We start from the raw sequence: 63,934 nt of genomic DNA on the forward strand, positions 1-63,934 counted from the left end.
AAAATAGGTGTTCCAATGGCAAAAAACAGGAAGAATATATCTAGCAGGGGAAATATCACTTGTTGTGGGATTAGTCATTTGGATAACATCACTTCCACAAGTGAGAAGAAAAAAATTTGAAATATTTTACTACACACACCACTTATATATCATCTTCATAGTATTCTTCTTGTTTCATACCGGAGACCGTCACTTCTACATGGTGTTGCCTGCCATTTTAATTTTCGCCATCGAGAGGTTACTTAGAATAATACAGTCGAGGCCTGAAACGTGCATTCTTTCTGCTCGGATCTTTCCATCGAAAGCAATTGAAGTTATACTGCCAAAGGACCCAAGTAAGATTCCTTGAGTTGTCACTTGTTTACTTATTATATCGAGGCAACGGATTAACAGTCATTACAAGATGGCTTTTTGTCCAGTTTGGGTCATTCAGTAAATCTACTAAGCGTGTAAAAAATGACGAGTTGTTTGTTAACGTGACATGTTATTCGTCATACAAACCACTAGTTTTGTAAAAACTAAGCTGAAAAAATGAAAATAACTTATCTTAATCTATAATGAAATGTGTTATGTAGGTTTGAAGTACACACCAACAAGCATAATCTTCATAAAGATACCAAGTATTTCCAAATTTCAATGGCATTCTTTTAGTGTAGCTTCAAGCTCCTTGGTTGATGATGATACAATGTGTATAATCATAAAATGTGATGGATCATGGACAAATTCTCTTTATGACCTAATCCAGGGAATGCCTATTAATGGGCCCGATCAAAGAGCCCAAAGATGCATTCCGGTTTCAGTTGAAGGCCCGTATGGGCCCGCGTCAACCGACTTCCTAAGGTACATAAAATAATCATCCATTAGTAAAGATTTGAGCAGGGCCCTACCCCAGAGCTCGATGGCCTTCGTGGGCCTTGGACGAGTTATATAAATAGACCTCAAAATATATTAAAATAAATCAAATATTGATATAATATATTGATATATTAAAAGAAATTAAATACTTATGGGCCTCTAATCTTGATAGGTCTTGCACAATTGTCTAACTTGTACATGCTCTAAGCCGGCCCTGAATTTGAGTATGCGCGGGTTGGACACATTGGGTGATGTGTCCAAACAGTCTGGATCAAGTTAACCCTAAACAAATTTATGGTCTATTACTCCTATTCAACCGATTTGAAGCAAAACATAACCTGAATCGGCCCATTTTTTAAAATGTGGGCAAAACAGCCACCTCTGTCGTCCTGTTTTTCTTTCTTCCACTTAACTTTAAAAATGTAAAAAGAAAACTAGCGTTCCAAATATTGACGATCCTATTCAACCCGTAAGAGGTAAACCATAATCCGAATCGACCTGTTTATAAGAAAATGGGCCGAAAATGCCACCTATGTTATCTTGTATTTTACTTATGTTTAACTTCAAATCATTATGCTTTCAGCAAATATGATAGTCTGCTTCTAGTCGCCGGCGGGATCGGCGTGACTCCATTTTTGAGCATATTGCAAGAAATTTCTTCTACTAAGAGAAACAATTTCCCAACAAAAATACAACTTGTTTATATCATGAAGAAAAGCAACAATATCAGTATTCTAAATTCCATCCTACCTCTTCTTACCAACAAAAATCCAAAGAATTTAATCTCAAGTTGAAAGTTTATGTGACCCAAGAAACACAATCGGGCGCAACGATTGGTGATATGATACGCGAGTTTTCTCAAGTCGAAACGGTTAACTTTGAAACGGAACGTATAAGTTACTCACCAAATGGCCATGGGAGCCCGATTTTGAAGGCTGTTATTATCGGGTTCACCTCGCTTTTGTTTTTTGTTCTTTTGGTTACTTTTAGCCATGTTTTCTTGCCTTGGCCTAAGAAAGGTTCTACGAAAGAAAAAAACGCATCATCGTTCGTTGATCTTATTGTTATGTTGGCTTTCATTTTGTCCATCGTTGTCGGCGTGATGGTGTACTCGGTTTTGAGGTTAAAAAGTTTGAGGAAACAACATTTGATGGATTTTAAGAATAAAGGAAAAGAAATGAATGCAAGTTCCTTGCAGTCAAACCGAAATCTTGATGAACATGAAGTACATTTTGGAGCAAGACCGAATTTCCATGGTATGTTTTCTTGTTATATGTTTTTTTACTTATGAACGGGTTTTTCAGATTGTGTTTTATCTTAAAACGGGTCAAGTAGAGAAATTTATTCATAAAAAGGGTCAAATGGGCCAAACGGGCTCATCTCAACCTAACCCATTTTGACCCGTTACGGCGTGACCTAACAAATCTATATTTACACCTCTACTTACAATTCAACAAGTTTTAAAACCGGTATGTTCAATAAACTAATCATGTAACGCGTAAATTTTTGCAGATATATTTTCAAACTTCCCAAACGAAACGGGTGGGTCCTATGTGGGGGTGTTGGTATGTGGGCCCGAAAAGATGAAGGAATCAGTAGCTTCAATTTGCAGGCTAAGTTCTCAAGGTTCCATCAAAACAAAGAAGCCATACTTCAATTTTCACTCACTAAACTTTACTCTCTAGGAATGTATGTATGTATGTTTGGTTGCAACTTGCAAATATAAAAGTTAGCTTGTTTTGCTTTCCATAACTGTTCTTGTTATTGTGCCCCGGGCCCAGACCTGACCCGACCCTAGAGGGCCTGGTTTTCGGTTAATGGCTGGACCCAAAGGTTATAGTTAAGGCCCACAATCTGATGAGGAACATGTCATGGGCTGGCCCAGTTAGCATGATATAGACACACATGACATAACTAATTAAAAAGATTTGTAAAAGTAAATTATTAATAAAATCTTATATGTTATAAACAATTTAGGATGCCGGTAAAATGTAAATATTTGAACACATTGTGCTTGACTTGAGCCTTTTAGTTATTATTATTTTTTTTTAAGTTTTACCCATTTTTCCCGCTAAACATAACCCAAACCGACCTATTTGTTATAAACGAGTCGAAATTGACTCATCTACAATATTGCAAGAAAACAATACAAATTTGTAAGAAAATAATACAAAATCAATATATATTGACATAATAAACAAAAATACCATTCAGATTGTCCTACTTGCTATATTGCTTGTATGTTGTATCAACAAGTAAAATATAACACAACAGAAGGTGCTGTATACTTACAACCGAAGCGGCGGCAATGACAGTGGTTGTGACACCCGGTAATTTCCCAATCCCATAAACCAAGTAATCAACCTAATTATTAGGTAATTATGTTGTATGCGCCCTGCGCGAGCGCGCCATGTTAGAACCAGCGCGTGCATATGTTGTATGCACCCTGCGCGAGCGCGCCATGTTAGAATCAGCGCGTGCATATGTTGTATGCACCCTGCACGAGCGCGCCATGTTAGAATCAGCGCGGGCATATGTTATATGCGCCATGCGCGAATGTTTTGGCTTTATGTTTTCATAACTTAATTTCATAGTGTCTAATGGGTTGACCACCCCGCTTGATGCTAAGGCGGGTGCATCCCAAATCATTTATGCGCGTGTGGAAAGGGAACTAACCTCCCCGCATGGCGGGAACATTGAGAGCTAGTTTGTCTGAAGCTCCAGGATGGAATTGACTTCAACATAACTGATCACTATGTTGAAATACCAAGGCCTCATGGAGAATCTACAAATGAAACTCAACGTCCCTGACTGCGAGAAGGTTACACACCTACCCGCAGCAAAGAAATAGCCTACACGCAGAAGGCTATACGCGCAAGGCTACACGCACAAAACACTTAGTCTATTTCTCAAATGTATGGGGATTTCCCCCGCCCAGAAGGAACCAGTTACGTGTTTCAGAGATTTTTACCTTTTGACTGAACACTGACAACAGTACCAGGAAAAGTATACTGTAACACGAAATGTCAGCTGTCAGCCATACCTACTCCCACCAACCACAGTCCTGCATGTCCTGTCAAAATCAATCAGAATCTTTCTAACCACTCCCTAGGACCAATCACCTCCATTCTTTTAAATTTATAATAATAATTTCCATACTTTATCATCATTACACCTAGATATGAAAGGATTTCAACCCCCTAAAGCAAGGGATTGTGTTCCCTTGAGTTTGCCTATAAATATGTAACCTAAATTATCACCCAAACACACTACAAACTCTTAAAACTGCAAATCAGCATCCGTTTCATTTCCGTTCCTGTACTAGGTAAGCCGAGATTATAACCTTGAGATCTACTTTCCAACCCTTATATTCTCCGATTTCTTGATCATAATATATGTATTTCTTGTTATTTAATCATATTCTAGACTTTCAATTTCGAGCCTAACACCAAGAAACCTGAATCTCGATTAGTCTCTTAACAAGAACCACAGGTGAGTCTCACAGCCCCTATTTTCACTATTTTCACTGTTTTAAACTGTTTTCGGGGCGAGGGACACGTACCTAAATTATGTTTTATCATGGTACTCTTACAAGTAATGCAAGCGATTATGTGTTTAAATTATGTTTCTTTATGGAATATTTTTCGAGCAATGCAAACGGTTATCTATGGTTTTCGATGTGAGTGCGATACGAGTAAGTGATCACTTTACCATTGGAACTCTAAGGATAGGGACTGCTGGTTTGATCAACCCACTCGTAGGGGTCGCACCTCTTTGCATGGACGAGTGCCTAGTATGGTCATGGGGCAGTACTATGGGATTGAGCCCGCTCGTAGGGGTCGCACCTCTTTGCATGGACGAGCGCCTTGTTTTTCCGGCACAACGTCCGCGCGTAACCCGCGGGACGGTATTATTAATTCGCTCGTAGTGGCAGCGCCACTTTGCATAGACGAGCACGTTTTTCAGAGATGTCCGCGCGTAACCCGCGGGACGGTATTACTTTATTTTGCTCGTAGTGGCAGCGCCACTTTGCATAGACGAGCACGTTTTCCAGAAATGTTCGCGCGTAACCCGCGGAACGGTTTTATCAGGAATATGTTATCAGAACTATGTTTCAATACGAATTCACAAAGCATGTGTTTTATGATGTTATCAGAAATATGTTTTAGTATGGTTGTATCAAGATTATGATGCAATACGATTTATCAAGTTACTAAAACTTGTGAACTCACTCAGTTTATACTGATTCAAATGTTTTACGTGTCTTTCAGGAGACAACTAGGTAGCGCATGGAGTCACACATAGAGCACCTCACGCAGAACATCTAAAATTAGCTTTTTGGAAGATTTTGGTTCTATCCCTTCGACGCGCGCGGTTGTTCCCGCCACGTAAGGGGATATGGCGCGGAAATCTTCAATGATTTTCATACTTGGATGTTTTTATGTAATTCTAAACAATGTAATGTATTTTGTACTAGACATTTCATGCGCAATGGAAATTTTATTTTTCTTAAATGTTTGCAATGACCCGTGCTTGACTATCAATCCCCACTCGCGTGCGCCCGGCTGTTTCCGCCGTTTAGGGCCGGGTGTGACAGATTGGTATCAGAGCACTGGTTATAGCGAACTAGGAAAAGAAGTTTTAACCTAGACTATAACCGTAGGGGAATCGCATGAAATATTTTTCAAAGAATATTTTCAAAAAAAAAAAAAAAAAACACGCACTTAGGAACACGGGTCACACAATGTCTAGTGAACGTTAAGGATAAAAACACTATTTGCTCAGGGTACATGCGCTAAGTTTGTTATATTCTCTTTTTTTAAGAAAAACGAGAATGCCTCCAACCAGAGCCAAGGGAATTACCATGACACCCGAGGAACTCGCAGAAATAATCGCGCAGGCGATCGCGACACATGAGGCCAGCAAGGCCGAATCAAGTCAGGGTCGTCAAGAGACCGGAACCCCAGAACCCGAATCAGGAGCTTTGGACAAAGGATGCTCCTATAAGACATTTATGGCCTGTAAGCCTTGGCCATTCAAGGGCACAGAAGGGGCCATTGGGCTCTACAACTGGATCGACAAGATGGAGACAGTTCTCTCCATTAGTGGATGTAGTGAAAACCAAAAGGTCCTTTACGCGACCTGCATGTTCCAAGAAGCGGCCTCGTCTTGGTGGAAGCTCCAAGTGAAGACATTGGGCCGAGAAGTTGCTCTCCACAAGACCTGGGAGGAGCTGAAGGAAATGATGATGAGGAAGTTCTGCTCTCGCGCAGAAATTCAGAGTCTGCAGCAGGAATTCTGGAACCACACCATGGTCGGAACTGATATCGACGCCTACAACAACCGGTTCAACGAGCTTTGCCAGTTGGTGCCAGACATGGCAAACACGGAGGAAAAGAAGATCGAGAGGTATATCTTTGGGTTACCTTATGTTGTTAGGGTTCCGCTCAACGCCGCAGCGCCTCCAACCTTTGATGAGGCAGTAGCGCGGGCCATCACCCTTACAAGGGATACGGTCCGTGCGGGCATGTTAACTACGCGCGAAATCGAGCAGCGAACCTCTGATCCCAAGAGGAAGTGGAACTCTCACCACCGAGGGTCCGACTCCAAGCAGCCACCGTTCAAGAAGCAAGAGAGCGTAAGGGCTTACGCGATTCAAGCCGCGGAGCCACCGCGAAAAGGGTACAGCGGGCCTCGCCCATGGTGCAGCAGATGCAAGTATCACCACGAGGGTGAATGCGCAAGAATCGAATGCGCCAAATGTGGCAGACCAGGGCACAAGACGATGAATTGCCGTATCAGAGAAGCTGGAGCGAGCGACAACTGCTACGCATGCGGGAAGCCAGGGCATTTTAGTCGGGATTGCCCGCAAAAGGGAAACCAAGCTCGCGGGAGAGCTTTTGTGATCTGCGCGGGCGAAGCAAAAGAAGAGCCGAATGTAGTAACTGGTACGTTTCTACTTAACGACCATTTTGCATCTGTCTTATTTGATACTGGCGCTGACCTAAGTTTCATATCCACTGAGTTTAAAAACTCCCTAGGCCTAGCGACCAGTAGGCTAGACATACCTTATACTATAGAACTAGCCAATGGTAGGCAGATATGCGCAAACGAGAGGACTGAGCAATGTGTATTGGTCATGGGAGGTCACGGATTCAATATTAACTTGTTGCCAATAGACTTGGGAAGTTTTGACATTGTGGTAGGTATGGATTGGTTAGTCGAGAACCACGCGGAGGTTATTTGCCATGAGAAGCAGGTTCGGATCCCACTGTTGAGCGGAGAAACCTTGGTAATTCAAGGGGAAAGAAGTGGAGTTGTGACAAAACTCATTTCGTGTCTAAAGGCGCGCAAGTGCCTGAGGAAAGGATGCTACGCCTTCCTGGCGCACGTAGTAGAGAAGAAAGGAGATGAGCGAAAGATTGAAAACTTACCAGTGGTGCGCGAATTCCCAGAAGTTTTTCCTGAAGATTTGCCCGGATTACCGCCGCCGCGACAAGTCAAGTTTCGAATTGATTTGGTCCCAGGAGCTGCGCCAGTGGCTCGAGCGCCTTATCGATTAGCTCCATCTGAGATGCAAGAGCTATCCAACCAGTTGCAGGAACTATTGGATAAGGGTTTCATACGCCCAAGCTTTTCACCTTGGGGAGCTCCAGTACTGTTTGTAAAGAAGAAGGATGGTTCATTCAGAATGTGTATTGACTACAGGGAGCTGAACAAGCTGACAGTCAAGAATCGGTACCCCTTACCGAGGATTGACGACTTATTTGACCAATTGCAGGGATCCAGTTATTATTCGAAGATAGATCTACGGTCAGGATACCACCAACTTAGGGTCCATGAGGAAGACGTGCCGAAGACAGCCTTCCGAACTAGATACGGCCATTATGAGTTCTTAGTGATGCCTTTCGGGCTAACTAATGCGCCGGCTGTATTCATGGATCTGATGAACCGTGTGTGCAAACCATACTTGGATAAGTTTGTGATTGTGTTTATAGATGATATTCTGATTTACTCCCGAACCGAAGGTGAGCATGAGCAACACCTGAGATTGATTTTGGAATTGTTGAGGAAAGAAAAGTTGTATGCGAAGTTTTCCAAGTGTGAGTTTTGGCTTAGAGAGGTTCACTTTCTCGGTCACGTTGTAAATGAGAAAGGAATACACGTCGATCCTTCCAAGGTCAAAGCCATCAAAAATTGGGAGGCGCCAAAAACCCAAACTGAGGTGAGGCAATTCCTAGGACTAGCTGGCTACTATCGACGTTTCATTGAGAACTTCTCCAAGATAGCTTTACCTCTGACTGCGCTAACCCAGAAAGATAAGAAGTTTGATTGGGGCGAAAACCAGGAAGCAACGTTTCAAATGTTAAAGCAAAAGTTATGTAGTGCGCCAATTTTGTCTCTGCCCGAGGGGACGGATGATATCGTCGTCTACTGCGACGCTTCACATCAAGGACTCGGATGTGTCCTTATGCAGAGAAACAAAGTCATAGCGTACGCCTCTCGTCAGCTCAAGGTCAATGAAAGGAACTATACCACGCACGATCTGGAACTTGGAGCAGTTGTTTTCGCGCTAAAGATTTGGCGCCATTATCTTTATGGTACTAAGTGTTTGATTTTTACGGATCACAAGAGCCTCCAACACATATTTGATCAGAAGGATTTAAACATGAGGCAACGAAGATGGGTTGAGTTATTGAATGATTATGATTGTGAAATAAAGTATCATCCTGGAAAGGCGAATGTGGTAGCAGACGCTCTAAGTAGGAAAGAGCGCGCAAGGACGCTACGAGTTAAGGCTCTAAGATTGACCATTCGCGCAGACCTCACTACCCGCATCAGAGAAGCCCAACAAGAAGCCTTGAAACCAGAGTTTGTCAAGAACGAATCCCTTGGGGGTATGGTTAAGGATTTGGAGCGCAAAGAGAACGACACTCGATATTTTGCTAACCGCATATGGGTCCCCCTCAAGGGAGGATTGCGCGAGCAAGTGTTAAACGAAGCTCACAAAACGCGGTATTCTGTACATCCTGGCGCAGACAAGATGTACCAAGATGTTAAAGCGCTATATTGGTGGCCCAACCTTAAGGGCAACATCGCGACGTATGTCAGTAAGTGCCTGACGTGTTCGAAGGTGAAGGCTGAATACCAGAAACCGTCGGGGTTGCTTCAACAGCCAGAAATTCCCATGTGGAAGTGGGAACAAATCTCTATGGACTTCATTACCAAACTGCCAAGGACACCTGGGGGTTACAACACGATTTGGGTTATAGTTGACCGGCTAACTAAGTCAGCACACTTCCTGCCAATCAAGGAAACCGATAAGATGGAGAAGTTAGCCCGATTGTATATTCGAGAAGTAGTTTCAAAACATGGAGTCCCGGTGTCCATCATTTCTGATAGAGATAGTCGGTTCACCTCAAGATTTTGGAGATCGTTACAAGGGGCTTTAGGTACTCGTCTTGACATGAGTACGGCTTATCATCCCCAAACGGATGGACAAAGCGAGCGAACAATTCAGACATTAGAAGATATGTTGCGCGCGTGCGCAATCGATTTCGGAGGTAGCTGGGATACTCATCTCCCATTGGTTGAATTTTCATACAATAACAGTTATCACACAAGCCTCAAGGCTGCGCCGTTTGAAGCCTTATATGGGCGCAAGTGTAGATCCCCACTGTGCTGGGCTGAAGTGGGTGACAAACAAATGACTGGTCCAGAATTGATCCAAGAAACGACGGATAAGATTTTTCAGATACGGGATCGCCTTAAGGCAGCGCGCGACAGACAGAAAAGCTATGCTGATGCGAGAAGAAAACCATTGGAATTTCAAGTAGGGGATAAAGTGCTTTTGAAAGTCTCTCCATGGAAAGGAGTCCCCCGTTTCGGCAAGCGGGGAAAATTAAATCCGCGCTATATTGGACCATTTGAGATTCTGGAAAGGATCGGTCCGGTTGCTTATAAACTCCGTTTACCCGCCGAACTTAGTGGAGTTCATGATACGTTCCATGTGTCCAACTTCAAGAAGTGCTTATCCGACGAAACGTTAATTTTACCGTTGGACGAGATTCACATCGACAAACGACTACACTTCGTAGAAGAACCAATAGCAGTAACCGATTGGAAAGAACAAAAGTTGCGAAGAAGTCGAATCAAGTTAGTAAAGGTTCAATGGAACTCGAGGCGTGGGCCTGAATTCACTTGGGAAAGAGAAGACCAAATGCGCAAGAAATACCCACACCTCTTTCAAAGCATGGCTTCTGCCAGCAACGTCTCCTAAATTTCGGGACGAAATTCTTCTAACAGGGGGAGAATGTGACACCCGGTAATTTCCCAATCCCATAAACCAAGTAATCAACCTAATTATTAGGTAATTATGTTGTATGCGCCCTGCGCGAGCGCGCAATGTTAGAACCAGCGCGTGCATATGTTGTATGCACCCTGCGCGAGCGCGCCATGTTAGAATCAGCGCGTGCATATGTTGTATGCACCCTGCGCGAGCGCGCCATGTTAGAATCAGCGCGTGCATATGTTGTATGCACCCTGCGCGAGCGCGCCATGTTAGAATCAGCGCGTGCATATGTTGTATGCACCCTGCGCGAGCGCGCCATGTTAGAATCAGCGCGTGCATATGTTGTATGCACCCTGCGCGAGCGCGCCATGTTAGAATCAGCGCGGGCATATGTTATATGCGCCATGCGCGAATGTTTTGGCTTTATGTTTTCATAACTTAATTTCATAATGTCTAATGGGTTGACCACCCCGCTTGATGCTAAGGCGGGTGCATCCCAAATCATTTATGCGCGTGCGGAAAGGGAACTAACCTCCCCGCATGGCGGGAACATTGAGAGCTAGTTTGTCTGAAGCTCCAGGATGGAATTGACTTCAACATAACTGATCACTATGTTGAAATACCAAGGCCTCATGGAGAATCTACAAATGAAACTCAACGTCCCTGACTGCGAGAAGGTTACACACCTACCCGCAGCAAAGAAATAGCCTACACGCAGAAGGCTATACGCGCAAGGCTACACGCACAAAACACTTAGTCTATTTCTCAAATGTATGGGGATTTCCCCCGCCCAGAAGGAACCAGTTACGTGTTTCAGAGATTTTTACCTTTTGACTGCACACTGACAACAGTACCAGGAAAAGTATACTGTAACACGAAATGTCAGCTGTCAGCCATACCTACTCCCACCAACCACAGTCCTGCATGTCCTGTCAAAATCAATCAGAATCTTTCTAACCACTCCCTAGGACCAATCACCTCCATTCTTTTAAATTTATAATAATAATTTCCATACTTTATCATCATTACACCTAGATATGAAAGGATTTCAACCCCCTAAAGCAAGGGATTGTGTTCCCTTGAGTTTGCCTATAAATATGTAACCTAAATTATCACCCAAACACACTACAAACTCTTAAAACTGCAAATCAGCATCCGTTTCATTTCCGTTCCTGTACTAGGTAAGCCGAGATTATAACCTTGAGATCTACTTTCCAACCCTTATATTCTCCGATTTCTTGATCATAATATATGTATTTCTTGTTATTTAATCATATTCTAGACTTTCAATTTCGAGCCTAACACCAAGAAACCCGAATCTCGATTAGTCTCTTAACAAGAACCACAGGTGAGTCTCACAGCCCCTATTTTCACTGTTTTAAACTGTTTTCGGGGCGAGGGACACGTACCTAAATTATGTTTTATCATGGTACTCTTACAAGTAATGCAAGCGATTATGTGTTTAAATTATGTTTCTTTATGGAATATTTTTCGAGCAATGCAAACGGTTATCTATGGTTTTCGATGTGAGTGCGATACGAGTAAGTGATCACTTTACCATTGGAACTCTAAGGATAGGGACTGCTGGTTTGATCAACCCACTCGTAGGGGTCGCACCTCTTTGCATGGACGAGTGCCTAGTATGGTCATGGGGCAGTACTATGGGATTGAGCCCGCTCGTAGGGGTCGCACCTCTTTGCATGGACGAGCGCCTTGTTTTTCCGGCACAACGTCCGCGCGTAACCCGCGGGACGGTATTATTAATTCGCTCGTAGTGGCAGCGCCACTTTGCATAGACGAGCACGTTTTTCAGAGATGTCCGCGCGTAACCCGCGGGACGGTATTACTTTATTTTGCTCGTAGTGGCAGCGCCACTTTGCATAGACGAGCACGTTTTCCAGAAATGTTCGCGCGTAACCCGCGGAACGGTTTTATCAGGAATATGTTATCAGAACTATGTTTCAATACGAATTCACAAAGCATGTGTTTTATGATGTTATCAGAAATATGTTTTAGTATGGTTGTATCAAGATTATGATGCAATACGATTTATCAAGTTACTAAAACTTGTGAACTCACTCAGTTTATACTGATTCAAATGTTTTTACGTGTCTTTCAGGAGACAACTAGGTAGCGCATGGAGTCACACATAGAGCACCTCACGCAGAACATCTAAAATTAGCTTTTTGGAAGATTTTGGTTCTATCCCTTCGACGCGCGCGGTTGTTCCCGCCACGTAAGGGGATATGGCGCGGAAATCTTCAATGATTTTCATACTTGGATGTTTTTATGTAATTCTAAACAATGTAATGTATTTTGTACTAGACATTTCATGCGCAATGGAAATTTTATTTTTCTTAAATGTTTGCAATGACCCGTGCTTGACTATCAATCCCCACTCGCGTGCGCCCGGCTGTTTCCGCCGTTTAGGGCCGGGTGTGACAGTGGTAGTGGTGGTTATGGTGACGGCTCTTTCGTGCTTTCTTGCAAAACAACTCTCGGAGCAACAGTGGTATCCTCACCCAACAAGATCGTTACCACCTCCCTCATAGTCGGCCTATGCACCGGATCAGGGTGGCAACAACTCAACCCTAACTTCATCACCGCCTCCATCTCCGCCACGTCATACCCCCCCCCCCTTAATCCTCACATCCACAAGCTCTAATAGCTTCCCTTCAACATACTTTTCCCTAACCAAATCAACCAAAATCATATCGTCATCCCTATCCCGCCACGTCTCAATAGGCTTCCGCCCACACGCCACCTCTAACACCACCACTCCAAAGCTATAAACATCACTAGCCGTCGTGGGTGCCGCCAGCATAGCCAGCTCTGGCGCCAAATACCCGAGTGTCCCCACTACCCGCGTGGTCCCCGGTACCTCACCTTGCGTGTACAACTTAGCCAACCCAAAATCACCCAACCGTCCTCTCATATCCAAATCCAACAACATGTTACTCGACTTAATATCTCTATGCACCACCACTTGCTCCCACCCGTGATGCAAATAACTTAACCCCTCCGCCACGTCAGCCAACACCCGTTTCCTCCCCGTCCAACCCAAAACACCCTTCGGTTTATCGAAAACCCAAGTGTTTAAACTACCGTTCGCCATATAATCATACACGAGAAGCAACTCGTTACCTTTTCTACACCAACCCCTCATTTGAACCAGGTTTTTATGTTGAAGTCTACCCATACTCTCGATCTCGTTCATAAACTCCCTTAACCCTTGCTTCGAATCATGATTCACACATTTAACCGCCACTTCGGTTTTGTTACTCAACGTTCCTTTGTAAACTTTACCAAACCCACCCGCACCAAGAATCTGATCTTTTGAAAACCCGTTCGTAGCGGTTTTCAGCTCTTCGTAATCATACCGGTGAGGCCAGTATTCAAGCTCCCAATCTTCAATCTCATCTTCTTTATTTTCGTTTCGTTTTTTCAGCCAGACAGAGAAAAAAACACCTAGCAAGCATAAAAAGAACCCCACCGAACCACATACAACACCCACTATAGCTCCGGTGGACAAACCAGAATTCGACTCCGGCCGAGCCAAGAAAACCAGTAAATTTGTAGTATTGATGTTTCTTGCGACACCTGTGTCGCTAAAACTCCATGCTAGAACCCTCTGTGCTTCAACCCAAGTGGTTTTACCAGAAGAAAACCCAACATACATTTGGGGAGACACATAATTAGCAATAATCGGATCTCGGTAAGTAAGCAACGGTCTAACTGGTCTGGACATACCCGCTGGAGCGATCGTGACGTTGATCTCCAATCTAGGTCCATCGAACTCAATCCACGCGTGTATGTTTTGCCCGCTTCGCATATTGATCTGAATGAAGCTCCCACTGGAGTTGTAGTAGCCAGCATCAACATATACCTGGGGTGTTCAAAATAATGAGTTTCAATATCCAAATCAGTATTCGAATTTATTAATTTTAAAAAATATTTAAGAACCTTAAAAAAATTTTACAGCTGCAAACAAACCGAACGAACACGAACAAGGTCCTATTCATGTTCGTTTGTTAAGAAATAATGTGTTCAAGAACGGTTCATAGACACTTACAGAACGAGAATTTATGTTCGTGCTAGTTCATTAAGGACATGAATGTGTTCACAAACACACACAAATGAAATTGGCGAAGCCTAGAGATTGAGATCGATGAATTTATGAATGTGAATAATGAGAAATGAAATGGAAACAGTGTGAGAATATAGTTTCCTATTTTATGTTAGGAGTAATAAATTAAAGAATATATAATGTTTAGATAAAATAAATGTAAAAAAAAAAACTTTCATGAACAATATGTGCAAACAAACATGAACGAACTTCATGAACACATTACCGAACGTTCACGAACACAATTGAACGAACGAGGGCTCTGTTTATGTTCGTTTGTTTAACTAATCAAACGAAATTTCTTGTTCCTATTCGTTCATTTATTAAATGAACGAACATAAATGAACTTCCCGCCAAACTATTCCCTGATTGTTTGGTTCGTTTACGGCCCTAATTACGGTAGAGGTGTACAAAAGTAAACAGTTTGGGACCAATTCTTTGCAAACCGAACTGGTTTGAAAATAAAACCAGTTTAATCCAAACCGGTTCCCGAACCGACCCAAGCCACGGGTTCTGGGACCGGTTCCCCTTAAGATCTACCAAACCAGTATTAAAACCGGACCGGTTTGGGTTTAAACCGGTTCGAAACCGAACCGAACCGAGCTGGACCAGGTCGACCTCTGTTGTTCCTAAACCGGTTTTTAAACCGAACCGGTTCGGTTTTGACTAGGGTTGACCAAACCAGTTGGCTTGGGAAAAAAACCGGTTTTGTACACCTCTAAATTACGGACATCCGAAATATCTGAATATTACAAAAATATCTAAACTTTAACTTAAATATCCGAAATGTCCAAAAACTATCTGAAATATATCCGAAATATCATAAATTTCTAACTAATACTTGTCATTAAACAATTTTAAAAAACATTTTGGATTAATTCGGATATCCGAAATATCCTATATTTTCTAAATGTCCAACCCGAATGACAATATAAAATTTCGGATATCCAAACTTCGGAATTTTGGACAATATACCCCGATTCGGGGCTAGTAAGATCAATCCCAACATGATTATCATTCGTTTCATTAAACTCATCCGCACCCGAGTTCGAAAAAACCCCAAATACTGCCCTCCAATTGCTCCAGGAGGGTCAGTAACATTAGACAACACAAAGTTGATCCCAAAGCCAGGACTGGAACTGATTTCTGGCAATATAGAGAACACGAACTGGGTCGAAAAGACGGTGAGGTTATTGGAAGTTGGTTGGATGATTTGGATTGGAGTTGGGTAGAAGGCTCGGCCGATGGACCATTGGTTTGAGTCGTTGGATAAGCGGATGACAGGTGGTTGGATGCGTGCGTCATGTGAGAGTGTTAGGTTGGTGGCGGTGGTGAAGGAGTTGAAGAGGAAGTCAACGGCGGTGGTGGGTGGTGGTGGTGGTGAGAGGATGAAGATGAAGATGCATAGTTGGGGTTTGGGTTTTGAAGAAACACTAACCAGACCCCGAGCAGATTACTAGTAACCTGGGGGTTAGATGTTTCCCACGAGGGGTTAGACCCTGAGAAGATGGTTCTTCTGATAACCTGCAAAACAGACACCGTGAGCTTGTCACTGAGAAGTGGGGGGTTCCTCCTTGTGACCACCCTCCGGCGTGAGAATCAGACTAGATTGCTCTTTAAATATAAATGTATATTAAGAGATTGCTAGAGCAGATATCAGGTATAATATGATGATACCAGATAAGATGAGATGGTCATACCATTTGTGGTATTTATAGCCGAAGGTAGGTTTCCAAGGAGGTGTGGCCGTCTGCAACAGTATTCCTGTTCCACCAACAGTAGCCTACGCACGTGCCTGCTGGTAGTTGGTGGGTAGGCAGCGGCTGATAGCGACCAGGCCTGCTGTATACTATTCCTTTTCCACCAACTGCCGGCTGCGCACGTGGTATGACAAGAGTTGGTGAGTAGGCAGCGGCTAATAGTGACATACAGTGTAGGAGCATGCTGGTCGCCATACTGTTGTCCATAAGCTGTCGTATCTTTAGTCAGATCTTTTTCCCATACCTCGTCAGGTACAGTACAGAAGATCTTCCCGTATCGTACGGACTGGCTTATTTGGGCGGGAGTATTCCCCCTCCCGCCCTTGTGCGGGATTGTTCCCGGCTTCGCTCATTCCTTCAGGTGACACTGAATGATTGAGAGCTAAGTGCCTTGTGCGTGTAGCCTTGCTGCGCGGGTGGCCTTCCCTAATGGCTTGTATCCGAGGCTGCGGGGACAGGCGGAGTCCTTCACCATTGGGAGGCATTTCCTGCGGGAACAGCTTGCGTACTGCGCGTGAGGACGTCACGTCTCTGAGCATGGTTGGTCCTGCGGATCCAGTTGGTTTCTGCGCAGACGTCCCTGTTTAAGGTGAGTCTTGCGGGTCCAACTGGGCTCTGCTGGGACCTACCTCTTCAAGTCCCCCCAGTCCAATGTTCTTCTCATGCGTGTTTAATAAAGTGAGGTGAACTTTTGGACTTAAGCAAAGGGTTTTGAAAAGGGGTTTTTTAAGGTTTTCCATGGGGATTCTTCCCGCGGAAGTCCTTGTCACTTGCAGAAATTCCCGAGTTTCCTGCTTGGTCTTTGGGTATGATGCGGGTAGGTCTGTAACCTCCTCGCAAGTCAGGAGCGTTGAGTCCCACTTGTGTGGACTCTCCATGAGGTTTTGGTAGTTTTGAACATAGTGATCAATTATGTTAAAACCACCAATTCCATCCTGGAGCTTCAAACAACGTAGTTCTCGACGTTCCCGCTATGCGGGGATGTTATTTCCGTTTCCGCAAGCATTGCCCAGAAGATCCTTCTTGGTTTCAATTCCCAGCGGAGCGCTAGGTATGTGAAGGGTTTTGCCTTAACACTGTACCAGCGCTCGTCTTACGGTTACTTTACTTCCAAGGTATTCCTGGCGTCAATTCCCTGCGGGTGCTAGGTATGTGAAGGGTTTTGCCTTTACACTGTACCCGCACCCGTCTTATAGTTGGTTCCCGAGGAATATTTGGCTTCAATTCCCTGCGGGTGCTAGGTATGTGAAGGGTTTTTGCCTTAACACTGTACCCGCATCCGTCTTACGGTTACTTGTTCGCCAAGGTTTACTTGGCTTCAATTCCCTGCGGGTGCTAGGTATGTGAAGGGTTTTGCCTTAACACTGTACCCGCATCCGTCTTACGGTTACTTGTTCGCCAAGGTAAGGGGTATTTTCCCGCTTACTTTTTAACATTTTTAAATTTTGAATTTTGAAATTCGAAAGGTTGGTGGAAAGATAAGAACAGTCCAAACCTCTGAAACGTCGTGCGACGGTTTCTTCTGACTGTGTCAGGACGTGCAGGAAGTTATGGTGACGTGACAGTACATGGTCATTCCAGACGCTTTTTCAGGCGCGTGGGCGCGATTTTTCGGGCGCGTGGCCGCGAAATTAATGGTACGCGTCCTGTCAACAGCTGTTGCCAGCTTGCTTTTTGCCACGTGTCATAGTTTCATTGCACCTTCGATTTCTCTCTCCTCCGCATTAAATTCATCGCATTAATTGCGATTAGTATATAAAGGGGGAGAGGGCTCTTTGTAATCCACACTTTCACCCTTCTCTTCTTCTTCTTAGCGATTTCCGGCAAATACTCACCTTTTCAGGCAAGCATTTTCCCGAAATCGTTTTCTTCTTTCTGCAAGATGTCTTCACGTGATCTCGAGTCTGCAGCCGATGACAAGAGTACTGCTGGCGAGTGCCAGTGTGCTCTGCCCGGCGATCTGTACCGGTATGTTGTCAGGAAGTTCATGCTCGATCCTCTCGAGCCTGAGTTTCCTGAACCCCATCAGACTGTGTACGATGCCCCCAGAGGCAAGATCGGGGTTTATGCAGCATTCTTTGTCTATGGGAATCTTAGGTTCCTATTGACAAAGTTTGTTTACCGTGTCCTTGAGAGGCACGGTGTTCATCTGACCGAGCTGCACCCCATGGCGATCGCCAAGATTCGCCACTTCGAGTGGGTGTGCCGGATTTTGGGCATCGAGCCCCATGTTGACCGCCTGATGACCTTCTACACTTGGAGGTGCATCCAGGGGTGGTATACCCTGACAACCCGTATTAAGGGTTTAAAGATTTGCGCGACCGAGCGCAGTCTTCGCGCGTGGAAGCGGGAGTTCTTCTTTATCTCCGCTCGCGCCATTCCCCTTGCCATGAAGTTTAAGAATGGGCAAGCTCTCCCAAGCCTTCACGCCTCCAACTACCAGGAGGCGGAATGGTTTTCGAGGATATCTCGGATCCAATCTCCGGTTTACCGGTTTGCGGAGTCCGGGATGGTCATGTTGGGGATGAGCCGGGTCTGGAAGGCGGCGGACGCGCAGAAGGTTCCGATCGTCCTCGAATACGGTTCGAACTCTGTTCCTTACGGTATGCTTTCTTTCCTTTTGTTGATTTTAAATTTCTTCTAACTTTTTCCCTGTTTATTTCAGAGGGTAACGACCTGAAGTCGCTCCTTAACCCGCGGGAGGCTGACGGTCCCGTACGGATGGGTACTCGCGCTCTTGACGAGAACGAGTTGCCCATCCTCGAACAAACTGCGGATCGGTTCGTGGAGGTCTATCCGCTAGGCCATGAGATCCTTAGCGCCAGGCGGCCAGGTAAGGCGCTCTTCAACCCTCGACCCCTCAATGTTGAAACCTCTGCTGGAATTCCTCTAATCGTCTGTTCTGATGAGGAATCCGCGGATGGTCCTCCGTTGGTGCGGAAGAAGAAGGCTGCCGGCGGGAAGGGAAAGGAGAAGGTGGCCTCCACTGCCGATCCAGTGCCTCTGTCTGACTCGGAGACTTAGAGCGAGGAGGTGGCGGGGAATCCCGGTGGTGATAAGACCACGGCTCCGGAGGTTGCGACTGTCACCTCCGGAGAGCCCAAGAAGACGACGGTGACCGGCGCAAAGAGGCCGGCTCCATCGGGTTCATCCCCGCCCGTTCGTACTTTCAGGCTCAAGAAAACCCGTAAGTACAACTTCCTTCAGCTTTTATCTTCATAGCTTTATCCTTTTTAACACTTTTCTTCTTTACGCAGGCGTGGATGTTGACGCATTCCAGGGTGGAGAGCATAGGAGTACCTCTCCGCCGATGACGGTAGGCTTGGTCAGCCTACCTGAGGCGTCGACCCAGGCGCCTGCGCCTGCTCCCGCTGGTTCAGTTGCTCACTCCTTTGAGCCGACTGTTCCAGCCGAGATGACGTCACCGCCGGCCGTGAGTGCGATTTTTACAGCATCCTTCACCGAGCCGGCGGTTACTATTGCTGCGGATTCTGCGGCAGCGACTGCGGCGGCTGCTACCATGCCCCCGCCACCGGCAACGATGGCCGGTCCATCAGGTACGCATGGGGGTTCTCTCCAATCTTTGCCACCTTCCCATCTGCCTGACCTTTTGGATGGGTTTCCTTTGGGTTCAGGTGATGGGTTCGGCGGCTATCGGCCTGTTATAGACCCTACAGGTGCGTAGGGTTCCTTTGGTCCTTTTTCACTTATATATTTTTTATCATCTTTTCCTAACTGCTTTTTGTTTTCTGCAGTGTCGGATTCCAATGAAGTGTATGTTCCGCGATGGAACATACGCCGAGGAACAACCCTTCGTACCCCTGTGGAGTGCGTGGAATGGGCTCGTCACGCTGCTCCCAGTGGTGCGTTGGGGGAAGCCATGGCTAGCTACCAGGAGGGTAGGCTAAGCAATGAGCTTCGGGTTCTCCTCGCCCGGATGCAGCCGCGCGTCGAGCTGCTTTGTCATGAAAACGACAAGTTAAAAGCAGCTCGCGCTAAAGAAGTAGCTCAGGCGCGGGCTATCCGGGAGGAGAACCAAAAACTCTCCGCAGCGACTGCGGAGAAGGAGAAGGCCTTCAAGGCCCTTGAGGTTGAAGTTCAGGCTCGACTCGAGGCCCGTTCCAAGGCTGCCCAAGCTGTTAATGAACAGCTTCGGCTGGCTAAGGAAACTGCGAGGAACGCAACCGAGAGGGCCACCAAGGCTGAAGCTGTTGCTGAGCCTCTACGCGTGGAGAATGAAGAGCTTAAAGCAAAATTAGAGGCTCTCCAGCAGGCTCATGATGCCTTGGCAATGGAGGATGCTAAGAAGCTTCAAGAAATCCTGGACCAGAGGGGGGTGCTTGACCATACCGAGCGTAAGCTAAAGGGCGTCGAAGAGGCTGCGGCTAAAGAGGTGTTGCTTGCCAACCTCAACAAGAGTGAAGCCGAACGCGCCCGTAACGAAGCTCAAGCTGCCCTCCAAGAAGCTCTGGCTGCCAAGGAATGGCTTCTTCGAGAAGCGTTGTCTCAGGTATGTTTTCATGTCTTTACGCTTTTCTTTGTAAATAGAAAAGGTTTGACACTTGTATATTTTCTTTTGTAGGTTGTGCATCGGGTCTTCTCAGAGACATCTTATGACGATGCTATGAGCGCAGCCCTCAACGCTTCTCACGAGGATGGGGAAAAGGCCGGCTTTCTGCTTGGTCTAGGGTTCGTTGAGAAAGGCATCCCGCCTTCCAACTTCCCTTTATTCAATGTAGATACCGAAGCTGTATACGACCAAGCAGTAAATCAATACGCCGCCTTCCCGCATCCAGTGGTGGAGAAGGTGAATGAAGTTGCTGCTGCTGATGACGGGCTAGCTATCCTCAGAGCTTTCCTTGAACTGCCACGCTCTACTGATGGGGCTGGTCCAAGTGGAAGTGGCCCTGAAGCCTGATCCTGAAGATCCCTTCCCGCTGCTAGGATAGATATAGTTGTATAGATTTACTTTCTTGTAGGCGGGTAGTTACCCGGCCATTCTTGTAACGAATATTTATGAAATATAAATCTTTTGTGCGGGTAAGACCGTTTCTTTTATTGGATTCCTTGCTTTATAAACGTTATATGACTTGCATATTTTAGTTTAAATTAGCAATTTTCCAAGTGTTTAGAATAAGTTAACCTTTGAACGTGGTAGATAATAGGTGTGAAGTTTTGCTTCCTCTTTAGTGATTGTGCGGGTAGGACCGTCACTTGCACTTAGTAGGATGGCTAAACTTTACCCATATCTGACCTGCGTGTAGGTTTTCCTCATCCTTTAAGGATAAATTAACCTTTGAACGTGGTTGATAATAGGTGTGAAGTTTTGCTTCCTCTTTCGTGATTGTGCGGGTAGAACCGTCACTTGCACTTAGTAGGATGGCTAAACTTTACCCATATCTGACCTGCGTGTAGGTTTTCCTCATCCTTTTAAGAATTTTGTTTTGAACCGTTCGACGCGCGGTTGTCAATAGGTTAGTGTTCAGTTTCCTTTCATGATTCATGCGGATAGACCGGCACTTTCATTTGATGGGATAACTGAACTTTTCCCCTTCAACTGACCTGCGTGAAGGTTTGCCATTTTTTGGGTTTATGCGGGTTTTGCCGCCTTCCCCAGCCAATGTCTTTTCACGTAATTATGCGGTGAATACCGGCATATTAGTGTTGAATAAATTAACCGTTCGACGCGCGGTTGTCAATAGGTTAGTGTTCAGTTTCCTTTCATGATTCATGCGGATAGACCGGCACTTTCATTTGATGGGATAACTGAACTTTTCCCCTTCAACTGACCTGCGTGAAGGTTTGTCGTTTTTTGGTTTTATGCGGGTTTTGCCGCCTTCCCCATGCAACGACTTTTCACGTAATTATGCGGTGAAAACCGGCATATTAGTGTTGATAGTTCATAAAAATGTAAATGTAAAATCATCAGCGTCAATGTTTTAAGGAGAATCATTTCCATTAGAAGTGGCTCTTGGCCTTTTCTTTACAAATTTGGAATTGATTTACATGCAAACTGTGTAAATGAGCTCCCTTCCATGTTGTTGGGATGGGAGTGCCATCGAGCCGATACGCACCTGGTTCGGGATCTCGTTCTTTACGCAGCGTGTAGTCTCCACCTTGAAGCTGGAATTTTATTCGTGTTTCCCCCAGCTGGGGTTCTACACGCATCAGCCTGCTCAGCGTTCATTGCGCCACGAGGTGCGCAAGCGTCCCATCTCTGACGAATGCTTCGACCATGTCCTTCACGTCTATGCATTCTTCGGTGGTGTGGCCTTTTGTCCTGTGAAAGTCACAGTACTTGCTCCGATCAGCATTGTGACGATGTCGGATTATTTGAGGCTTTGGCCATGGGAGCTCCTCGGTGGCGAATATCTCGGTGACGCTTTTGGTGAGCGGCGTCCATCTGGAGTTCTTGGACTGTATGTTATCCCTTCCGCCTAACCGATGCTGCAAGCCGGATGAAGTGTCAAAGTTTACCCTTGACTGCCAAATGCCTAGCTTCCGCTTTTTGTTTAATCGGGCGGTGAGAACGTTGTCCTCTCTTGTTTTCTGGGTGTAGAGGTTTGTGCTCTGTGGGAGATCTCTACCCAGTTGCTTCTCCGTTTCCGCAAAGCGTTTAGCTGCTGTCATGATGGCATCCCATGTGGATGGCATGCCATCTTTACCTGTTAAGGTGCGGATGAGCTATGGGTCGTTCGCGCCCTGTATGAAAGCAGCGCGAACAAGGTCTTCGCTAATGTTACCCAGACTTAGCTTCTTCGAGTTGAAGCGAGTGATGAAGTCCAGCAAAGATTCATCTGTTTCTCGAATGCATTTGAGGATTGTCCATTGCTCCTCGGTATACTTTCTTTGCTGGCTGAAGTGTTGGCTAAACTTCTGTTGGAAGTCTGCCCAATCGTAGATGTGGTTGACCGGTAGACGATCGAACCACGCTCTAGCAGCCCCCACGAGCGTCATTTGGAACATGTAACACCACGTAGGTTCCGTCCAACTACTGACGGTTGCCCCCGCTATGAATCTGTTCAAATGATCATCGGGGTCAGATATACCATCATATGTGCCTATGCTTGACATTTGTTTGGCACTTTTTGGGGCGATTGCTTCCGCAATGTCCCTTGCAAATTTGGACGTTCCCGCATTTGCAACGTTTGGTCTGAACGTTTTGGAGAAGTCTCGTGGACTTCCACCTGTGCTTTTTGGTTTGAAGGCTTGTCCAAAATGCCTTTTCGGTTGGGATTCCGTTTCCTTACGTTTCCCTTTTGCCCTATGGCGAGGGTTCGCGTCGGAGTCGGATTCCTCCGAGTCATCCTCCAAGTATTCGAATTCGTCGGCCTGTTGTACGGAACGCAAGCGTTCGTCCAACTCAGCCTGGAATTCCTTTTGTCGTGCCTCCGCCCGTGCCTTAACTTCATCGATAGTTTGGCGGGGGAGTCTTCGTTTCTCAAACTGGGTATCGGTGGATCCCAGTAGGCGATCATTTACTGCACTTGCCCCAGCTTGAGTAACTGGGGTAGTGTTCGTAAAATTTACTTCACTTGCCCCGGCTTGGGTAACCGGGGTAGTGTTTGTAAAAACTGTGTTGCCGGTATTCCCCCCAGTAGCTGGGGTTGTGGTTACCGGAATTTCTCTAACCATCTTTGTAGAAGTTTGAAAAAACTGGAGAAAAATGTAGTTCTAGCTTTATGCACGGATGGCGCCAATGAAGAAACACTAACCAGACCCCGAGCAGATTACTAGTAACCTGGGGGTTAGATGTTTCCCACGAGGGGTTAGACCCTGAGAAGATGGTTCTTCTGATAACCTGCAAAACAGACACCGTGAGCTTGTCATTGAGAAGGGGGGGTTCCTCCTTGTGACCACCCACCGGCGTGAGAATCAGACTAGATTGCTCTTTAAATATAAATGTATATTAAGAGATTGCTAGAGCAGATATCAGGTATAATATGATGATACCAGATAAGATGAGATGGTCATACCATTTGTGGTATTTATAGCCGAAGGTAGGTTTCCAAGGAGGTGTGGCCGGCTGCAACAGTATTCCTGTTCCACCAACAGTAGCCTACGCACGTGCCTGCTGGTAGTTGGTGGGTAGGCAGCGGCTGATAGCGACCAGGCCTGCTGTATACTATTCCTTTTCCACCAACTGCCGGCTGCGCACGTGGTATGACAAGAGTTGGTGAGTAGGCAGCGGCTAATAGTGACATACAGTGTAGGAGCATGCTGGTCGCCATACTGTTGTCCATAAGCTGTCGTATCTTTAGTCAGATCTTTTTCCCATACCTCGTCAGGTACAGTACAGAAGATCTTCCCGTATCGTACGGACTGGCTTATTTGGGCGGGAGTATTCCCCCTCCCGCCCTTGTGCGGGATTGTTCCCGGCTTCGCTCATTCCTTCAGGTGACACTGAATGATTGAGAGCTAAGTGCCTTGTGCGTGTAGCCTTGCTGCGCGGGTGGCCTTCCCTAATGGCTTGTATCCGAGGCTGCGGGGACAGGCGGAGTCCTTCACCATTGGGAGGCATTTCCTGCGGGAACAGCTTGCGTACTGCGCGTGAGGACGTCACGTCTCTGAGCATGGTTGGTCCTGCGGATCCAGTTGGTTTCTGCGCAGACGTCCCTGTTTAAGGTGAGTCCCACGGATGGCGCCAATGAAGAAACACTAACCAGACCCCGAGTAGATTACTAGTAACCTGGGGGTTAGATGTTTCCCACGAGGGGTTAGACCCTGAGAAGATGGTTCTTCTGATAACCTGCAAAACAGACACCGTGAGCTTGTCACTGAGAAGGGGGGGGTTCCTCCTTGTGACCACCCTCCGGCGTGAGAATCAGACTAGATTGCTCTTTAAATATAAATGTATATTAAGAGATTGCTAGAGCAGATATCAGGTATAATATGATGATACCAGATAAGATGAGATGGTCATACCATTTGTGGTATTTATAGCCGAAGGTAGGTTTCCAAGGAGGTGTGGCCGGCTGCTACAGTATTCCTGTTCCACCAACAGTAGCCTACGCACGTGCCTGCTGTTAGTTGGTGGGTAGGCAGCGGCTGATAGCGACCAGGCCTGCTGTATACTATTCCTTTTCCACCAACTGCCGGCTGCGCACGTGGTATGACAAGAGTTGGTGAGTAGGCAGCGGCTAATAGTGACATACAGTGTAGGAGCATGCTGGTCGCCATACTGTTGTCCATAAGCTGTCGTATCTTTAGTCAGATCTTTTTCCCATACCTCGTCAGGTACAGTACAGAAGATCTTCCCGTATCGTACGGACTGGCTTATTTGGGCGGGAGTATTCCCCCTCCCGCCCTTGTGCGGGATTGTTCCCGGCTTCGCTCATTCCTTCAGGTGACACTGAATGATTGAGAGCTAAGTGCCTTGTGCGTGTAGACTTGCTGCGCGGGTGGCCTTCCCTAATGGCTTGTATCCGAGGCTGCAGGGACAGGCGGAGTCCTTCACCATTGGGAGGCATTTCCTGCGGGAACAGCTTGCGTACTGCGCGTGAGGACGTCACGTCTCTGAGCATGGTTGGTCCTGCGGATCCAGTTGGTTTCTGCGCAGACGTCCCTGTTTAAGGTGAGTCTTGCGAGTCCAACTGGGCTCTGCTGGGACCTACCTCTTCAGGTTTGGGTTTGGGTTTCATATGATGGATTTGGGATTATTATTTGTTGTTGCTTAAGGAACAGTTTGTGACATCGCCCCGATGTATAATCCGCCTTTGGTCGGGGTGTTACACAGTTGACAGCAAATGTTCAATGACATGAGTTTCAAACATGGGTTGCTATGCTTAAGGGAAAGACATGGTTATATGAAGAACAGTCAAATAGTCTATTTATTATGGGAAATCCCTAAAATGACCCATTATTATATTATATGGTTTCAAGTTTGTTCCCTCAAATTTAAGTTTTCAAATTTGTTCTTTTGGTATTTCGTCGTCGGCGACATGTTAGCGAACACCGACGATGTGTTAATATAACATAGGGTTGACAATGCGTTATGTTGCTAACATAGGGTAGCAGCGATGCGTTAATGTTTAAAGCAGGGGTTCGCCGACGATGCGTTTATGTTGCCAACATAACATAGGGTTGACGATGCGTTTATGTTACTAACATAGGGTAGCAGCGATGCGTTATCAACTAACGCATCGTGGAACCCCTGCTTTAAACATTAACGCATCGCTGCTACCCTATGTTAGCAACATAACGCATTGTCAACCCTATGTTATATTAAAACATCGTCGGTGTTCGCTAATACGCCGTCGGCGACGAGATACCAAAGGAACAAAGTTGGAAACTTGAATTTGTGGGAACAAACTTGAAACCACATTTTATAAATGAGCTATTTTGGAAATTTTCCCTTTTATTATTTATAAGGTACACACAATTGAAAAAAGAATAAAAAATCCTATATCAAGGATTTTTTTTTTGGTATACTTTGATTGTGTGATTTCACATATTTAACCCATTCATTTAAAACTTTAACCTGTAAACTCAACATGATCGACAACCATTATTGTTATATACATTAATCATTTGATAAGCGAGGTTGTTGTATATATGTTGATCAATATGAGGTTGTTGTATATAAGTTGATCAATATAAGCCACGTAATTAAATCATCGTTTAACGCATTATTGAAATCCGTCAACTTGTTTTTCACATTTACAACTCGATTCCAACCCACCAAATTGTCAACCAATTTGACTCTTGCGATAAATTAGATTAAACAAGTCGCATTCAGGACTTCGGGTTACACCACTTTAAGTGTTAGAGTTGTTTCCTTGACACAAATAAATATACGGGTCAAATTAGAGTTTAGTTATTCATCTAGTTAACCCGCCAACCTGACATGATTAACACCCTTATTTTAATGTTACTGATCATAAATGAAAGGCCATCAACTTGTGAAGCACATGACCACGTGCGGCTGGGATCTCCAGTTTCGTGCATTACTTTTGAATTCAATCAAGCACACTCAAAACATCTATCTATGACAGTCGCCTCTGATCCTTTTCTAAGGTACACCCGTAGGACAAAAGAAATGTATAATGTATCTAAGAAATCCGGGTTAAACTTGTTGAATTGTCACGTAAATATAGACTTTAATACTTAAGCTTGAATATGCGACTCTACGAAACGTACACCACCAAAGAAGGATTCAAATGAAACTTGTTAAATTGATGAAGACGATATTGTCGTATTAGGTCCGACTCAATGTTTTTCAACGAGTGAAAATTACTTTAAATAGTTGATAATACCAAGTGTAGTTTCAATTCTAAATTCGTTTGATGATTGTTTGTTTTTTGGGTTTTTATTTACTTGCTAGTGCCCGTTTTATAACCGTCCTTAGAAAAGGTTGATAATACTAAATTCATTTCAAAACTCAGAAATATCAAGTGACAAGTAAAATAAATGATTAAAACCGAATAAGGTATTGATGTTTTGTACTATTTATATAAAAATCTGATGATACTAAAATTATTTCAAAACTCGTAAACATCCGAACGAAATAACTGATTAAGGCCCCATTTTGAACTATTGTGTATGAATGATTCAAGAGAACGAAAGAAAATTGATGGTCAAACAAACACCTAATGCACCAATTGCAAGTCAAAGGTGGACTTTTATATCTAACAAGAAAAGGTCCTAGTCATTTATTCAAAAATACTTATGCAAATTTTGTATTTTTGTAAAACTAGCAAATGTGCCCACGCGATGCCGCGGGTTTCTGCAGGTTATCTTCTCGTATTGGTTTGTAGTGTGTGGCGTGGTCTGTAATGGGTTATCAGTGCGAGCGCGCTACCACATGTGCATATGGTTTGTTAGATATTGTTTTTTGTGGGGTGTTTGTGTGTTGGGGGGGTATTAAAATACTAACGTATGCATATATATTGTATACATCGTGTTTTATGAAATATTTATTAGTAGTGGTCTTTTTGGTTGCGGTTGGAGTAGAAAATATAAATAAGTTTTCCCAACCGTTCTACGGCATCTGAAAGACTGAAACATAAACGTTTTTCAAAATCAAATTGGAAAATCTATGATCATATTTATGCATTTCGTTTAATAGTTATCTTAATTAAAAGTGTTTAATTCAATTGTTTCTTACTTGTAAAAGATTATGTACTCCATATATTTTACAGTTTTACCTTAATGATAAGGTGCAAAACTTAGTTAAATACATTCTAAATGATAAGGTGCAAAACTTAGTTAAATACATTGACTCGTTAGCTGCTGCTAAATGCATGTTTGACTTTCAAAAAGTCAACTATAACAGTATCTAAATGACCTGAAATGAAGTTTACCAACAAAGCAACAGTACACCAAATTTCTAAAATATGTTCGATGTGAAACTAAATCTTTTTATACCATAATTTCCATTGTATTTAGTTTCACTTTTTGAGTATTCCCAAAGTACCATTCTCGTAAATCTAGCCCGTATTAGTATTTTGTCCACTGCAAATCCTTTTTTTCAAACTGTTTCAAATAACCCGAAACAATTAGCACCTTTTTTCCTGGAATTGACAATAGTGTAACCCATTTTAACTTTTTCAAACATAATACAAAATAAAAAATAATAAGGGAAAAAAACTTGTGAAGCTAATAAAAAGCAAATGATGTCGATAGAATTATTAGCAATAGAGCAATAATTGCATATGTTGGTGATTCATATAATCTATTTCCGTTGACCTCATTTAACATTAAACCCTGGTCAAAGTATTTAAATTTATTTTTTCAAATGTTAAGTATTAGCCAAGTCTTTTTACCTTTAAGTTTACCCAAGGCTTAAGTAGTTTAATATAGAAGTTTTAAGCTAATGCCTCAATAATTATTTCCCTTTTAGTAGTCCTAGTCTTCTGAAAACTGAATAGAAACTGTCACTCGTTAAACACCATAAAGACTAAATAAAATAAAAATTTGAGATGACAATATTTATTTGTCTACTTATAAATGATCCAATGTGGGTATTTTTAACCTCAAATGGAACACCCCATACCCTATGCACGATCATTATCAGAAAGAACATTAATTAATAATATTAATGATGGAAAAAACAACAAAAGACAATACTCTTAAGATGTACTTGGAACAATATTAATTATCACAAAGTTTAATAGCCATATCACACACCGGAAGTCTCCTGTTGATGTTATTATAGTCAGTATTAGGGGTGTCAATTCCTGACACGACCCGAAACCCGACACGAAAAAATATAGGTTTATGTTGGCTGACATGACCAGTTTTATTAAACAGGTCAACCCAAACCCGACCCGTCAAAAAGTGGGTTGACTCGTTAACCTTTTTAAGAATTTTTAGAGAAGTTAATGTTTTGGTTTTAGAAATAAGAAGTTTATTTCAAAATATATTCAATAATTTGCTAGAATCAAACTGTTGGTATGGTTCCATTTTTATTTTTAAACGTTTCGATTTATTAAGATTGAAAATTGTTAGTACGGTTTGGATCACACTTTTACCTAAAAACCGTCAAAACTGGGCCACAGTTGCATATATGCACGAGCCACGTGATCCAACCATTTAGTAAAATCACATAGTTTAACCAATAACCACCAACAATAATTTCAACATGTTAAGGTAACACCAATATTAAAAAAGAGAAAAAGAACAATTTAGCATCGAGAAGAATATAAAAATGAGGTGCTAGGCTTCACACTGCAGGGTGTTTCAATCATAGGTCTTGTTGAATTATAGGCGACTGATTTATACTTGAAGGCTTGAAACCATATATTTTCAAATCTTCAAACCAAATAGTTTTTAAGTGAAGAATGCATAAATTTTAAATGCACTGGAGTATGAAGTGGAATTTCAAGATTTCAAGATGAGCACCCATGCTATAAATCTCCATGGCTTTCGGTTTCATCATAAACTCACAATTATTTTCTTGTGAACACATAATAAAGACAAAACACTCAATAATCAGACTAACCAATGATGTATGCTCTGATTCGTAAACAAACTGTATAGGACTGGAAATTGGGTACCTGTTAAAGACACGATAATACCTGTCAATCAAAAAAGTGCGGTATGTGAATTTTTTATTTTCTTAAATAATTGAAATTAGTAGGCTAGACTCCCTCATTATCCCTTATTGTTACACAAAACTTAAAACTGTCTTATAGTCATGACATATAAAGTAGTTAAACGAGTCGTATTCAAGTTTGATATTTGTGTTACGCGCGTCGCCTCTTACCTGTTAAACCTGTTAAGCCACGAATTGCCAGCCCTAAAACTGTATATAAACACTTAATACCGATACCGGTACCCCGGGTATTGATATGTAGTTTATTTGTTTTGACTTGAAAACTGAGTTATATAATACATCTAAATTCGACTTGCTTATATATTTGCCTTATCACAAATGAACCTCTTAATGGTTGAACAAGATATGTTGATATTATCAAAATTGTAATGGTAAAAATCTTTTAAATATATGAAAAAAGCTATTGTTTTGGGATATTTTAAGCAAACAAAATGGTTGATTTATGATGTCACTTTAAATAATAAAAAAATATAGACTAAAATTAGTTTGGCATTCCAAATAGACAAAATGGTAAAACACGTCCTTTATGTTTGGTCTGATTTTCAGTAGACGTCCTTTATCAAAACAAATAGCAGAAGACATAATTTATGTATCAAATTCCTTTCAACTTACGTCCTTTGACACTAACCTAGTTAAAATTTTCTGTTAACTTTGATCATGTGCTTTGCACATGAGGGTAGTGTGGTCATTTTACGCCTTTAAGGATTGTTTGTGTAATTAGACTAAAGATTTGACCTTTTGTGTAGTAATCATCTTCTTCATCACCATCCAACTCATCACCACCATTCAACACCATCAACTCCGGCCACGACCATCCAACACCATCAACTTCGGCCACGACTATCCAACACTATCAACTCCGGCCACCATCGCCGCATACCATACCACCACCAACTCCGGCCACCACCAAATCCATCTCTATAAACTTTGGCCACCACCGGCCATTAAGCCACCATAACCAAATCCATTTCACACCAACTCCGGCCACAACCATTCAACACCAAATCCATCTCGTCGTCGCCGCCTACTCTGCACCCTCTGTTTTTCCCAGATCTCGTCACACCCACCATTAAGCCACCATAACCAATCAAGGATTCCACCTTGTACAGATCTAGTTTGAATCCCTAATCCATGCCCACACATGTTTTGAACCCCGATTACCACCTGAAACCACCACTGTCGCCGCCTTTAAACCCCCACTTGACCACCATCATCGTCTTTCTAATCTGCGTCTCCACCACCACCACCACCTGTCATCTCTCTCCACCACCATCTATGGAAACCACCACCCAAATCAACAAATAAGCACCACATCTCCCATAGTAGATCCATGATATACTTACCCGATTTCACCCACTCCGACGAAAACCCACTTCCCAAATTTCCCGATTCAACCGTTGATTACATTTATGATATACCCGAAGATTGCTTAGCCTTAATTTACTAGTTTCTAAACTCCGGTGATATTCTCGGCCGCCACCACTGTTTTCGGCGAGGTTTGTGTGTGTGTGTGAGAGAGAGAAAGAGCGAGAGAGATGGTGAAGATTTGCAGGGGAGAGAAAGAGAGAAAAAGAGAGAGAGAGATGGTCAAAATTTTATGTAATTTTATTATATTTTTAGTTATTAAATAATAATGTTAAATGACCACAGTACCCTCATGTGCAAAGCATATGATCAAAGTTAACAGAAAATTTTAACTGGGTTAGTGTCAAAGGACGTAAGTTGAAAGGAATTTGATACATGAGTTATGTCTTCTGCTATTTGTTTCGATAAAGGACGTCTACTGAAAATCAGACCAAACGTAAAGGACGTCTTTTGCCATTTTGTCTTCCAAATAAAGCCATTGGAATCAAGCGGTTGATAACTTCATGGCTTGGCTCGTTATACTTAATTGATCCATTAAAAAACCCGAATCCACCCACTCGAAAGCAAATTCGTTAAAAGTTGCCATATCAAATCAGTGGAAACAAAAAGGGACCCTCACACCAAGGGCCACCGAATCCAAGTTCATATCAATGTTTTTTGATCTGAAAAACCTAGTAGGCACCAAACTAAAAGCATGACCCCAACATTGACCTTATTGACCACCACAGGTGTCGTTGAGGGTGAAGATTGTGAATCCCTAATCTTCCATACTTCAAATCCTTGAGTATATATTTTTTCTGTAGTTGCTTCCCTTTTTTCTTCTTAACTTACCGATTCAAACAACATCTAATACAGTCCAACGGCAAATCCCCCGTTCATCTATAATGGTTCACATCGATTCAATAGGAAAAAAAAGGATTAGTTCAATACATGAATTAATTATAAATACGACTAAATGAATCAATTAGGAATGCAAGAATATCAATGTTGTAAAACTCGCTAGGCGGTCCCTAGGCGGCCGACCCTCTTTTAGGGAGTACTCGGAGTACTCGTGGAGTACTCGGCTTATACTCGGACATGATAAATATAACATAAAATAATTATTGGATATTATATATATGTTAAGATAAGCATAATTCATGTCAAAAATAAACATAATTCATATAAAAAAACATAATTCAAAAAATTCATGTTTTGTTGTTATTTTTAATTTTTCACTAAAAATTAAAAAAATTAAAAAAAATAGAAAAAATTAAAAAAATTGGCCGAGTTGACCTTGGAGGCCGAGTAATCCCGAGTACTCCGACTTTTGACCGAGTTGGACCTTGGCGAGTAATGGTGTCCGAGTTGAGAAAAGGCGGCAAGGTTGATATCCGAGGACCTTGGAATCGCCGATTCAAAGGCCTTGGAATCCGACTTTTACAACACTGATGAATATACAATCTCATATAAAATGAAAAAGAAGAGCACATAAACAAAATCGAACATAGTTGATTCAAAAATAAAAACCCTAAATATGCAAATACATAATCGAACGAATATGAGGAATACATATGTGAAGCGAATCAATTGATGAAGAATATTGTTTGATTTATACGGAAGGGATGAGTTGTTGAAATTGATTAGCTTTGATTTCTCATTAATTGGAATCGGTGTTTAGTGTTTCCCCATTGATATCGTGAAGAGACGGAACGTCGTCGACCATAAAACGTCCAATATGTTTAATGTAATAATTGAGATTTAAGTTAGCATTCAATTAAAGCATTAGATGTTAAGCTAATCATCAATTAATCATAAGAAAATTATAAAAAATACATGTTTGTCCTTCACACTTGTGTTAGATCTAGTTGTACCGAACACTTTAAGAATGAAACGAGAGATTGACTGTAATACCCGGAAATTTGTTAAACAATAAAATAAAATAATAAAGCAATAATCGTTGAATGTTTTGGGGTCAATTATTAGATGTGTTAAAATCTCATTAAACAGATGGAACGTTAATAAAAAAAAATAGTCGAACATTTTGGATAATAGAAAAAAAATGAGTTTAGGGATTATTTAAATTAAATACTAAATAGAAAGGTTTGTTTGTAAATATTAAATTAATTATAAAGCAAAGTTGGAGGACTAGTTTCGCCATATACCAAAAGTTGTTTTGAAACCCACTGCATCTTCCACGTGATTTCCGGCAAAACTTATAAAATTTGAATTATTAGATGTAACCCTATTATCAAAAGAATGGAGCGTAACTTGAGGTACACGATTCGTTTAACTATATATTCTTTTCACAAACCCTACATCGTGTTCAACCATATCGCATTCACCATTACGACACTACCACCTCCCTGTAACTCGTCGCCGGAAAACCTATGCCACCCTATTCGCCGATTGTTGTCGCCACCGTGGTTAACCACCACTGCTGCTACCTATCTTCTGGTTCAGTTCTGTTCAACTATCGAGCACATACCACGAAGTCCGACTTTTCCGTTTGTCTACAACTCGTTTCGTTTTGTGCAGCTACTTAGGTAAGAACTTCCGACCCTCGACTACTACGCGTTTCGTACATATGCTTCTGTGAGTTCGATTCATGACGGCGACTAGCAGATGTTTAATATAAAACGTTTTGTTTTGGAAGAATATATGTGAGTATAAATAATAATAAATAAATAAATTAAGCATCTGTTGGTTTGTTTCTTTCGACCATATATATACTAGCAACATATTTAAATAACTATTAGTATATTTATGAATTCATCAAATTTCTAAAGCTTGTTGTGTCATTTAGTTATGTTTTCGTAAGTCACACCATGATTGAAGAGGAGATTGATATTATTATAATGCTAGAATATGAAGTTTATTCATCTCACAGTTGATTAAATAATAAATAAAAGTATTGGTTTTTCATTAATAAACATGTTATAACAAACGTTATGAATCCGTCGCCGGATAAGTCACTAGAACCCTCAAGTCAAATCGAGTAACATATTTTATAGTAATTTAAAGTTGGTGTCAATAAATCGAAGGTTCTTATAATTGTTGAAGACAAGCCAACTTGTTACTTTTGCGTAATAATCAAGGTACGGATTCTGTTTCTTGTTACTTCGTAGTACGGTTTCTGATTTCTGTCACTCATAGTATAAATTATATTCCGTTACTTCATTACGGTTTCTGTTTCCGTTTACACTTAGTATTGACTCTATTCCGTTACTTTGTAGTACGGATTTTTGTTACGCGTCAGTTATATTTTGAGTTCAGTTATTTATATAATATATTTTAGTTATAAGTTTTTAGTTTTAGTACTCTGTTACCCGAGCATTTTCTGACTTGTCGTTGGGGCGTCAACGGCATGACACTTGTCGTGACAGTGCGTAATTAAAGTTCACGGCGTCTCTAACCAGTACTTGTGAAGTATTATGGCCACTTAGGGGCGTATGGATCGATCCTAGTTCTGTTCTGACTTCTGATTTCTGGGGGATGGAATAATGTGTGTACGCCATACGTACCATCTCATAGGTGCATGGACTAGCTAGCTGTGTACCCCTCTGTTTTTGGCTCTGGGTGCTTCTGCTTACATGACTTATTTTATTATTACATCACAAGTCGTGTAGTTTAGTATCTGTATATGTTTCTGTTATAGTTCTGATATGTTTTAATATGTGTATATATATATATACCTCTGATTATGTTCAGATCGTGTATCGGATTTTGGTAGCGTCTGTCCTGATTTGGTATTGGTTCCGAGTTTATATTCGAATCGGTTTTGGTGTCAACGTAGTTCAGATTTAGTTCAGTGTGTATATTTGCTTTATGTATGTCCGTCTTTACATGTACTATTGTTCTTTCCGTTACTGGGCAATTTTTGGCTCAGCCGTGTTTTCTTGTTTTGTTTTTCTTATTTTGTTTTCAGGTAATCCGGGATTCGGGGAATTTAGTGATGAAAGATAATAATGAAGTTAAAGCTTTTAAAAGTTAATTCATTTTGTTTAATAATATGACGTAGTTTGCATTAATTTTTGTTGTATTTTGGATTGTGGCGTTGATTTGATATCTGTAATAGTGACACGTCAGCCCGTTCCGGGTTGGGGTGTTACATTGACAAATTACTTTTTCTCCCCAATTATGAATGTCTTTTTTGTCTTCATCATGCAATTGTGAAATTACGATAGTTGTCATTCACTTCTCCTTAATAATAATATAATATAGATAATATAGATAGATAATATAGATATAGATACACATATTTATTCTTTCATTTTTGTATTTCTAAGTAATAATAGCATAATTCATTAATTATGAAATGTCATTTTTGTCCTTATCATTCAATTATGAAATACCTAAGCAAAAGGATAAAAGAGTAATTTCATAAACCATGAATTATGAAATGTCCTTTTTATCCTTGTGATGCAATTATGAAATGACATTTATGTCCATCACTCTTCCTTTATATATAATATAAATATAGATTAAATGGTGGCTCATCAATTACATAGATAATCCAAATAAAAAGGCTGAATTTTTACAATAATATAGATTTATTAAATTTAATTACAAGGTTGCAAAAGTCGTTAAGCGGACCCTAGATGACCGACTGGGGAGTTGGGTGTACTCAGAGTACTCGATAAATACTTAGATAGTACTCGAAAATGGTAAATATGAAGAAAGTTAATTTTTAGATATAATATATGTCACATATCATAATTATACTAATATTTATAACAAAACAAATGAATATCAAAATAAATAAGAGAAATAATTTTAAATACTAAATTATTCTAAAATTTGTTAATCATTAACTAAAAAAGTGATATCCTTATTTTAATATTATAGAAATATGAGTTATGCTTTATTTTTTATGTCAAAATCGGCCCAAGTTAACCGACTAGATGCGATTTCGGCTGAGGTTGACCACATTTAATCGATTCTTAGTAATTAGACGGAGTTAAAGAAACTCTCATTGATGTCATACCTTATAGCGAGTATTCAGGGAGTACTCGACCTTAAAGACCTACTTTTACAGTATTACTTAATTATATACGTAATAAAAGACAAATTAAAGTTTAGGCTAATGTATTAGTAAAAGATAATTTATTAAAGAAAAATAGGGAAAAAGAGGGGGCGACTAGGAAGAACTGAGAAGTGAAAACCTCAAACATACAACCAAGAGAAAAATAAAGGAAAAAGAAAACAATTTGAAAAATCATAACACATTAAAAAGGGAAATTTACCAAGCTAATTGGCATCACTTCTCCCAATTGATGACGTGAATTTGATGTCGTTTATCACTAATTAGACATTCGGAAAAGCACGTTGTTAATTAAAAATAATGTTATTTCTTGCTTTCCATAATAATTGATAAATGGGTTACCTAATTGTTGAACTTGATTGTCTAGATTCACACTAAAATGAGAAGCAAAAACATTTATTTATGGGTGTTCTTTTATAACATTACATTACCAAGTTCAATGTTTTAAAAACTGATATTTTACTTGTAGCGGATTGAGTTATAAAATGGTACAACCGGTTGAACCGGATTATACCGGGAGGTTCAACCGGTTGAATAATTTACCTTGTAATTTTTTATAAATGTAACTTTAATCCAAAAATAACCCAAAATTAAATGATTTTATAAAAAAAATAATCCAAAAGTTAATCGATATTATAAAAAATAATGTAAAAGCATTCAATCTTTAAAAAATAGTTCTAAAGTTTACACGTTTGAATGTTAATTGTTGGGTTAAAAGTAGTTTTGAAAAAATATAGGCTACAAATATCAAAAATTTATCGGACCTAAAACCGGTTTGCCGGTAAAAACCGGTATTTTAAACAAAAACCGCCGGTACGATGTTCTAGCAAACCGGACAAAGATACCAGACTCAAAATACCGGCTTGTTGGGCGAAGTCCGGTTTAACCGGTTCAACCGGTCGGTTTGAACCGGTTTCTAAAACACTGACCAAGTCAACACTTGTTTATTTTATTTGCATTTGATATGTTTTGTTGCTTGGCGCTTGAGGCTATGAAACTACTTAGTCACGTCTAATGAATAATAGCGGATCAAGACTAAAATCTTAAGGGTAATGTTTTTTTTGTTGCCATATATCATTCAATTTAAATGAAATAGAAATAGAAACACAATAATAAATAAATTTTAAACACATTGGGTGAAGAAATATCTTGTTCAACAATTGAGGAGGGGTAGTCTTATATTTTTTCAAGGGTAGTAAAATACAAAAAAATGTCAGAATTTTGTTTGTATTTCTGAAAAAGAGTTGAAAGGTATTGGAGGCTAACTCTGCTTATATAACATGTCAGGTCTTGCTAACAAGTCTGAATAATAATGTTATAAACACATGATCTATGAATATGAATTTAAACTAACAAATTTTGGTATTAAAAAAGATAGCAACGCATCATATTGTATGTTCGGCTTTTTATATCGATTTATACATTACTCTTTGATGATAAAAGTATATGATTCACATTTGTGAATTAAAAATGGCCACTTGTTTAAATTTTAAAACGTGACAAAACAATATAAAAAGAACTTGGTGCTAGGTACATTTTATGCCATTTCAACATCATATAATTATGTTTCTTTATTTTTGGAACGCATATAGTTGTTCACAAGTCTTTTGACTGTATAAAAACAAACGAATATCCGAATAATTTGTATATTTCCCGGAAACTTAGAAAAGTGTCATTGAGTCGTATATTGCGTGTGAGAATTGATTGTTTTTTTTTAACAATAAACTAGACCCTCAACTATTTATCACTACAACTTTTAACCATCATTTAACGAGATGTTAGATTACATGCAACTCTTATTCCTTGAGTTTTAAATTTAACCAATAACCATGTTCTCTGGTTCATCTAAACTAGAAAAAAATGTAATACCATCTATAATTACTAAGAACCTTAAACAATAATAACCATATAAATTATTCAAAGTCTTTTATCATTATATAATTAGGTGTTCATCATGTTGGTATTTAATATGGTTATTCAGGTTTTCTGAATTAGGTAGACATTATATCTCTATCTCTACTATATATAAAGTAGGAGTTAAGGACTTCTTAAAACTTAAGAGGTACAAATTGTATTACATAAATCACAACACTTTATGCATGTCTTAAGGTAGTTAAGGGGGGCATAGCAGTCTTTTGGCAAAATCAAATACACAATTAAAGACAAACTTACACTAATAGCCCCTCAACTATAGTTAACTACTTGTAAATATAAGTAATAATTATAAATTTGGCCCTTCATCTTTCCCTTTTTATATGACAAGTTTATTTTTTTTGTTACTACTATATCTCTAAATATATTATGATTTTAAAAAAACCGAACTCACTGTTGCAACATGCATATTTTTGTCGATGTTTTGACATAAAAATTGTTTAATACCGAGTTATTGATTATAATGTACAACTCATTATTGCATCAATGTACACGTCACTAGATAATATAAAAATAGTGTGATTTAATTCACATTAAATACAATTTTTAAATCTAATTGAAAAAACATGTTCACTCCAAGGCCAAACTATACGGTTACCACATTTTTTCTAGGGTCAATTGGTGTGGAATTTCAAAAGAATGTCATGGAAATCTTCAATAAGGAGATCAATTTACCGATGTGGAACATCACTTGTCAAGAGAGGTTTCGCGTTGTCACCTTCGCCTACTACTGGGTGCACCTTGCACCTTATATGTTTTGTATATTTTTGTTCAATTTTATATCTTCATTGATTTGCTTGTTTTTATTTTATTCTATGTCACAAAACTAGATTTTAACAATTTGTTTATGACTCGGATTTTTAGTGGTCTCTAGGGTCAAAGAGGGTGGGAGAAAATGGGTAGCTTTATTATTGAAGTATGAGCAAGACCAGAAATTGCAGTCACAACAACATAATTCAAAAGTCAAGTTAAATGAGTTTATGTCAAAATGAGTAATTATATTACGGGCTTCAGGTTAATACGTTTTCGGGTCGGAACAGGTCCGTCAAAAAGGTTTGGGTTAAAAGTAGTTTATTTGAGATGATTGTACATTTCATCTTTGCTTCTTGCTTGTCGCTACATGTTTTACGCGTTCAAGTATCAGTTACGTGGATGACATTGTTTAACCCTAATGAAAAGACACTCTTCATAAATTGAATTTCTTTGTATATTATTTGGAGCTAGAATGTATTTTTATTATTTTAACTGTGCTCACCACAAGGTGTTCAATGAAATGCTTATGTTTTAGTTTTGACATCATTTTAATAATTTCTTGCCAAAAAGTCTGTTATCTGTTAGGTAATAATCTGATTTATTAGGTGAAAATTTCATGTTATGTTAGGTGATTATCTTATTTATTATCTGAGTTATCATGTGTTAATCTGATTTATAAAGTTAGTGTTCTTCACCATCTTCTTTTAATATTTCCTCCACTTAAGGTTGCCATCTAGGATTACCAAAGTAATATTCTTTTGTATTTTTGGTTTTGTTATTTTCACAAATCATTATAGACGTAAAATCCGTGCGGGTTCGTTTACTAGTTATATATCTAGATTCTAAAACCCAAACTTGACCCTGTTTCTCCCGGGTTTTATCAGGTTGGGTTAAATTGGGTTTCGAGTATTTAACCTAGAAAACTGATAAATCAATATTTGGCCGAGGGGAAGTAGAATCGAACGAAAACATGTAGAATTGAACAAAACCCGATCGAACAAAAACCCGTAGAATTGTTGTTGTAGATAAATTGAAAATTGTAAAAGTCGATGGAATTAGAAGGGCTCAGGTTCAGGTAGCGTGAATTCCGGTTCCATGGATACGATCATACGAGTACTTTTGGGTTCGGGTAGGGGTGCAAACGAGCCGGGCTGAGCCCGAGCTCGGCCCGTGAGTTGTTTTTAAGCTCGAGCTCAGCTCGGGCTTATATCATTTACTATTTATTAAATAAATTCTATATATTTATAATTATTTTTATATAGTTTTTCCAATTATAGTTTTATGTATAGCATAATATATATTAATTAATATTTATTACACACACACATATATGTGTATATATATATACTAGCTTATATCCCATGTTACACACGGGTTTAAAAAAAATTAATTAATAAATATAATCTTTAAAATTTGAAAAATCATATTAACATGTACCTAAATAAGTTAAGTTAGAATATTTGGACACGTGTTGGTTCCTATCACGTAAACCAACGAACATGTACAAACAATTGAACAAATTCTTTTTTTTCATGTCTGTTAGTTAAGAACTTACAAACACAGACAAACATAAAAACACAAACAATGTAAACAAACAAAGTAAATGGGGAAATCACGGCTTAGGCAAATTCACTACTCAATGGAAAAAATGATAATATACGGGCTTGTTTTTTGATTATTTTTACTAAATTAACTTGATATGTACACTTGTAATAGCACATAAATCAATACAAGTGGTAGTAGCAGAAGTATTACATAACTTTTCACACGTCAAGAAGCAGTATGAGTGAATTCATCATATATCAACTTAATTACATTAGGAATCTTTATGCTATTGAGGTGCATACTTGATTAAATGCATATTCAATTTACATAAAAGCATATAATATATTTAGTCCTTGTAGTGTCTCTGAACATACAATGCATATACCAGTCACTCAGTTGACATAAATCATGATCTAAATAACCAATATCCAAGGACCTGAAATGTGATTTGATTCGAATGGAAGTAATCACGCACCTGAATAGAAGATATTACATTAAAATCCACATTAAGTGCGACGAAAAATGTAATATGGGCAGCAAAAACATACCGTTGTTCCATCTTTGGTTGAGTAATCAGTTCCAAATACTTTTAAGTGCAGGTAACCTACCAACATCCACTTGCTGAATGAAAGGCATAAGATTGTTCGGAGACCCCAAAGGATCCTCACCAATATACCCACTCGGGTGGGCCCCGACTGGGTAAGAAATACCTTAACATTATCATTTTCCACCCAGAATCCGAAGCATAAATGTCACGAAAAATGTCCTCAACCATCAGCTGAATCAATTAAACGTGTATACGTTAAACACATCAAATTCCTAGAATAATGATAATAATTTGAAATGTTTGGTACCTTGATTCGTCCGTATGGGCTGGCTGCAGATAACGGGAAATCTTCTGTGCAAGGTAACACCTTAGGCCAACCATAAACAGTAGCTGACGATGAAAACACGATCTGCAACGTTTAAAAAACGAAGAAAAACATGTCACATTTACAAACTATATATTAACATAATATGTACAAAGTGAAGCAAAGAAATAACAAATTTTATACCTTTTTGCATCCGTGAGCTTCCATAACTTCCAACAGAGTTAAAGTGCCAACAACATTGTTGTCATAATACATTAACGGCTTCTGCACACTTTCACCAACCGCCTTCAAACCAGCAAAATGTATGACAGCATCAAATCTAAGTTTCAATTAAAAATCCAAATTAATACAGACTCCCACTTGTTTATAAATTATAACTTATAAACCATCAGTAAATAAGGTTTTTTTACTTTGTGGAGGCAAAAAGCTTCTTTAACTCTGACTTGTCCCTAATATCAATCTGCAGTGAATCAAAATAAATAAAACACAACTATTAACTCATAAATAGATAAATAATAATAATAATAATAATAATAAATGAAAAATATTTTCCTCATTGAACACGTTAGTATGTTAAAGGTGGGGCTGACACATGTCTCAAATGCATGTGGTAACACGTGTCACAACCTGTTTTCTTTTATTATATATTGAGATAATTATATATATATATATATTATAAAAATTATTTAATCGACAGGCTTGTTTAGGCTCGTGAGCCGGCTCGAGCTCAATAAGTGAAGCTCGGACTCTTTTTTTAAATGAGCTTACTTTTAGGCTCGGGCTTGTTTAAGTTTGGCTCGATCGAGCTTTTTCACGAGTCGATCTCGAGTAGCTCGGCTCGTTTGCACCTCTAGGTTCAGGTTAATAGTTTCTCGGGTCGGCCTTGACCCGAAACCTAGAAACAAGTAACCAGTAACCGAACTGAATTCAACCAGCTCGGATTCAGGTTCAGGTTTATAGTGTCTCGGGTCGGGTTTCGGGTTGCGGATAAAAATGACGACAGGCCAACTTGGATCATGTCATGTTTTGGGTATTATGATAACTTGATGTGGATCTTGGACCCGAGTTTATTTGTTATTCTTTTTGTGCAGTGTTCACATGTAAGAGTGTATAAGTTTCATCATTAATGGCGAGGATTAAACCGCAAGCTCTGTTACAGCAAAGCAAAAAGAAGAAAGCACCGAGAAATGTTTCTCTTTGCTACATATAGACACTGGTCTCAAAGGTTTGTCGATAACAGACACTATATCAGTTACATTAACATACGTTTATTTATTTATATCGTTTGCATAAGAATATTGCACTAGCCAGTGTTTGATCATACGCATGCAGTACACGGCACACGCTAAACGCACCTAATGAGTGATTTGTGTGTTACTTTTAGGTCAATAATGCAGACGGACGACGCAACATCAAAGTTTTAGGTACACATAACATTATATTAATTTAATATATTTGTTTCAATAGGTATATTGTAAAGTTTTGTATCTTTTGAAATCAAAGAAATCTGATGTTCCAAGATACGCTGTAAGTTTCTTGTGTCTTTTATATTTTCGTTAAAAACGATACATTAATATCAGTCTGGCTTTTGTTTAAGCTGCGGTGTTGTGGTTTTGATACATTAATATTTGTGTATCTAGATTTTTAACACGTCTAAAGGTTTGATTACTGTGGAACTGGTTCACCCGAAATTGTGGATGCGTTTTGATACAACTATTAACTCATAAATAGATAAATAATAATAATAATAATAATAATAATAATAAATGAAAAATATTTTCTTTTCGTCAGCCAACTTTTCAAACTGAAGCATAAAGCCATAAAGGTCCACATCAAATCATCAATTTAGGCAAAAATAGACTAATGTCTAAATCAACTAACCCAATTTCAAAATACTCACCTTCAACTCAAAATTATATTAGTTTGATGCAATTTTCTTCTGCATATTTTATTTGAAAATTAAAATTGTAATTGTTATCAAGCCCAACCTCGATCCTTGTATAGGAAGATAGTTTAGGCTCGCATTTTTAAGTTTTAACTCTTTTAGACTTCTGTGTATTAAAACCGAGCTCGAGCCTAGTTTAAGGCACTACACACGCGCTCATACTGAGCTTAGGCTTGTTTAAGGTTTTTCTCAAAATATATAAAAATGATTAACAATGGATATAAGTTAATTAATAAACAATAAACGAACCAAGCGTGAGCCTAACTTGAGCTTGAAAAATGACTCATGAGACGAGCCGAGGTTGAGCTCGAGCCTTTGTTAGTCAAAACGAGCCGAACTCGAGTCTATTCGAGTTAAGGCTCAAATAGGGAAAAATAATAAAACTTGATTATCAAAACGGGAAACTTGAATATAACCACGGATTATTAATGTTTTGAAATGTATTTTGCAGCCAAAAGGGACACTTTAAGGAAATGCAATTTCAACGCGTAGTGAAACATTTTGTAATCCAAGCAGGCGACTCTGAAGAACACGCGGTTATAGAAGATTGGACTTCTAGAGAGAAGCACTACAATCAGCTTGATAAAAGGTTTATTTGAATCCACACGAACCATCATCGTTTTCAATGCATAATTCACTCATCATATTTTTTTTCGATATAGTTTAAAACATGAAGCGTTTATCCTTGGAACATCAAATACCAAACAAGATAAAGACGGGTTTGATATTTTCATTACAACCGTACCAATTTCTGATTTTAATGCAAAGCTTAATGTGTTTGGACGCGTTATTAAGGGAGAATATGTCGTTCAGGTAAAACCAACATTGTAATTTATCGTTTTGGTCTTTGTTGAGTTTATTGATTTTAATTTGGAATTTGTATTATCCAGGAAATCGAGGAGGTGGACACCGATGAACATTACAAGCCTAAATCTCGAATTGGGATAATCGACGTGACACTGAAACAAAAGATTTAAGGTTCGGGTTGACTTGATCCATGGACATAGTTGTTTTGAGTATGTGTTTATAAGTTTGTTATGCACACATTGTACAAATTGTGGAAGAACAGTTGGTTTAATTAGAGTTTTAGGTCATACAATATTTTTGTCATATTTGTTAAATCATTTTTCTGCAAGATTCTGTTTTTGTTGTTTTGTTTTGTTTTATAACACTAAGGCTATCCGTAGTGGAGGGGCTACAATTGGGGGCGAATTGCGTCGTGTGACGCCTAGTCAGCAAGGGGTGAGAATTTGTTTTTGGGGTGTAATGGTGTTGTAGGCTAATATATATATACATACATATATATATATATATACCACACACAAACATATATAATAATAATATAAATATACATACATATACATCTCCAGCGACAAGAACAATCCGCCCCCGCCCAAATCGCCCCAAATCGCCCACGGGGCGGTGTTGTAGCCCCTGTCGCCCGTTTCTCGCCCCAATCTGTCGCCCACTACATATGGCCTAAGGCGAGCGTATATTTGCGAGTCGCCACCTGTGAATTTTTTATTTAATTTAGGTGTGTACTCGTAAGTCACAAAATATTTTTACAGCGACACCCATAACATGTTTAAATAAATGACTTAGAAAAAAATTATTTTTAAATAGTTCAATATTAAAATTTTCAACGTGCTAAAAGATAAATTAACACACAAATGAAAAACCCATAACTTGTAAATAAAGTACTAGTTTTAAAACTAAATCCTAATTTGAATCTAGGGCTGTTCAAAAAGCCTTATTTGAATCCATCCAAAAAGCTCGAGCTAGGGTCAGCTTGGCTCGTGGCTTGGTCTTGGCTCGACTCGTTAGCTCGGCTCGTTGGCTCATTTAGATTAAACCCTAAATTTTAATATCTATATATAATAACATCATACCAAGAAATAAATAAATAAAAGTTATACATAAATTATGTCACCCGATACCTAAAACCTTATAAAAAATAACGAAAATAAAACAAATAAATTTATAAATTCTCTAGTTTATAAATTTTATATAATATGCATGTTAAAAATATATTTTTTGTATTTTATATATTTAAAATATAAAATAAAAAAATAATAAATAAAAAATAAAAAAATTAAAGGAATCCGGCTCGATGAGCTCGAGCTCGACTCGAGCTTTATACGAGCCAAGCTCGAGCCCGATTTTTCAGCTCGATAAAGAAAACGAGCCAGCTCGATTAATTTCGAGCTCGAGCTCAAACACACTCTGACTCGACTTGACTCAGCTGTTTTTACAGCCTTATTCGAATCCACCCAAATTTTATATAATAATAATAATAATAATAATAATAATAATAATATCAATCAACACTAAAAACCCTACGCCGCATACTAAAAACAAACCCAACCCTACGATAGAAGATTGAATTCGGCGCACAATTGAATCTCCGGTCAACAATGGCTCTCCTCCGATCTCACCTATTCTCCTTCACCCCACAACACCACCCTAATAATAATAACCGTAGATCCACCACCATCAAACCCTTCACCATCAAAGCCACCATCTCCTCCTCAGACAAACCCACCAAGCACCGCCGCCCCGCCGACGAAAACATCCGCCAAGAAGCCCACCGCCGCCACTCCTCCGACCAACACTCCACCTTCTCCGCCAAATACGTCCCCTTCAACGACCCCACCTCCACCGAGTCCTACTCCCTGGACGAGATCGTCTACCGCTCACGCTCCGGCGGCTTACTCGACGTCCAACACGACATCGAAGCGTTAAAAGCCTTCGACGGATCCTACTGGAAGTCTTTATTCGATTCACGCATCGGCAAGACCACTTGGCCATACGGGTCGGGTGTCTGGTCCAAAAAAGAATGGGTCTTGCCCGAGATCGATTCCGACGATATCGTATCGGCTTTCGAAGGTAATTCGAATATGTTCTGGGCCGAAAGGTTTGGGAAACAGCATTTGGGTATGAATGATTTGTGGGTTAAGCATTGCGGGATTAGTCACACGGGTAGTTTTAAGGATTTGGGTATGACTGTGTTAGTTAGTCAGGTTAATCGTTTGCGTAAAATGAACCGGCCCGTTGTCGGGGTGGGCTGCGCGTCGACCGGGGACACGTCGGCCGCGTTGTCGGCCTACTGCGCGTCCGCAGGTATTCCGAGTATTGTTTTCTTGCCTGCGAACAAGATTTCCATGGCGCAGTTGGTTCAGCCGATTGCGAATGGGGCGTTTGTGTTGAGTCTTGATACGGATTTCGATGGGTGTATGCAGTTGGTTAGGGAGGTTACGTCTGAGTTACCGATTTATTTAGCGAATTCGTTGAATAGTTTGAGGTTAGAGGGGCAAAAGACTGCTGCGATCGAGATCTTGCAGCAGTTTGACTGGGAGGTGCCGGATTGGGTTATTGTTCCCGGGGGTAATTTGGGGAATATTTACGCGTTTTATAAAGGGTTTCATATGTGTAAAGAGTTGGGGTTGGTTGATAGGATTCCGAGGCTCGTGTGTGCGCAGGCTGCGAATGCGAATCCGCTCTACTTGCATTTTAAATCCGGATGGTCGGATTTTAGTCCGGTTAAGGCGAAGACGACTTTTGCGTCGGCTATACAGATTGGTGACCCGGTTTCTATAGATCGGGCGGTGTATGCGCTCAAGAATTCGGATGGGATTGTGGAGGAGGCTACCGAGGAGGAGTTGATGGACGCGATGGCGCAAGCGGATGCGACCGGGATGTTTATTTGTCCGCATACGGGCGTGGCATTGACCGCGTTGGTTAAGCTTAGAAACAGCGGTGTGATCAAGCCGACTGATAGGACGGTTGTGGTTAGTACTGCGCACGGGTTGAAGTTTACTCAGTCGAAGATTGATTATCACTCGAAAGCGATCCCGGAAATGGCTTGCAAGTTGGCTAACCCGCCGGTTAATGTGAAGGCGGATTTTGGGTCGGTTATGGATGTGCTTAAAAAGTATTTGGAGAGCAAAGAATCAAGGCAGTAAGGTTCTATGATATTATGTCCTTTGGTATTTGTAGATTTAGTGGTGGTGTTAGAGTTGTTAGTGGTGTAATGTGTTTTGGTAAGACATGGGAAGAACATGTTTTGTAACTTCTGGTTTCCATTTGTTTGGGTACCATTGAGTTGTTTATGGTTTTTTAAAACCTTTTGGATTTGTTTATCGTTGCGGATTTGCTTGTGGGCGAGTGTTTGTTATAATCTGTTGTTTGTTTATAAGAATAAGAATAAGGTGTTTTTGGTAGTATTATGTGTTGAATGTATGATTATGCCATGAACCTCACGAAACATTGAAAGCCAGTTTCAAGTTACTTGAAACTGGCTTTCAATGTTTCGTGAGGTTCGTATTTGCCCTGATGGACAAACCCAAAGTGGAAAAAAGGCGGTATCCTAGATTCTTATTCGATAAGAGTAATTTATGTTCGCTTATATTATGTTCGGCCCTCATCCATTCAGTTTTCTTTTATTGTAGTTTAGTTTTAGTTTTAGACCTGAGGCAGTACTATGGGAATTCTTATCATATTAAACATTGGAGCTTGAACATTAGCCTGGATCACGCCGTACTTGTAAATGATATACACCCTTGTGTATGTTGTTCTCGCTATTGCAGAATTGCACTTAAACCTATTTCGATGATGATTGAAAAAAAGGAAATAACGGGTATCATTGCCTAACTCCTCTTTTGATAAAAAATTCATCAGTCAAGGATCCGTTAACCAAGAACGAAGCCCTTCTTGATTTTAGGTAAGCCGCTATCCAAGACCTCCATTTGATTTGGTTTCAGTCTGGTTTTTATTTGGTTATTATATACTATATTATCTAATACGTTATCCGATTGTTAAATCTGGTCTAACCGGTTCAACCGGTCCGACCATTGACCCAGTAAGACGATCAATTTGGTGTCCGAACCGGTTATAAAAACATTGATATTTAACAAGAAAAGGTCCTAGTCATTTATTCAATAACGGATAGCAACGTTGTAAATTAATGAATGGTGTTACCTAATTGTTGAACTTGATTTTCTAGATTCACACTAAAATGAGAACGAAATTATAACATGACATTACCAAGTCTAACACGTGTTTATTTTATTTGCATTTGATATATTTTATTTCTTGATGCTTAAAATTATGGAGCTATTTAGTCATGTCTAATGAACAATAACGGATCTATAACAAAGTCTCAAGGTAACGTTCAGAATATTTTTTGTTGTCATATATCATACAATTTAAACGAAATGAAAATAGAAACACAATAATATATAAATTAAAACACAAGTGGTGCATATTTCTCCTTATCGACTATTAAGAAGGGATAACATTATATTTTTTCAAGGGTAGTGAAATATAAAAAAATGCTAGAATTTTTTTATATTCTCGACAAAAAGTTGAGGATAGTGGAGGCTAACCCTAACTATATGGCAGGTCGGGTATTGCTAACAAGTCTGAATAATAATATTATAACCACATGATCTATGGGTATCATTTTCATACTAACTAGTATTAATATTGAAAAAAGCTAGCGGCATACATATTGTATGTTTGACTTCTATATTAATCTAAACATTACTCTTTGATGAATAAAAAATATATGATTTACATTTGTGAATAAAATATGGCCACTTGTTTAAAAATTAAAACGTGACGAAACAATATAAAAAGAACTTGGTGCTTGGTACATTTGATGCCATTTTAACATAATATAATTCCGTTTCTTTATTTTTGGAACGCATATTTTTGTTCACAAGTCTTTTGAGCGTATAAAAACAAATGAATATCCGAATAATTCGTATATTTCCCGGAAATTGTGAAAAGTGGTATTCAGTCGTATTTTGCGTGTGAGAATTGAGTCTTTTTTGTAAACTATAAACTAGACCCTCAACTATTTATCAATCTACAACTTTTAACCATCATTTAGTTCTATTAACGGGGGTGTTAAATTACATGCAACTCTTATCCCTAGAGTTTTAAGTTTAGCCATGTTGTTTGGCATAGATACTACTAAACCTAAGACAATAATAACCATATAAATTATTCAAAGTCTTTTATCATTCTACAACGGTTTTCTGAATAAGGTAGACATTTTTAAACTAAATCCTAATTCGAATCCACCCGAATTTAATATAATAATAATAAATATAACAAGAAGAAATATGTGCAATTTTTATTAAAAAACAATATAATTTCAATTTGGATAAGACTCGATTTAACTATTTGAAACTCAATTTAGTAACACCGCTATTCTATGCACTAAGAACGTACAATTTTTTTTTATTCTAGTTAAGTTCATTTACACCTTATTTGAAGTATCAACTAGAAAGATTGAAACTATGTCGCATTGTTGTGTTCATTAATATCAAAATAAACCTCCCAAAAGTATTAATCGATAGTTAATTTTTGAAATTTGATATTCTAACTTTTACTTTCCTAAGTTTACAAACAAACTTGTCAATAGATTTACTTAATTATCGCAATACAAACCCAACATGATTAAGATTTCACTTTATTTTTTTTCAAATAAAACAAACCAAATTATAATTTACTTACGGTTGGATTTAGGGGTGCTCTTCGTGTTCGCTTTTTGGGTTTTGGGTTTCAAAGTTTTAAATCTTGACCCGAAACCCAATCTGAATCTATCACGGGTTTTTCGGATTTGGTTAATCGGGATTCAAGTATCCTATAAAACAAAAAAAAAATTAATAACTAAAATGCTAAAATTAAAACAACATTTTATTCTTTGCTCATAAGCAAATAATCAAGTAATAAACCAACATAGCTTGATAAAACAATCCAAAAGAAGAGCACAACTAACTCGAATCATAATCGTCTTCAATCGGGTGTGATTTGGTTATTCGATTACGACTGCTATTAGTAATAAATAAAAAAAATAATTAACAATAAACAATCGATCTATAATAGTTTTAATGTACAAAGCTTACGGCCCAAAACCACATATTAACCATAGATGAGGGACTAAAGTTATGATATAACAATTCTATTCCAACACTAAAAACCCTACGCCTATAAATTCACCACAATTCATCTACCGTATTCAACTCTCAACAACTCACTCAAAGACTTAACCATGACTCGAGTAACGGATTCCGTTAACAAACCGTCAACAACCACCATCAAGTTCCTATACAGCTACAACGGCAAAATCCTGCCACGTCACACCGACGCCACACTCCGTTACATCGGCGGCCACACCAGAGTCCTCTCCGTTAACCGTTCCATCTCATACTCAGAACTGATAATCAAATTCTACGAAGCGTGTGGATTCTCAGTTACCGTGAAGTGCAAGTTACCGTCTGAAGATCTTGACGTGCTGGTGTCTGTGTCTTCTGATGAGGAACTTGCGGATGTGATTGAAGAGTACGAGCGTGTTTCGCCTGATGCCAAGATTAGAGTTGTCTTGTGTCCGGTGAGTTCGGTGAAGTCGGTTTCGCCTGTTCCGTCTGTGGAATCGCTTGTTGAGTATTCGGCTGATTCGAAACGGGTTGCGTGTCCGGGAAGGCAATGGCGCCGTGAGTGTTCGCGGTTTGGTTGTAATGTTGAAGGGGTGAACAAGAAACGGTTATAGATAGGTGGTAGATGATGATAATAATAATAATAATAATAATAATAATAATAATAATAATAATTATATAGAGAATTTGATTGATAGATTCAAGTTCTAATCAGATTGTGAAGATTGCATATCATTTTATTGTGGAGTTAGGATTTATTAGTGAGATTTAATTAATTCTTTTAAATGATTTAGATCGTTTCGACGTGTGTCTCTAAACTTTCTTTTATGTTTTTTTAACAACGAATTTCTTTTAATGCTCTTATCTGACTCGAACTCAAGATTTTCACTCCTAAAACAAAGCGTTTATAAGCTTTGTAATTGCTAATGAGCCACCGTCTCATATTACTATTGGTCTAGAATTTGAATATTATGATTGAATTATAAAAAGTACAATTAAAAGAAGGAATAGTAAGCCTCCACCCCACCCCACCCCACCCCACCCCACACACCAAAATAAATAAATAAATAAATAAATAATAATAATAATAATAAATAAATAAAAATTTAGGACCACTTTATTTAAAAAACTTTTTATATTATAAAGACAATTTTATATGTACTTTTGAAAACGTATATGGTACCATATATGACTGATTTTAACTTAAAAGTATGTTTCTAAAATTTTAGATTTGTATGTTTCAATGAAAACAATCCAAAAATTTACTTAAATTTGAATCTACAAATTTAGCACCATCAAAGTGTTAAAATTAAACTCGCTGACAGAAGAATAGAAGATACTTGGGGGTGTTCACGGTTCGGTTCAAAACCGTGAAACCGCCCAAATCGGTCATTGGTTCGGTTTCATGGTTGTTTTTTTTCTACGTTTCGGTCGGTCGGTTTCAAAAATTTCAAACCGTGGCGAACGGTTTGGTTTACGGTTTATACCGAAAACCAACCGTATAAAACCGGACCGTACTTTATAATTTAATTATGTTTAATTTCTTAAAATATTTTAGATTATATGAATACATTTGTTAAATTAGAACTAGTAATGTATATAAAATATGTTAACTGCAGACTTGCAATGAATTAGAAAATGTGTTAAGTCAAACCGTTAACTTTTTGATGTATTTTGGCATATTAAAGTTTGTTAACATGATTATTTTGATGTGTGTTTCGAACAACTTGTGTTTAAACTTAGACCGTGAACATATCGTGTTTAAACATGTTTGATATTTGCAAATTATTGACAACTATACTATAAATATATCATTACATATGTCGAACATTTGTATAAGAAACCCGAAAGGTACAAACCGTTAAACCAAACCGGAACCAAACCGTTAGTAACGGTTTGGTTCGTTTTGGTTTAAATGTTCTACGGTTTGGTTATTGTTTGCAAAAACTAAAAACCGTTACTAACGGTTTGGTTTGCGGTTTGACCCTAAAACCGTGAAAACCGGACCGTGAACACCCCTAAAGATACTACCATATTGTGCCACTAGATGGATTTTGACAAGTGAAAATAGCTAAATTAACTACAAAGAGTAAATCGAAGCAAAATTTGGATGTATCAATTGGCAAGAGAAATATATGATTAAAGACGAAAAAGAAAAATTTATAAGGATTTTGAGCCATATAAATGAATGATGCGAGACCGCTAAAGAAATAGATGGTCAAAGTCAAAATTATTTTCAAACAGAAAAGGTCCTAGCCATCTAATCAAAATGCATATGTGAATTTTTAGCTTATTAGAAAATAAATTTGTGGCTCACAGAGATTACATATAACAATCCAAATAAAAAGGCTAAAATTCAAACAATATAGCTTTATTAAACTTGATATTAAAAAGTAAGTTGTAACAAAGGTAAAACCAAAAATCCCATTAAAAGTGTTATGGTTAGAGAAATCAAAGTTCAAGATAGATTGAATAATTATTTTTTTAACTTACCAAATGACAATAATGTCTTTGTAAATTAGATCCATCAATATTGTTTATTAATGTTAGTTATGCGTTTAAGGGTAAATTTAGAAATTGACTGAGGGAATTGAATAAACGAGGCAATGGAATGGACCCTCACCATTCAATTGAAATGTTTAGTTACCATGTGGGAATGAAATGACTTATTAGTTTTTATTTTTTGATAAACTAGAAAAAGCCTGAATAAAATAAAAATGGTAGTGAGATGATGGTGGTGGGCGGCGAGCAGTAATGGTGGTGTTGGGTGTCGGTGGGCGGGAGCCGGGAGCGATTGTTGGTGATGGCAGGTGGTGGTCTTAGTGGGTGGTGGTGGCGGTTTCAGGCCGTAGTGATGGCCGGGAGCGATGGTTAGTGGTGGCGGGTGGTGGGCGGCGCTGGTAGGTGGTGGTGGCGGTGAAGGTGGGTGGTGATGGTAGCAAACGACGGATGCGGGTGGTGGTGGTGAGTGGTGGGTGGCGGGCGGTAGTGATGGCCGGGAGCGATGGTTGGTAGTGGCAGTGGTGGGCGGCGCTAATAGGTGGTTGGTGGTGGCGGACGGTGGAGGCAGGGTGATGGTGGGTGGTAAGAGGACAATGAGTAGTGGTGGTGTGGGGGTGGTGGAGGTGATATAGTGCGAAAAAAGGATGGAATGGAAAAAAAAATAAACAATATGGTGGATGTAATGAATATGAGGTGTTTTAGGGGGAATGAAATTGACATGATAATGGACGATTCTATTCCATTGACCAACCAAATATATTTTTCAGTCCATCATAATGGTCAATTTCATTCAAACTCTTATTCATGCGTACTAAACACTACCTAAGTATCTAAGTCTCATAATGTCTATAAATTAAACAATTAATTAGCATCCAACAACTTAGAAAACATCTCATATGAATATTAGAACACATATTTTATGATTAATATTATTGACCATCTAATCTAACTAACTAAGATTACGGATGTATTTGTTGTTGAGCATTTGTGCGGATTTTCATGTAAACGTGTTATAACCATCAATTATTGATGAGTTCGGGTCTAGTCATCGTACGATTTATTTTGACGGAAATTCACAGCATGAAATGTGATTTTAATATTAAAAAAAAGTAGAAAAATAACAATTTAAACCACAATAGACGTGATGTAGTTAAGTGATTGACCATATTGGCCAATCATGATTTTGGTTTTGAATGATCTATAAACCTTTCATCATAGGTTACAACCTTATAAACTAATACGGAATGTGGTCAAACACATTTTGATAAATTTAAACGCAAACATGTAGAAGCAACAGTTGAGCAACATATGCTAAATCCACTTCTAGGTGTAGATGATTAAATTTGCCATATGATCACGCAATTACAATTTATGCTCAAAACACACTAAGTGATTTGGAATAAACATTAATTAAGTTATGTTGGGCAATGACTAGAGATACCAGAGTCCTCTCCGTTAACAGCTCCGTCTCATACTTAGAACTCATCGTCAAATTCTACAAAGCGTGTGGATTCTCAGTTACCTTGAAGTGCAAGTTACCGTCAGAAGATCTTGACGTGCTGGTATCCGTTTCTTCCGATAAGGAACTTGCGGATGTGATTGAAGAGTACGAGCGTGTTTCGCCTGAAGCCAAAATTAGAGTTGTACGTATTGTGTCCGGTGAGTTCGGTGAAGACAGTATCTTCTGTTCCATTAGTTGGATCTCTTGTTGAGTACTCTTCGGTATCGAAACTGTTGCCGTGTTCGAGAAGGCGGTCTCGATTTAGTCAGGATCCAAGTGCTAAAAGTTTGTTATATCATGATTGTAACGTCCAAGGGTTGAACAAGAAACAGTTAGTTGGTAGATAAATAATAAGTAATAACAATAACTGTTGAAATAACGACTTGGAGATTACGCTTCAGTGGTAATTTCTTTTTGTTTCAATTCAATATGCTATTTTGTAACATTTTTAATATTTCTAATTGTTTGTTATTTGTTTTTTGTGCTTGTGGCTGGATATTGGACACATATGGAGTTATTGGGCTTGAAGGCTGTTATCTGGAGTTATTGGGCTTGAAGGTTGTTGCTGTTGGGTTTGTCTAGACTGGAGTCATAGCGGCTCTTTAACAAAATCGAGCCTCACATGTCATTGGGCCGTTGAGTTTGTTAAGTCAGAGTCTATATAAATTGGTTGTTTATTATATCAACACATAACAATAAACGATCCAATTACCAAAGAGAGAGAAAGTGTTCTAGTCTGTAATCTCTGATAAGTCTTGTAATCTAGGTTAGATTCATTATCTTGATTGAATCTTTAGTCTGTTGGATTGAGAGTTGAGAAATTAATATCACTGTGTTGGTGATAGATGTAAAGTTTCTGTTAAAGTCTTCCACTGTAATCTTGTATTTTGTGAAGTAGTAAAAGGTTAAAGATTGGATTACCATTTTTTACATGGTATCAGAGCCTTGATTGCTCTTGATTTCTTGGAGATTCTACGGTGATAGTCAGATTGAAACCCTATAGTTGGGTATTGTTACATCTTAAGATCGTGGTGTTCTGATTCATCTGGTACTTGTGGTCCTTGGATCTGTATTTTGTCAAAGATCTATAACCCTAAGTGAAGGTTACAGTCTTGACGCTTGGAGGTACCTTAACTTGGGCGCTCTCGGGTCAGATCTTTCTAATTCTTTCTTTCTATTTGCATTTATAGGCATCTTTAGTATTGATACCAGAGGATTGAAGGCCTGGTTGTTATGCTGCATTAGGCATTCTAAGTTTGTGTGCTATTTCAGCTGTGTATATCTTGTGATAAGTTGATTTCTATTTGTTTGTTATTATGGGTGATACTTATAATAATGATAATACTTTGATTAGTAAACTAGAAGCTAGTGATCCGCTGTATTTGCATGCTAGTGATTCTAGTAGTCTTACTGTTGTTAGCATAAAACTGAAAGGGATTGAAAACTATAAAGTTTGGACTAATGCCATGAACCTGGCATTACAAGTAAAAAATAAAATTGGATTTATAGATGGTACTTGTCTTAGGTCTACCACGGATGAGATACATGCAAAACAGTGGGATAGGTGTAATTCAGTTGTGCTTACATGGTTGTTAAGTTTTGTGTCTGAGGAATTGTATTTGGGGCAGGTCTATTCTAGATTAGCCTATGAAGTTTGGAATGATTCAAAAGAAACATATGATAAAGTTGATGGATCTGTGGTCTTTAACTTGTATAAAAAAATCAATATGTTTACTCAAAATAATCTTGATGTGTCAGAATATTATCACAAATTAAACATAATGTGAAAACAATTAGATCAAATTTTGCAATTGCCTCAGTGCAATTGTGAGGCTTCAAAAGAGTTTAATGATTTTAATCATATGATAAAATTGATTCAATTCTTAATGAGCCTTGACAGTAGTTATGAGGCTGTTAGAACAAGTTTACTGTTAACAGAAGAGTTCCTACTGTCAAGGATGCTTTTGCTATTGTATCTAGAGAAGAATCTCATAGGAATTCTAACAGTGGTTCTTTAAATGGTCAAACTCAAAGTGTTGGGTTTGTATCCAAGTCAAATCAAGCTTTTGACAATAAAAGGAACACTGTAAGAAATCCTAATCAAGCTGTTAAGTGTTCTCACTGTAACAAAATGGGTCATAATGTGGATAAATGTTTTGAAATTATTGGTTATCCTGCATGGATGAAACATAGAAATAACACAGGAAGAAAGGTTGTTTCTAGTAACAACACTGTTAGTAATAATTCAGGTACCTTAAGTAGCTATTATGTTAATGAGCTTACACCCGATCAAGTCTCTAAGTTGTTAAGTCTTTTGAATGAAAACATTTCTGTCAGTACACAAAGCTGTAATGTGTCCGGTATTGCTAGTCCATGGTTTTATTCATTTAGTTATAAAAAAACCAGTATTTTGTTTTTCTACTAAAAGCAATCATGAGTCAAACCTTGGATGAGTTGTTGACTTAGGAGCAAACCAACACATGGTTATGACTGATAAGAGTTTGATAAATCAGGTTGATGTGTCTGATCTCAATATAAGAGTAATACACCCTAATGGTACCAGTGTTATTGTAACAAAGATTGGTAACATAAAATTGAGTAATTGTGTAACATTGTATGATGTTTTTGTTGTTCCAGATTATTATGTGAATTTAATGTCTGTTCATAAACTTGCAAAAGATAGTAAATTGATCGTGTTATTTGATGAAAACAATTGTTATATTCAGGATTGTGTAACCAAGAAAGTACTGGTGACTGGTAGTCAACTTGATGGATTATACTTTTGTGGTGATTCTTCACTACCTGATAAGGTGTGTTTTAGTAGTAGCAGTAATGTTGATTTATGGCATGCTAGATTAGGACATCCTTCAGATATAGTGTTGAATGCTGAATGTCTTAAAAGATTCTTTGAAGTTGACTAAAATTGACAATAACACTCTTTTTGAAGTATGTCACAAAGCAAAACAGCATAGGGAACCTTTCCTTTAGTTATCATCAGACTAAATGGTTAGGGGAATTAGTTCATCTAGATGCTTGGGGTCCTATAGAATCCAAAGCAGAGAAGGGTTTAGATTTTTTCTCACTATAGTTGATGATTACTCCATTGATCTTTTGTTCATCTCATCAGGTGAGTAATCACTCCCCTATTTTACTCAAGGGTAGTATGGGTGTTTTCAATGAAACATAAAACTGAAATTTTCTATCATGTCAAAACTTTTGTGTACATGCCTAAAACTCAATTCAATAAAGTTGTAAAACTTTTTAGAAGTGATAATGGGACTGAATTTTTCAATAACCAAATGAATGATTTTTGTGTTAATAAATGTATTATTCACCAGACTACATGTGCTTATACTCCTCAACAAAATGGAATTATTGAAAGGAAGCATAGACATTTGTTAAATGTTTGTTTCAAAGTAAAAAAATAAACAAAATGATTTTGTTTTAAGAAATATTGGTGGTTATCAAAAACTTGTTGGTAAACTGATTTATTTGTCACATACTAGACCTGATATTGCATATACTGTGCATAAGTCAATATATGCATTGTCCTTTTAATTCACACTAACAAATTGCTATGAGGTTGCTTAGATATTTGAAAGGTTTTTCTGGAAAAGGAATCTTATTTAGCAAGAGTAGTGAATTGGGATTAAAGGTATGTTCTGATTCTGACTGAGCTAAATGTTTAGAAACCGGTAAATCTATAACTGGATATTGTGTGTTTCTTGGAAACTCATTGATTTCTTGGAAAAGTAAGAAATAGTCTACTGTGTCTAGATCATCTGCTGAAGCAGAATACAGGGCTATGTGTTATGTAACTTGTGAAGTTATTTGGATTATCAATTTGTTGATTGAATTAAATATTAAAATATGTTTTCCAGTTAGTCTAAACTTTGATGGTGCAAAGGTTTTCATTGATTTTCATTCCATAAGACAATGATACAGAGATGAAATAAATAGAAAGTACAAAAAGCTATCAAAAGAAAAAACTAATTCCAAGGCAACGAATGGGCAGTATACTAAGGCTTACAAAATGAAATAATATTTGATGATTTATAGAATGTTTTATTTCAATATATTCCCCCTCAAGTTGGAGTGTGTAGATCTCTAACACCCAACTTGTCAAGTAGAAATCGAAGCTGTTGGCCCCTAAGCCTTTAGTTAGAAGGTCCGCGATCTGCATTTTAGTGTCGATACACATTGGCTGAATTTCTTTAGAGTCTACTCGTTCGCGAACGAAATAAAAATCCATTTCAACATGTTTTGTTCTTTCATGAAAAACTAGGTTGTTGGCGATATTACGAGTTGCCTGGTTGTCACAAAACAACAAAGTAGGACCATCAAAAAAAATGTCCAAATATTTTAAGAGCCATCTAACCCACAGAACCTCATTTACTGTCGAAGCCATTGAACGGTACTCGGCTTCTGCTGATGAACGAGAAACTACCGATTGTTTCTTTGTCTTCCAAGATATTGGCGCTCCACCAAGGAGAAGTAAGTAACCTGTGCGAGATTTGCTGGTGTAGGGACATCCGAGCCAATCCGAATCACAATAAGCAGTAAGATTGCATCCTCCCTCTCGTGGGAAAAGGACACCTTGTCCTGGTGTGGCTTTGAGGTATCTGTGACAATCGTCAATTTCAGGTTAACTCCGTTAACTCAACTCCGTCAATTCAAACTTAAGATCACTGAATCTATAACGCACACCTCATTACATTTAAACTAGGGTTTAAATGACGCTTAACACTTACTACATGTGTAGTCTTTCGGGAATTGCACCGAAACGCAAACGAGTTGACGCAAACGATTGGTGAATAAACGAAAAACGTCAAAACAGTAATTATGTGATAATTATGTGTTAGACTTATGTGTTATGTGATAACATGGTTATAAACGTTAACTCAAGATGTAAACAAGTTAGTTTAAGCTAGTTAAGTAATACTTAGAAGTGGAGGGGCCAAAGTGTAACATAGTATTATTATAAATACTAATAATAATAAACCCTAACTATTATTTTCTCTTCTCCCTAAATCCCGATCGGCCTTTCCCCTTGGCTCCTTGGCTGCCGTCACCTATACACACACATACAACCATCAATTTCAACTTTTGATCGAAGATTAAGGTGCTAGGAAGGTATAAACGACTATCCTATGCATCCTTTATACTTGATTTTGATGTTTAATGGGTTAATTGAAAACCCTAGATGGCCGATTTCATGTGTGTATGTAACTAATATGATTGTTGTTGATTTGATAACTAGAATGAATATTGTTACATGTTAATTGTTATGTCTTTGATTTGAGTTCAAACAAAAACCCTAATCATGTATGTAATGTGTAATTGATGTGCATGGATAGTGATTATGGAGTCTAGAGTGTTATATGAATGCATGATGGTCCATAGATAGTTAATATGTTGAGTTTGGATGCAAACAGTTTCTGGACAGATTGTGTTATTGATGTTTAATTGACTGTAACGAAGTGTAAATGTGAAAATTGGTTTAGATTATTGATACTACAGTAAACTAGGTTGAGTCTAGTTTCTAAAGAATATAAATTTGCAATTTTTGGACGTGGAAAAGTTAACTTTTATGATTTTACAAAAACGTTGTGCAAAGCTGAGCTGTTAGACCTGCTGTTAGGTTGTTTTGTAAATATTATATCTCATGAACTACAAAGCCAAATGGGTTGGTTCCACTTCTGGAAGTTGACTTGTTGAGTTAGGAACCTAACCCAAGTGGTCTTGCATTTATTGGATTTTTCGTTTAACAGGAATTGCAAATAAAATTCTGTTGTGCATGAATTTGACTGTTATGAGTTTGCTGTAATGATTTGATGATTGTGAGAAACCTATGTGGAATAAAAATAAAATAAAACATGTTCTGGAAACCTAATACATGTATGCTTTTGTGATGATTTTTGATGAATTAATTGAGATGCTATGATCGGTGTAATAGTACAATCTTTCAAGTAGAATTTCTGTCTCGGTGAAACTAGCTGCTGAGTTTTGTGAAAATGCATGAAACATGATACTTGCTATATAATTGTTATGATTTGACCAAATTGCCCTCATGGGGAATAATGGCTAGTTAATTGTTATGTGTTGACCAAATTGCCCTTACGGGGAGTAATTGCTAGTGATGTACATTATAAATACATGACATGTAAATAATTGCTCACACATGTAACGTATCACAAATACACTTGTTCAAGTCACACACGATTCACAAGAGTAAACACGAAACATGTTGTGTGCATAGGTATTATGTGCCGGGTCTAGAGACTCGCTAAATTTCCGACACTTAGAAAAATCTCTTTGTTGTTTTAGAACGCTAGAGAGAGTTTTTCTGTGACGCGCAGCTTGGTGAATTATTTTGGGAATACTTCGCAAACAGTGAGTTTCACTTTCCCCTTTTTAAACTGTTTTCAAACGCTTTTCAATTGGGGGAGATAACATACTCCGAAAACACATTTAAGATTTTGTTAATATAGATTATATATCACTTGTAAAGACTAAGTGGAAAACGCAATAACTAAAGTCCTTCATTCACATCGAACCGTTTAATATTGGATAATAGCGAGTCATTGTTGAGTAGTACTACTGGGTTTGACAAACCCCACCCAACGCTAAACTCGACTGGAGGTCGAGTGAGTGTAATCTTGGCTAAACACATACCATGGTCGGGATAGACCTGGTGGCAAGGCAAATGATAAACAGTCAGCTTCGGTGTAGTGATACTTGTTTTATAGGCTAGCTACCTATAGATATATAATTGACATAACACTATCTGGTAACGCAAAACGCTGTAACGCAAAAAGCTGTAACGCAAAACGCTTAACGCAAACGCTAAACGCTTTATTTTTATATAAACTGTGAACTCACCAACCTTGTGTTGACACTTTTAGTATGTTATTCTCAGGTAGCCGAGACGGCGCGCGGTTTAGGATCATGCATTGCTTGAAACACTTTTAATAATGCAAACTTATTTTAAACTGTTATCATTGGGTTTTAAGTCGTCATGCGTGACGCAACATTGGTTTCTATGGTTTTTACGCTTCCGCATTTAATTACTCGTAAACGTTTTCATGGTTTTGAAACCTTGTTTTATGGTTTGATTATAACTAATGATTCCGATCCTGTTAGTTCACACCCTCTGACGGAAAAACTCCGTTAGTGGATTTTGAGGGTGTGACAGTATCGTAAAATGCGATGTACAGCATCCATGTGGGTCTCTCTTGGGTCAGCAACGAATTGGCTTAAAATGTTCACAGCGTAAGCTATGTCAGGCCGAGTGGCTTGCAAGTAAAGCATTCTGCCTATTATGCGACGATAACGGTTAGCATCTTCCTTTGGCGCATCTTCACTTTTATCTAATTTGTGATTTTGTTCAATAGGGAATGAACTCGGTCTACATCCTTGTAACCCGCAGTCGTCGAGAATATCCAAAGTGTATTTTCTTTGACTTAGTACCAAACCTTCACGAGTACGCGCAGCTTCAATGCCAAGGAAATACTTTAAGTTTCCAAGGTCTTTTATGCTAAAATGCTTGTCAAGACCACTCTTTAGGCTTTGAATCTTGACAGGATTGTTTCCAACCACTATGACATCGTCCACGTATATAAGGGCAGCCACAAAATCTTTTCCTTCTCGTTGTGTAAAGAGTGAATGATCGGCCTTAAATTGTTTGAAGCCGAGGTCAAGCAAGACATTGGTGAATTTTTGGTACCAATTCCTTGACGCTTGCTTTAAACCATAAAGAGATTTCTTTAACCTGCAAACTCTTGTTTCTTTCTCTTTAGCAAAACCTTGTGGGATCTTCATATACACTTCTTCGTTTAAATCTCCGTGCAAAAATGCATTATTCACATCGAGTTGGTGAATGACCCAGTCTCTTTTCACTGCCATTGCCAAAAGGGTTCTAACAGTTACTAGCTTTGCCACAGGGGCAAAAGTGTCATGGTAATCAACACCTTCCATTTTTGGAAACCCTTTGCCACTAGACGCGCCTTGTATCTTTCAACTTCACCATTTGGTTTGTACTTTACTTTATAGACCCATTTGGAGTCAATGACATGTTTTCCTTCAGGTAGTTCTTGGAGGGTCCATGTGCCATTTTCTTCGAGGGCACGAATTTCCTTTTTCATGGCTTCTTTCCACTTCACATCTTTAATTGCTTGGTGAAAATGCTTGGGCTCATCATTGGAATCAATGGCCGCTAAGAAAGCTTTGTGTGATTTAGAAAATTTTGTATAAGAGACAAAGTTAGTTAAAGGGTGTACAGTTGAGGAATTTGGTGAAGTGCATGCATGGTCGACCGGTGGGGTAAGCTTAACAATAAAATCATCTAAGTACTTTGGTTGACTTTTGTTTCTTTTCGCTCGGACATGCTCAGCAACTTCAACTTGGGGAAATACATCATGATTGTCTTGATTTGGCAGAAATCGGTGAGATGTTTCAATCTCGTTTTCATTCATGTGTTGTGTCAGTGGGCTTGCCACCTCCACACTTGGGCTTTTGTTAGAAGGTGTTTCACCAACATTGATGTTTTCACTTGGGTCTTGTATTTCGGTTATTTCTTCATCCACAATTGGAGTTTTAGTAGTTTTATTTGGTCTCTGCTCTTCATCAAATGTAATGCCAAAAAGGTGTTTCCATTTGATTTAGTTCCTCTGGGTTGACTACTATTTTTCTAAAGGGGAAATGGTCTTCATGAAATTTGACATCTCGAGAAGTTACTATTTTTTTGCCATCAATGTCATAAATTTTTACCCCTTCGTTCCAGGTGTATACTCCACAACAAACCCGTTTTGTTGTGGAGTATGAGGACAAGTTGTTTCAAGTATCATTCCTTGTTCATTGTAAAATTTGAGCATATCATTAGATGTGAATTCACCACCATTGTCACATCTAATGCATTTCACTAATTTTCCAAATTGTGTGTTTATCAACTTGCAAAAGGAGATTAGGCATTGGATTGCTTCATGCTTATGTTTTAGTAAGAAAACCCAACCGCCCCTACGAAAATCATCGACTATTGTCAAAAAATAACTCGCACCCGTAAATGAGGGTGTGCGATATTTTCCCCAAATATCACAATGTAACAATTCAAAACACTCTTCTGTTTTAGTATTACTGTCTTGAAAAGGAAGGCGAGTGTATTTTGCTTTTGAACAAGAATCACACAATTTATTGAAAGAAGATTTACCAGGGAAGTCAATATGAGTTAGCTTGTCAACGGAAGCATGTCCCAACCTTTTGTGCCATGTATCTCCGGATGTCATCATGGCCTTTCTTTTGTTGTCAATTAACCGCATCCGGTACAAACCTCTTCTACACTCACCCGTGCCAATCAAGTTTCTCGTGTTTAGCTTTTGCATTACACAAAAATCAGGAAAAAACGTTATAGCCGACTGTAAATCATTGGTCAACCGGCTAACTGATAAGAGATTGCAAGTCAACTTTG

The 63,934-nt window shown here is 39.1% G+C and overlaps 2 protein-coding genes and 4 pseudogenes across 3 annotated transcripts; 4 read left to right on the forward strand and 2 right to left on the reverse strand.

Moving 5' to 3' along the window:
* Positions 1-7: 7 nt before the first annotated feature.
* On the forward strand, positions 8-3,096 carry LOC143583337 (ferric reduction oxidase 8, mitochondrial-like; annotated as a pseudogene). Its single transcript, XR_013144150.1, has 4 exons — positions 8-335; positions 576-840; positions 1,439-2,111; positions 2,368-3,096. The product of XR_013144150.1 is annotated as a ferric reduction oxidase 8, mitochondrial-like (transcript).
* A 9,501-nt stretch (positions 3,097-12,597) lies between these two features.
* On the reverse strand, positions 12,598-31,232 carry LOC143583331 (L-type lectin-domain containing receptor kinase S.1 pseudogene; annotated as a pseudogene).
* Positions 31,233-41,113: 9,881 nt separating this feature from the next.
* LOC143583332 (UDP-glucose 4-epimerase GEPI48-like) lies at positions 41,114-42,597 on the reverse strand (annotated as a pseudogene).
* An 87-nt stretch (positions 42,598-42,684) lies between these two features.
* LOC143583336 (peptidyl-prolyl cis-trans isomerase CYP21-4-like) lies at positions 42,685-44,662 on the forward strand (annotated as a pseudogene).
* Positions 44,663-45,938: 1,276 nt separating this feature from the next.
* LOC143583333 (threonine synthase, chloroplastic-like) lies at positions 45,939-47,518 on the forward strand. The gene has a single exon (XM_077065666.1). It carries the CDS (start codon positions 45,939-45,941, stop codon positions 47,484-47,486), a length of 1,548 nt encoding a protein of 515 aa, XP_076921781.1. The 3' UTR covers positions 47,487-47,518.
* Positions 47,519-50,584: 3,066 nt separating this feature from the next.
* Positions 50,585-51,082, forward strand: LOC143583334 (RAF-like serine/threonine-protein kinase PRAF). Its single transcript, XM_077065667.1, has one exon. It carries the CDS (start codon positions 50,585-50,587, stop codon positions 51,080-51,082), a length of 498 nt encoding a protein of 165 aa, XP_076921782.1.
* The last annotated feature ends 12,852 nt before the right edge of the window (positions 51,083-63,934 follow it).

Source organism: Bidens hawaiensis, unplaced genomic scaffold, assembly GCF_021521415.1.
Source record: "Bidens hawaiensis isolate Kalapana, Puna unplaced genomic scaffold, B.hawaiensis_p1.1 tig00032360_1, whole genome shotgun sequence".
Classification (NCBI taxonomy): domain Eukaryota; kingdom Viridiplantae; phylum Streptophyta; class Magnoliopsida; order Asterales; family Asteraceae; genus Bidens; species Bidens hawaiensis.

Bases quoted from the DNA above. Each gene is read 5' to 3' on its own strand.
- LOC143583333 (XM_077065666.1), top strand. From the start codon at position 45,939: ATGGCTCTCCTCCGATCTCACCTATTCTCCTTCACCCCACAACACCAC.
- LOC143583334 (XM_077065667.1), top strand. From the start codon at position 50,585: ATGACTCGAGTAACGGATTCCGTTAACAAACCGTCAACAACCACCATC.